Below are 59,113 nucleotides of genomic sequence, written 5' to 3'. Positions count from 1 at the left end.
AAAAAGATTCTCTCAATTTTTTTTTTTTGGTGCGGGAGTAAAAAACTATAAAAGATCATAAAGTTATGAAAATCAGAATAGAAATCTCCCTACAATAGGGATCAATTTGTTGAATTTCAATGATGGAAGCAGTGGCCTCAATAGCAGCTGGCAAACATCCTCGACTCTCCCATGCGATATCTGAAAGCAAATTAGTCTTTCATCAGCATATATCCTTCTGTATCATATTGAAAAGGCTTGCAAATAATCAGCATCAAATCTTACTCTTTTTAGAGCAAAAGCAATGGAATCTGGGGAGTCTGAGAGAAAGAGAATCTTTAACCAAAACCCATTCATCCCAGTTCAACCAAGGCACCAATTTGAGTGCATATGACGAACTTTGTTGCTCGCATATTTCGTTCAAGTCTAAAAATGACTCCATCAAAGGCTTGATCAAAAATCCTCAAGGAGCAAGCTTCAAACCACCGGGAGGAGAGTATGAATTTAAAATACCAAAATTGAAGCAGAAAACTGAATATCAGGTGCCGCGAGGGAGGGAGTGAGGTAAATGTATAACGCGAGCGCCGGTGCAAATGACCACCGTCACTGAGCGACGAGATTGAGAGGAGGTGGGAGCAGCGGCGTGAGGTTAAGCGTTGAGTGTGAGGTCGTCGACAGTGGGGCGGGCGGGGGGCGCGGGCGGCGGCGGCCGCCAGCGCGTCGTAAGTCGTAACTAGTAAGATTGTGGGTGAGCTTTATAAAAAAAAACCCAAATTAAATCATATAATATTATTATAATAATTAAACATGAGTACAAATAAAAATTATTCACTCCATTTAAAAATATAAAATATTTTTAATAAAATCTTACCTCACTATAAAATAATTATTTATTTTTAAATTAATTTTATTTTTTATATTTATCTCTATTTAATACTCTATAATAAATATAAAGTTTTTATCAGGGGCATTTAAAAAAAAATAATGATTACACCTTGAAAAATTAAAAATATTTTATATTTGTTAATAGAAGAAATCTATGATAAACTTATAACCGGAACTTGATCTATCATAAGAGTTTATCTTCTATCTTATATTAATAAATTAATAAATTATATTAAAAATATGATCACATTATCGACATATCATATATATGTATAATAAATTAAATAATCAATATATAATTATTTTGTTATTTTAAACATATAAATAAATGTCTAAATGTAGTTTTTCTTGGGCAAAATAATGTTGATCAGTTAAGTGATATTTCCTTCATTTAAAAATATAAGGTATTTTTAATCGAATTTCACCCCTTAATAAAGTAATTACCTATTTTCTAACTAACCCTATTTTTTTATATTTACCTATATGAAACATCCTACAATAAATATAAAGTCATTAATTAATAGGGACACTTTTAAAAGAAATAATGATTACACTTCAAAAGATTAAAAATAACTTATATTTTTTAATATTCAACTCCTTAAAAAATATTTTATATTTTTTAACTAGAGTACTTCCTAGTCTTATATGTAAGTTGTCTTTTAAAAAATTTTTGCAGTCCTAAATATAATTAAGCTACTTTGCATGAGTTTATATGCCATTAATTATTTTATTTTAAATATGCCTTTCATTTTAATTTTCAAATAAATAATTTTTAAAAAAATTATGGTAAAAATTTTAATAACGTAGCTATTTTTTCTTTATTTATATAAATTTGTTGTAAATAATTTATTAAAATAAATTTAATATTTTATTATTTGTTTAATAGAACATAATATATGCATGCACGCTGGTAGACCAGCCTTACAAAAATAGGTCTAGCCCATCTAAGCCGACCTTTTCAGTTTTACATGCTTGCAATAAATCGTTTGGATCAAGGCTATTTGCTATGTTCATTCAAGAAATTCCCAATTACTTCTCCACCTAAATGGTTTATCTGGATTTGCAAACTTAGAAATTGAGGACAAGCATCTGTTTCTGTTATAATGCGCGAAGAATTTCAAATCTTTCACAAAAATGAAATGGGATAAAGAATGCACTTTCAAATCCGAATCTCTTTTGGCATGCTTGTCTTCGAACTGCCTTGCATTGGATTTATCGATGTTTGGTGCCTTCCTTGCAACAACACACGAGTCTCTTTGTAGTTTTCTATCACAAGCTTCCTCTTCCCGTCCTTGCTGAAGGATGCTCTGATGAATGGACATTTTGTAGAAGACTTCCACAAGCTTCTCCTTTTCTTTTGTCCCATTTCATTCATTGTTGGGGATTGCATTGATGACTTTTTTTTCTGGGTACTTTTCCATGTGGTTCCGGGGAAAGCGGTTATTGACCGTTTTCTTTTGTTATGTTTTTTATAATGTAAATTTGTTTTTAATTAAAAGGGAGAATTACAACCAACGCTCTCTCAAGAAAATTAATTACGTACAAAAACCAGTAACATATTCCATTTGAAAAAAAATAAATTATGTTTCACATTTTAACAATAATTCATTTCGCATTGGTCTTTGTTCATGATTAATTCTCTTGGGAGGGGGCTGGTTGTAATTCTTCCTAATTAAAAAAAAAATTCCCAAATTCATTTCAAAAAATGTTATAACTTAATTATCAATGAAGTTGTCTGGTAGCAATGGTCATCATCTTTTTTGACCAACAATGGTCATCCTCTTCATTCGAGGATATTGTTTTTAGAAGTTATTACATCACATAAGTTTTTGGGACAACTCTGAGGATTAAGTGAATCATTCATTAAAAAAAAAAAACAAATGATGACATAACAGTATAAAAATTAGGAGGAAAAAACAGAACTTAGGACGGGAGAGAGAGAGAACCTAAAAGCTCAAGAGCAGTGTGAGTTTGGACTTTTTGCATGCACGTCTTATGTGGGCTATCTACGCAGAAGAATGCTAGTCATCATTTAAACACCATTTAAAATCTATTTAGCCAATTAATCACCATTAAGCAGAACAATTTCTGAACGTTGGAGCATTAATTTGTATTAAAAAAATTCTTTTGAGGCATTTAAACCTCCAACATTTCAAAACCCCTTTGGTAAGCTATTTTAAATAAATATTTTGAGCGAAAACTACCCAAGGGACAAATCATTGAATTTCAACTGAGTTGGCCAATTTTAAACTACTATTATGTGCGCAAGACCGCTCCTTTTCTCAGTCCATTTACTTTGTTCAATTTCAAAATATGTACTATGTATAATTTTAAAATATGTACTATATATAATATATGTATGTATTATTATTTTTTTTATACATGGAAAGAGTTTGAACCCTTGATCTCTCTCTACATCACCTCTTCCCCTACCCTTGCCACTTGAGATACACACAAATAATTTAGTTGATTTCCTAGTTTTGTGTATTAATTCCTTTGAGATGTAAAGATTAAAAAAAAATAGGATTTGCCTCTTTGATAAGATTTTTTTTTAATACATATAGGCAACGATCAAACCCTCTAACAATATGCTTTAAAAGATCCAGCTACTTCAAACTATACTAAATTTTGTTAGCGCGCATTTGGTTTTTCATTTATCAAAATTTCTTTTGACGCAAAAACTAGTTTAGTGTAAGTTAATTATTATAATAAAATTTATATTTAAATTCATTTTTTTTAAAAAGTCAATTTGATAATTGTTTGGATTATATATGGTTTTCTAGCTTTAATGAAACTAAGACAATTTCATCACCAAAACAATTCCATTGTATAGCATCCACATACAAATCATGGAAAGATTCACCTCTGAATGAAGCTAAAACTTTACATGGCATGTACACATGGGTCCCAAATAAGCTCAGAATCATGACACCATCATTGTTTTTTAACTCTGAATTATTGGGATTGGTTCTTAGCGTATTATCGGAGCCTAATACAGCAGAAGAACCATGATTTCTTGTTTCTCTTTTTCCCCTGCATAATCATAAAAAATTATATCAATATTATACTATGCTAAACAATGTGTATTATATTGGTTACACAAGTAGGGTTAGCAACAGGGCTAAGTTTAACCTAAAATCTATACGAAGCCCCCCCTAAAATTAAGGCCTAAGTCAACTACAATTCCAATAATATATGTATGTAAAACGTGTATATATTTATAAACAGCCTAATCACAGGCTTGAATCTATCCTATTTCTTAAATAAGTCAACCCAAACAAACATAAAACAAAATAGGCTATATAACCTTGATAGGTCACTTGACCTGTTTTGATGATTTTCTTGAACACTAATAACGATTAATTAATGCCTCTACACTTATAGAATTAGACAATTGATGGTAAAGTGAATTTGTGATATAGTTGATTGAGGGCTAAGCTAAGGATTTTGATCATTCATTAGCTTTCATGGCCTAAGAAATATCCCTAGAAATGGGTTGTAGCTTCTAATGTGACTGTGTTCGAGCTGCAAGATAGCAGTTTGTCTCTCTTATCTTAGAAGCTAATGATTTAAAAGAACAAATAAAAATTGGAAAGGCAGGATACTGCAAAACAGCCCCAAGCCCTCAGAAACTTCACTCTTTACAAATGCATGAATCCAATCTGATATGGGAAGATGTAATTGATTCAGATCTGTCAAACTCACTCTCCATCTAGTCCCTATTACTCTATAGCATTCAAAATGTTGTTGATGAATCAATCACCATTTGATGTCTCTGATGTCACTAATACCCAGCAATCTAAAATCTGTTATACACACAATATTTTACCCACACAAATCTCTAATTTTAATGATGCTATCATACTGTTTCATTCGAATTACAATATTCACCTACCAATGGTCTATGAGTTAACAAAGGGGGCATGGATCATCAAAGCAATGGTGAGCAATAACTAACTTATGAAGATCCAAATTATTTGGTATCTTCTTCAGGAATGAAGAAGGATCAAGTTTAAGTACAACGACATCTAGATATTAATTATGTGCACACTTATACACATTCTCTAAACATGCACATCAAGATGATAATAGTGATGCAATTAATGAAAACAACAACAATTAAGAAAAACCAATGAATAAAATAGAAGATAAAGAGAAATAATGGAGTCTCACCATGGGATTAGGAGTAGCAGAAGCAGAGGGCCGTTCTTCTGGTGTACCATGATGATGACGATCATGCTTGTTATGATGATGATGATGATGATTTTTGGGAATGTCGTCATGATGATGATGATGATGATCTTGAAGTTGGCTTTGACGTTTGATATCAGACAAGTCAGTCTTGTGATGTTGTCGATCAGCACGAGCCTTTGTGAACACCACTGTGTACCCTGAACTCACTTCGGCCCCACCATTCTGATCCCACCCCCCAAATTGTGGCACTGACATTCGAGGCCCTTTCCGCTGCATACATCCCCAAAAATTAATATCATATGTTTGTTATTTATCATGCGTCATTGTGTATATGGAAGATGCATGTATATCTTGAGGATAAAAATAGGAAAGAGGAATAGACGAAAACAAGAAGAAGAAAAACCTTTCCATATCCATTTTTATTCTTCACCTATTTGTATAGTTTGCGTTGCACAATATGTAGACTAATAAATATGTCAATCGAGTTGTGGTTTAGTTACATGAAAACTTTTCTATAAGCAGGAAGTTTTAGGTTCATTCTTATTTATAACATCAAGGCTTTAGTGCCTCTCACACTAAATAAACAAAAATAAGCTAACACACAAGCCAAAAGTTGCTTGGTTTGATTTTGCTTATAACTTTAGGTTGTAAATACTTGATGCTCTAGATAAAAGAAAGGTGCCACATATATGATGGGATATACCGTGTCTAAAAGACAAGGTCCACACTCCTATTTCTTATGTTAACTATCAACTATATAAGAATAGCATGTATTTGTATACTAAAAGCTTGATACTTTCATCTTGACATTGTGTATTGGTTGATGCCCCCTTTATATCAACTCTCACCAACCAATACAAAGTCAAGATTCTTAATACATTTCATTAATTTGAGAACATATATCCAATTAATTTGAAGATCCCATTTTGGGACTATTTAATTTTAATCTCAATCGTGGTCTCAATCTTCCAATTTTGTGTACCAAAGTCCAATGTAAATGGGGTCATAATGTTCTATCTGATCAATGTAGGATCATTGAATCTATAAATTGCTCACAATATTATGCCATAAGATGACAATCACATTGTGGCATAGTGTAGCAGCATGAAAAGTGGATAGATACTTGGCTTTATCAACATAATTTTTAGTTTGAAGTTGGAAAATATTGATTAATAGGAAAATTATCTTTTAGTACATGTCAATTGCCAATAAGTTATTTGTCTTATTTTTTTAGATATATGGCTATCCAATTGAGTCAGATTTGAATATTGCCATACCTAATTGTGAGTAAATCCCTCAGAGGTATTTTTTGCATTCACACAAATCGAACTTTAAGACCTCATGCTTAAGCAATCATAATTCATTCAACTAAGAAACATAATCAATAGTTACACCTAATTCTAACTAATATAAAAAAATATATGGAACATAATCAAGTTTAATAAACTAATTTTCACAAGGAATGTCCTCGTGAACAATTTAAACCATTATATTCAAATCAGATATGAACAATTTAAAAAAGATAGACATGTGGTATAAATCAAATCCAAATACAAAAGATCAATTTATTACTCTAACATCAAAAACAATCATTTAATAATTTATATCCCAGAAATGCAAGGCTACTTATTATTACCTCTGTATGTTCCATGCCAAAAAAGAGATAAAAGAGGCCAGCCGAACTAAGAGATTTTGTTCAGCTGGAACTTCTATCTCAGCAAGCATGTAAGATTGAAAGGGGTGAGAATTTGATTATCATGGTGTTATATGATCTTTAAACCCTACAAGGTACTTAATTAATTAATTTTGTGGGGGACTTCTCAACTTGTTCTTTTTCCTCATTATATGTTATCTCTCATCTTGAAGATATATTCTATTTTTAGGGTTTTAGTTATTGTTAGAACAAGAAGAACATGAGTGAAATTAGGGCACAAAATATGCTCAACCACTTATAAATACAACGATATTCTGTTAATAATCGGATTCAAACTCCCTAAAATAGGAATTTTTCAAGTCTTTTTTTAATGAATTGGTTGATTATGAATAATTGGGATTGTTATCACAGGACAAAAGATTAATAAACTTGTCTATGATATTTAAGTATCATCTTTCGAAATGAGAATTATATTATTATGACTCTTCTAATAATCAAACAAATTTTTATTTTTGAATTTTTAGAAGTATTCTTCATCAAAGTTGACACTTCTGATGGAAGGCACCATGTCCATTTCATAGGCATTTGTAAACTAAAAGTTTGATAGAGTTTCATCACAGACCTAGATCCATAGACTCCATGACCTGAAAAAAAAAGGAATATAGAAAAATAACATGAGCGTGCATTTTCAATTTTCGGGACTATTATAACATCACCCCAACTATCGTACCCCTTTTCAGCTTGGTGGAATCATCTGTCACCAAGCCTTTGTACCTCTCTTATCCAAGTGACCATTCACATGACTATTGTTAAATTCTCTCTTTAAACCTAGTGTTTGACAAAAAAAAATATTGCAAGGCGTGTCAGAGATGCAGGGTCTCAAAAGAATGGAAGAATTTGACTTCTAATCAAATGCAAGAAATCCAAGCTCTTTTACCACAATTCTTTGATGAGAGAGGACTCCTCTATTTATAGATAGTCTTGGTTTGATGTCCAAACCTTATGATCATCACTTTCCTTAAATTTAAGAAGCATTCTTTCATCATGATCACTTTTCCAAATTCCATGATTCAAGTATCATGGGTGGAGTGTGAAAATAATGGCCTAAACCCAGTGTTGACTTAATGGATAAGGCTTCATAAATATTCAATTTTAATTATTTTAAGGCTAATTAAATTGAGTTGAGTTTGAGCCTTCAAATTCACAATTGAATATAAACACATACTAAAATCTTATAGGAGGTCAAAACCTTGAATGGAGAGGCTTTTAGCAAAAATAACATGTTCATCGCTTGAAGAATACTTAACCCTCTTATATTGCCAAGAGATATGGGTTAAGCGCTCACAAGGCTTAGACTTTCTAATATCAATATTGCTAATTTTAGTTCTTTTACTTATCTTCTTGTTTAGATCAAGTGACTCAACTCTCCTTTTGCACATGGCGATATTTGGATAATTCACATGAAACCTATCACCTGTCTCCTTGTGCTGTGACTGACTTTGATACATGACAACCTTCTCTGACAAAACCTCTTCAAAATATCAAGTAGCGACTCTAATATAATCATTTATGCATAAAAGACATATCCACTAAAGGAGCTTTTATAAGTAGTACCAACTGACCAAGACCCTACAACAGAAACTAAAACTTGAGGAAGAAAGTTTGAAGTTGTTTTACATTATCTAACAATATGTCATTATATCCAATGCCCATATAAGTAGAACATATTCCTCCTATTTGTTCTAAGACTGGTGACACCCTCATAATTTTACCATCAAGTAGTTGACAACTACATTGACAGAATATAAACTAAATCCAAAGATGAGAACTTGAAAGGTGCAAACCCCAACAATTTAAATTACTTTTATCATCATACCAAATATTTATTTTTTGCAATACTCTCTCCAAAGTGTCCCCCGGTCAGCTTGGGGTAATACTCCAATGGTAAATCATAAACTTAAATCCATACAAGGAAATGTTGAACATGCAAATAAAACAAAACGGTATTTGGCTTCCATAGGGCAATAAAGAATCCATCCAACATACATCACCAATGGAAGAGCATGTAGTCAATGGCTTTACAATTTAGTGGCATGAGAACTTTTTTGTAAACGAGAGGTCGTGAGATATAAAAGCATGTAATTTAAATTATTTTTATATTAAAAAAAGAGTAAAAAAGAATTATGATGTTGTTGGACCACCGAAATCATTCCTTGCAATTTTCAGTAAATTCCAATCAAAGATTGTAATTTTGAGGCATGCAATTCACGACCATCTAATACCTTAGCAAAAACAAAGTATCTCCTGTTCAAAAATAAATCAGGGTAGTAGAACGAGACATTCACAAAACCACAAAAAAAAAAAAAATAAAGAAAAATAGTTCAAACCTTTTTTTTAAATGTAATAACGTTGGCAAGAAAAAAACCCCTTTAATTTTTTTAAAAAAATCTTCTTATGAAACAAAGCAATATCTTGTTATATTTTAATTTTTTATCATTATATCCAATATAAATTTTTTATATATTATTGTCGAATATAAAATTTGAAGCATCAAATTGAAATTAAAATAATAAATAATGATAATAATATTTTATTATTAATATAATGATAAATACACAGTTTAGAATTACTACTGACTATTTACCATTAATATCACCGACCGACATAGCATTAAGGGATATATGAATAATAATTATTAATTAGAATTAGATGCGAGTACTCTCTTCTTTATCTTCTGCTCCGCGCGAACGATCTGAAAGCAGAGCCCCAATTCTCAGCAGCACCGGTCGGCGACAAGCATGGCGACGATCAGCCTCCGCAAGGGTAACACTCGGCTGCCGCCGGAGGTGAACCGCGTTCTCTACGTTCGAAACCTACCCTTCAATATCACCAGCGAGGAGATGTACGATATCTTTGGCAAGTACGGGGCGATTCGGCAGATTCGCATCGGCACCAACAAGGACACACGTGGCACCGCCTTCGTCGTCTACGAGGACATATACGACGCCAAAACCGCCGTCGATCACCTCTCCGGCTTCAACGTCGCCAACCGTTACTTGATTGTGCTTTATTACCAGCAGGCGAAGATGGGCAAGAAGTTCGATCAGAAGAAGAAGGAGGAAGAGATTGCTAGGATGCAAGAGAAGTATGGGGTCTCCACCAAAGATAAGTAGGCTAATATAATAAATCCCATATAAGAATTTCTAGGGTTTCTTTTGTGTATCTGTAGTTTGGGGATTTGTGAATTATCAGCCGGAGGGAGTTCTAATTGTTCTATTGGAGGGTGTATTATGCGTCCTATGATATGCCCATTGCGGCGATTAATATAACTATGCTTTTACTTTTATTTTGCAGTGTTTAGATGGTATCTTTGCGCTGTGCTGTAACATTTGTACATGGTTGCATACTAAAGATGTTTTAAACTCGTAAAGGTTTAAGTAGCATGATTTTTGAAGTATTTTGAAACCTTGTAGCCAAGAACGTAAACCTAATAACAACAACATCCATGTCGTGCTTCTTGTTCTTGCTAATATCAGGGACCCTTTACTTGATGAAGTTAGATCCCCCAAGAATCTTTATTGGATGGTTTCTAAAAGTTTAATCTTTTGTTTTCCATACTTCGAGGTAGTCGCATTGCACATAGATAAATTGTTCAAACTTAGAACATGATTCCTTCATTCTAATTCAAACTTCAGTTCCTTTTTCGCTAGCTTTCCTGCTCTACTGGTTTCTCCTTTATGAGCGTGAAGATAGACACCGTTATGGTCGCCAGCTTTCGTGTTGTCAGTTGGATTGGACTGAGATAAGACTTAACAGTCTGCCCTCTAAGGGCGTAGGTTATGTGTTTTAATTTGCATGCTACTCATTTTCTTGCAATTGAAAATACAAATTCCGTACTCTGGATCAGTTGCATGATTACAACTGCATTGATACACGGGTTTTCCTAGAAATTCTTCTTATCATATTTTTCAGTATAGCTGCTAGATGCTTCTAAATGTTGGAATCATTTACCAGATGTCTACAATATCTCCAACAATAAGATGCCTTTCTTCTCATGCATGATCTGTTTAGTAGATTTTGCTGCGAAAGAATTTTTTAAGTTGTTCACTTGTTTGGAGAAGTAGTTGATTTGGTTAAGTTTGCCCCACCAAAATTGAACATGTAAATGGCCATGATTTGGTTTGTGTGTTTTCCATCACAAGGGCAGAAAGGTAGCCAGAATGAACTGAAATTTTTGTTTGTTGGAGGAAAGGATCACTTTAATAATACCCAAGAAACTAAGTAAGGGGAAATATAAAACAATAGAAGAATGGTATCCCTGTACAATGGTGCCATCCCAGTAAGATACAAAACAACAACAACAATAAGCCTTTATCCCACTAGGTGGGGTCGGCTACATGGATTGCAAGATGCCATTGTGCTCTATCATTTATTAAGCTTTTAGAAATATTATTAATTAAGAGATCACGTTCAACAACTTCCAAGAGTGTTCTCTTAGGCCTTCCTCTACCTCTCTTAATCGGACTCAAAGTTATATGTTCCACTCTTCTCACTGGTGCCTCCCTTGGTCTTCTTTGTACATGCCCAAACCATCTCAACCGATTTTCTACCATTTTTTCCTCAATAGGTGCCACCCTCACTTTTTCACGTATGTGCTCATTTCGAATTTTATCTTTACGTGTATGTCCGCACATTCATCGTTACATTCTCATCTCTGCTACTCCAACTTTATGCTCTTGCTGTCCCGTTAGAGCCCAGCATTCACTACTATATAACATTGCCGGTCTGATAGCAGTACGATAAAACTTTCCTTTAAGTTTATTAGGCACCTTACGGTCACAAATAACTCCTTTAGCTTTTCTCCAATTAAATCACCCAGCTTGAATTCTATGTGAAATATCTCCACTGATTTCGCCATCATTTTGAATAATGGCTCCCAAATATCTAAACTTTTCCACTTGAGGTATAATTTGATCTCCCAATTTCACTTCCAAATTATTTTCGAATAGTCCTTTATCAAATTTACAATATAAATATTCCGTCTTACTTCTACTCAGATGGAAACCTTTCGACTCCAATGTCCTCCTCCATAACTCAAGTTTGCAATTAATCTCTTCTCTTGTCTCTGCTATAAGAACTATATCATCCGCGAAGAGCATACATTTCGGGATTTCCTCTTGAATATGTTCCGTCAAAACATTTAAAATCAAATTGAACAAATAAGGACTCAGAGATGATCCCTGATGTAGTCCAATCTTTATAGGAAAATCCTTTGTTTGACCACTAGGCGTTCTTATACTAGTTTTTACCCCCTCATACATATCTTGTATGGCTTTAATATAAGCAATCCGTACTCTCTTTTTTTCCAACGCTTTCCAAAGCACTTCTCTTGGTATACGGTCATAAGCTTTTTCCAAATCAATAAAAACCATGTGTAGATCTTTATCTTTACAACGATACTTTTCCATTAATCCCCTTAGTAGATAAATCGCCTCTGTAGTTGATCTACCTGGCATAAAACCAAATTGATTCTCAGAAATACTTGTCTCCAATCTCAACCTGTGCTCAATTACTTTCTCCCACAATTTCATTGTGTGGCTCATGAGTTTAATCCCTCTATAGTTAGTACAATTCTGAATATCTCCTTTATTTTTATAAATAGGAATTAATGTACTTCTCCTCCACTCATCAGGCATTTTCTTGGACCGTAAAATCACATTAAAAAACTTAGTTAACCATCTCACCCCTTCTTCACCTAAACATTTCCACGCTTCGATAGATATACAATCAGGTCCGTTAGCTCTACCATTTGCCATTTTCTTAAGAGCTCCCTTTACCTCCTTATCACGTATTTTTCGATAGAATGACAAATTTTGTTCTCCTTCACCAGTTACTAAATCCTCCAAGTTACTAGATGAATCTTCTCCATCATTGAAAAGTTTAGAAAAATAAGTCTCCCATCTATTTTTAATTTCATCATCTGTAACTAAAATTCTTCCCTCTTCATCCTTAATACACCTTACCTGTTCTAGATCTCTTGATTTTCTTTCCCTACTCTTGGCAATCTTATAAATATTTTGCTCTCCTTCCTTCGTCTCAAGGTTCTTATAAAATTCTTCAAAAGCTTTAGAACGAGCTTCACCCACAGCTCTCTTAGTTTCCTTCTTAGCCATACGGTACCTCTCCCAATTTTCCTCATTGTTACACAAATGTATGGCTTTAAAACAGTTCTTCTTATACTTGATTTTGTCCTGTACACTATTATTCCACCACCAAGACTCCTTATCTCTCGGACCAGAACCTTTCGATTCTCCCAAAACTACTTTTGCAACCTCCCGTATCTTTTTAGCCATATCCTCCCATATGATGTTAGCACTTCCCTGAGAATCCCAAATTCTTTTATCCAAAAGATTTCGCTTGAAAATATCTTGCTTCTCACCTTTTAATTGCCATCCCAGTAAGATCTTGAATTGAAATTTAGGTTGAAAGGGGCTTCTAATTTCTCTCAATTTTGTTAGAAATTTTAAAAGAGGATAAGGGTGTGAATTTCTATAGGGATATTGGGATCTTCCTATTCCCTGTATGTTTACTCTGTAGATGCAGCTACCAACATAAAGACCTTTGAAACAGGAAGAGTGTATCTTAGTTTAGTCTTTCAGTTATTATTATCTTTCTTTGTAAACTGAAATGTGAATGTTGTATCATGCTTACTACCACTGTTTTTAGAGGGAAAGGGAAAAAAGCACTTGATGTCAAATTTACTGTTCAATATTTTTTATGGACTATAACTAAAATAAGTTTTTCCGCCACTAAATTTTCTAGGAGTCAGTTATTGTTGTATTCTAGTCTTGGGGTAGGAGAAGCTGCTATTGGGACTCTGTTTATTGTTTTACACATTCTCAATCTTACTTTATCTTGTGCATTTTTTTTAACAGTTGATGGTTGCATGTGCAGCTTCATAAAGTTTTTTAGCGAATCTAGTTTATATATATATATATATATATAAAATTTCTCTGAGATTAGTGTAATTCTTCTTCGGTAATGGTTATTCAACTGTGTCAGTAAATGAGGCTTTGCTCAGAGTGGTGTATGCAGGATAGAATACACAATAGGCTTTTCAGATAAATGTGTTGTTGCAAAACTGGTACTCAAATTGTCGGTAGTTGTTATAAGTACTTACTACTTAATCATGGCCCATTCCTGGTCAAATGAGAGAAGCAATGTTTATGAACATATCTTAAAGACAATGAGAAGTGTCAGTTTCACATGGAGTTTTGTGATTCTGTCATGTTTCTTGTAAAGAGGCTAATAGCTATACCCCTTCCCCTCTTTGCTCAAAAGAAAGTATTAATCTTATTTTGTGACATTCAATGTTCTTGTTTCCTGTCTCTCACCCTTCCACCCTCAAGTATTTATCTTTCTGTGATGTCCAGTGTTCTTGTTTTGGTCAGTAGACTGGTAATAGTGTCAGATGAATTTGGGGATCATGCATGTAGCGTTCATCATAGTATGCTGTGTATGAGCTTTAGAAAATTATGGCCATTGAAGATTGATGCTGACTCTACAATGCCAAAGGTTTTGAGAATGAGGGGCATGATTACAACATAAATATTTGGTGTATATTTGGGAATTATTTTGAAAGTTGATTTTGTCAAGTATTATTGGAGGTTGAGTGATAAACATGGGGAGTTTTACTTCTTATTTGTACTGTTAGCTGACTCCTGCAACCTGTTTCCTTTTGCCATATAATTGTAGAATGACTTAGACACGTGAAATAGAGAATCTTCATTCTTCATTATACTACGTGTTGTTGGTAGTGCAGTGGAGCCTAGATTCATATCAGGAGAATTATCTTGTCTCCTTTTATGGGGCAAATTGAAGTTTCAGACCCGATCATCCCAAATTTCTTGGTATTTATGTTGTGCTTCGAAAGCTCAAGATGCCGAGGTATTGACAGCAGTGCTTATATTCAGTGTGGCTATAAAAATTGTCAAGAGCAGACAAGTGTGTTTTATAGGAGGTTCCTTTGACTTTTGGATGATGTGATGTATACCATAATGTCTCCCTGAAGTGATCTCTTTGAGCGAATCTTTTGGCAACCAACCTTGCCTTGTAATTCTTAGAGAGTTCTTAAAAGACCCTTTTTAAGCATATGACTTCGGCTTCACTATGCATCTCTATAGGCTTCCGAACATTACTGTTATATCATAATTTAGAAGTTATATCATAATTTAGAATTTAAAATTCTCATTTTTCATTACCTGAGCAAATTTTAATGGGTCATCTTCGACACTTGTATCTCGGATAGGTTTTTCAAGGCACATCATGTAGTTCTATTTTAGGTAATAGTTTCTTGCTTTACTTGATCTTCCTAATTCGACACCTATCATGATTCATGGAGGTTGAGAATACTCAACAGTAGTGTCTCCTCTTACATGTTGAGGTGGTTTTTAATGTGTGACAGGTTCACTAATGTCAAGATGATGCCCAAGCGCTCCTAAAAAAGTTTTGGCGGGAGGGGGGATGGTATTCAACTCTTTTTAAAATTATAAAAATCACCTCAAAGGTAAAATATAAAATATCTATGTTCTGTTAATGGCTTTGTAGCTTAGTAGCATATAAGCTTCTTTATGAATAGAAAATTGTGGGTTTGATCTTGCTCATAATTTTAAGCCGTTAATGATTGCTTTTCTAATTTGAAAAACCAAAGGATCTATATTCTTTGCATTTGATATCTTCTACGCTGCGTTGTTTTTTAAATAGAAATGTCTTCTTTGCTACGTTTTTCTGCACGCAGGTGGTTTATTTTAAAATTATTCGCCTTTAATTGTTGTCCAAGGAAAATGGTTCCCCTCCAAAATTAATGCTTTAAATTTTAAATTTCAATGTATTCTTGATGTTGTATTTATTTAATATTTAATGTTAACTTTTGAGTTTTTCAGTAATAATATCTGTATTTTTTAGCCAAAAATATCTAATACGTTAAAACATGATTTATGTTAAGCAGGATAGTTATTTTTTTCAAAAAATTTTGTGCAGGCGGTTTGTTTTTTTTTTACCAACATATAAGCGGTGATTAAATCAATAATTTTTATTTGGAGACAATTAATCTCATTCCAATTCACCGAAAAAAGATACAACAACAACAACAACAACAAGCCTTTATCCCACTAGGTGGGGTCGGCTACATGGATTGCAAGACGCCATTGTGCTCTATCATTTATTAAGCTTTTAAAAATATTATTAATTAAGAGATCACGTTCAACAACTTCCAAGAGTGTTCTCTTAGACCTTCCTCTACCTCTCTTAATCGGACTCAAAGTTATATGTTCCACTCTTCTCACTGGTGCCTCCCTTGGTCTTCTTTGTACATGCCCAAACCATCTCAACCGATTTTCTACCATTTTTTCCTCAATAGGTGCCACCCTCACTTTTTCATGTATGTGCTCATTTCGAATTTTATCTTTACGTGTATGTCCGCACATCCATCGTAACATTCTCATCTCTGCTACTCCAACTTTATGCTCTTGCTGTCCCGTTAGAGCCCAGCATTCACTACTATATAACATTGCCGGTCTGATAGCAGTACGATAAAACTTTCCTTTAAGTTTATTAGGCACCTTACGGTCACAAATAACTCCTTTAGCTTTTCTCCAATTAAACCACCCAGCTTGAATTCTATGTGAAATATCTCCACTGATTTCGCCATCATTTTGGATAATGGCTCCCAAATATCTAAACTTTTTCACTTGAGGTATAATTTGATCTCTCAATTTCACTTCCAAATTATTTTCAAATAGTCCTTTATCAAATTTACAATATAAATATTCCGTCTTACTTCTACTCAGACGAAAACCTTTCGACTCCAATGTCCTCCTCCATAACTCAAGTTTGCAATTAACCTCTTCTCTTGTCTCTGCTATAAGAACTATATCATCCGCGAAGAGCATACATTTCGGAATTTCCTCTTGAATATGTTCCGTCAAAACATTTAAAATCAAGTTGAACAAATAAGGACTCAGAGATGATCCCTGATGTAGCCCAATCTTTATAGGAAAATCCTTTGTTTGACCACTAGGCGTTCTTATACTAGTTTTTACCCTCTCATACATATCTTGTATGGCTTTAATATAAGCAATCCGTACTCTCTTTTTTTCCAACGCTTTCCAAAGCACTTCTCTTGGTATACGGTCATAAGCTTTTTCCAAATCAATAAAAACCATGTGTAGATCTTTATCTTTACAACGATACTTTTCCATTAATCCCCTTAGTAGATAAATCGCCTCTGTAGTTGATCTACCTGGCATAAAACCAAATTGATTCTCAGAAATACTTGTCTCCAATCTCAACCTGTGCTCAATTACTTTCTCCCACAATTTCATTGTGTGGCTCATGAGTTTAATCCCTCTATAGTTAGTACAATTCTGAATATCTCCTTTATTTTTATAAATAGGAATTAATGTACTTCTCCTCCACTCATCAGGCATTTTCTTGGACCGTAAAATCACATTAAAAAACTTAGTTAACCATCTCACCCCTTTTTCACCTAAACATTTCCACGCTTCGATAGATATACAATCAGGTCCGTTAGCTCTACCATTTGCCATTTTCTTAAGAGCTTCCTTTACCTCCTTATCACGTATTTTTCGATAGAATGACAAATTTTGTTCTCCTTCACCAGTTACTAAATCCTCCAAGTTACTAGATGAATCCTCTCCATCATTGAAAAGTTTAGAAAAATAAGTCTCCCATCTATTTTTAATTTCATCATCTGTAACCAGTGTTTTTAGAACCGGACCGGACATTGAACCGGAAAAGTCAGCGGTTCACGGTTCGCATGGTTCAACCGGTTGGACCAATGGTCCAACCGGTGACGTAATAATTAAATTAAAAAAAATTATATATGTATATAATAATTTAAATATAAGAAATACATATGAAATTGCTATTTAACTTAAAAAACTTAAATATTTTAAGTTTATCACGACTTAACAAGCTATATGATACACTATAATATCAAATGATTAAAAAAATTAGTCATTTTTTTAAAAAAATTTGATAAAAAATAAAAAAAAGTTTTTTTTTTAACAGTCCGGTTTTTGAAAATCGGATCCGGTTCCCGGTCCGACAGCCGGTTCCCGGTCCGACCGCCGGTTCGAAACGGCTCAACCCGGCCCAACTCTGAAAACGATTTTTTCCTTTGAACCAGACCGGAAACCAGACCGGTCGACGGTCCGACCGGTCCGACCGGCCGGTCCGGTCCGGTTTTCAAAACAGTGTCTGTAACTAAAATTCTTCCCTCTTCATCCTTAATACACCTTACCTGTTCTAGATCTCTTGATTTTCTTTCCCTACTCTTGGCAATCTTATAAATATTTTGCTCTCCTTCCTTCGTCTCAAGGTTCTTATAAAATTCTTCAAAAGCTTTAGAACGAGCTTCACCCACAGCTCTCTTAGTTTCCTTCTTAGCCATACGGTACCTCTCCCAATTTTCCTCATTGTTACACAAATGTATGACTTTAAAACAGTTCTTCTTATACTTGATTTTGTCCTGTACACTATTATTCCACCACCAAGACTCCTTATCTCTCGGACCAGAACCTTTCGATTCTCCCAAAACTACTTTTGCAACCTCCCGTATCTTTTTAGCCATATCCTCCCATATGATGTTAGCACTTCCCTGAGAATCCCAAATTCCTTTATCCAAAAGATTTCGCTTGAAAATATCTTGCTTCTCACCTTTTAATTGCCACCACCTAATCCTTGGTGTTACTACTTGTCGACGTTTTTGGATTTTACTCATAATACACACATCAAGGACTAGGACCCTATGTTGTGTCGTTACAGCATCTCCAGGGATCACCTTACAATTTTTACAAAGTTTTCTATCAGTGTTCCTAACCAAAAGAAAATCAATCTGCGACCTTGAGGCTCCACTTTTGTAGGTGATGAGATGCTCATCTCTCCACTTTTTTTTTTTAATTCACCAAAAAAAGATAATCTTACAAAAAAAATTAATCCTAACAACAAGGTGATGTGCATTTAAGTAAAATACACAAAATGATTCTACACTTTGAAACAGTTACAAACGTAAAACCTTTTATTTTTAAAATTTTAAAATTAATTTTTCATAATTTTTTCAATTTTTTAGTTACAAACTCTCCTATAATTTACTGTTATTTATTAGTTATTTTATTAATCAAAATTGTTATGTCATGTTAAAAAAAAACTCCTAATAACTTATGTGATGCATTATGAGCTTTATAATTTTTTTAAATAAATAATAATTATGATAATTTTATTAAAAGATAATGATATTACATATTATAAAATATAGTTTTTCTTCTTCTTCTCTCTCCTTTAATTTTTAGTTAGTTTTTCAATTACACCGCGCAAAAAGCCCATACCGTCATTTGACTTATTTCAAAGCTGAACCAATATAAAATTCTTCGTTATTATAAAAATATTATTAATAATTATGCCATAAAAATAAGCACGGCGCGCGGTTGCGCCAATCTTAAGCGAAGTAGCAAACCCTGATTCAACTATCATATCATTAGTTAATATAAAAATATTTTTAATTAATTACGCTCATAAAATTGGAGCAGCTCGCGGTTGCGCCAATTTTAAGCAAAGTAGCAAACCCTAATCCAACGGTTATATCATAGCCGCCGACCTTCGCGGTGCGGTTTCTGCTGCTTCGTTGAGTGGGTTTAGTCCCGTGGTTCCATCATATCGGTCTGGTTCGCTCTACTCTGAACGTCATCTTCTTCTGCTCGGAGATGGCCAGAGAGATGCTGAAGGAGCACGGCGAGCAATTGGCCGACCGGCACAATAGCCGATCCGCGGCCAAGTTTAGCAGAGACAGCAAAGATCGGCGATTATGGGCCTCACTAGATGAAGGTGAGGAAGGTCTTCACGCTCGATCTTTTCTCTCCTAAGCGCCTTGAAGCGTTGAGACCCATTCGAGAGGACGAGATCACCGCCATGGTTGACTCCGTCTTCAAGTGAAATCGCTAGAACCGATGCATTATGATCCGCTACAAAAGTCGATCTGGTAGCTTCCTCCGGGTACTCAACAACTAGAGTAATCTCTCTTTCTCCTTTGAGCTTTATTCGGTCGAGTGGCTTATTCGAACGTTGTGAATCCTGCTGTGCTTCTAGCTTCAGTGAAAGATTCCTAGTTTCAGTGAAGCGCCGCGTACTATTGTTGAAATATAATATAGCTTTGGTAGGTTACTAACACTTCACACTGCTTGGTTGATTGATTGAATTCCAATTATGACCCTTCATCTACATTTACAATGATTCATAAATTTGTTATGGTAATGGATTTTATGGACTTTTTACTAACCAAATCACGGGCATAAAATGGACATCAGTATCAATATATATAATAGTATCTCTATTAAGTTGCTTGCAGGTTATGATTTGCAGAGTTTATCTCTTGCATCATACGCGATTCACAGAGAAAATGTCATATTTAGGGGAGAAAATGTAATATAAAATTTTTTATTTCTTAATGTTTAGATTTTACACGCACACACCATTGTTTAGAAGTACTAGTAGTAATAATAATAAGTATGGTCTGGGGACTTTCTTACAAGTTAAATACGGTTTTGGGGATGGTGACCGTAGGTACTACCTATGCCTTACCCAGAATCAGAATCTTCTGGGGGGCGGGGGTGATTTGATGGTGGCATTTACCTGAGTGTAAGTGTATAACCAAAGTCCTTAATTTTGTTGTACGATTCTGTTCTTTATTTTTATACTTGATATACATTGAATGTATTAAGATTTATGACAATTGCTTTTTCCGTGCCTGTTAATTTGTTAAAGAATTCTAAAATTCAGTTTCCTATTTATTAATTACTTTATCTAGTAATTACTATATGGAATTATAGAGGACCCATCTTTTATCAAATCTATTATACAACTGTTGATGGTTTCAAGAATTTTATACTTCCAGGTTGTAATTGGGCTGGATTTTGTTCCTTCATACGCAAAATCATCTTTATTTCAGCAACCAATTGAGGAAGATAGTGATGAGGACTGAGGAGCTGGTATATGCTGACAGTACTTGTGGTATTGTTAACGTTTCATGAAACTTCTGACTTCCCAGGGTGTTTTTTCACTTTTTTAGTTATCAATCCTTTTGTGATTGCATGAAATGAAATGTTTAATTGAGATACTTGTGTGAAATACTAATTCACTATCTCATTTTAAATAACTAGTATGTGAGGTAGTATTGGTCTATACTTATTCCTAATCAAAATGTACATTGATAATGTATAAGTGTAAAACATCTGATGTTAGGCATTCAAATTCCATGTTTAGTGGCTGTGATGAGCACTGGGTGCTCTCTGCAGAAACGATGCTGTTGTGAATTTTAGCATATGGCAGAACATTTTAAAAAATGGGAGAAGATTTGGGTTAAGTTCTGCATTGACCTCCATTATCGTTTTGTGTCTCTACATTGACTTAAAGACTCCATTATGTTCATTTTCCCTTCTTTTTATTTTAACTTTCCCCTCTTCTGATATTGCAGAGAGAAAAATAAGGGCCAGGGACCTTTTTTTCACTTCTGTTAATAAAAGGTGAAAAATATGAGTTAGCTTGTATTTACTGTAAAAGGCAAGTTTATCCATTTTCCACCTTTAAGCGTGTGGCCTAATTGACGTAGTTTCACTACTTGTGACATGGCCGATTGGTTTGAGGGGATGGTGGAAAAGAGCGAATGCATGGTTTGAGAGAAGAGGTACTGTTGTAGATTGGTGAGGTTGTTCTGTCTTGTTGGCTGTTGATGTTATGTGTTTTCCTTGTTTGACAGGGACATGACTGGGTTGAAGCTCAACAATATTGTGCCTCATTTCTCAATAAGTTGGCTATCCTTGTGGGCTGTAAAAATTTTCTTTGACTCTTACAGACAAACTGTAGACCCCCCCTCTGTTAATGTACAATTTGATTTTTCTACATTACTTCATCTGTATCTGTCGTTCTGAAAGTGGGAAGGAGTGTACACTCCAGCAAGCGAAATAGAAATGGGTAGAAAGGAAGAATGGAGGATTTGCTATTTATCTTCAACTTAAATCGATTGGTAAATAAAGTTATCCTTTCTGCCACTTTGTAGAGAATTTTCTTTTTGGTGTACCATGGTGCTTTTGCTTATTTTGATGTTGCTACAGTTGGTGTACCATGTTCCTTTGCTGAAACATCTTTCTTGACAACTTGAAAATGTATTTGGAAGATTAACTATGATGTCTACTTGTTATGGCATCAAGGCTGGTGACTTGCACGATTAGCATTAACAATTGATATCATTGGTCAGTTTTGACTTCCATTTGAATTGTTTTTAATTGTAGTTTTAAAAACTATCAAATCTAAATCATCAAATTTAATCCAATGGTTCACAATTATAGTGGTCTCCCCCCCAACTAAGTTGAGAGAAGGCACCTCCCCAGAACCACAAGTGTTCATTGGCTTTCGCTTCTCTTTTGATCTTTTGATTTTATTATATCTTGTGCTTTCATAAGGAATAGAACCATCATGAGATATTCAGAACATTTTGGTAGTCTAGAGACGGCAAAGATGGGTCCTTTTTCAAGGACTCCACAAATCCCGGTATGCTATTCATCCTCGTCACTTCTGTCAGTCTATATAATTTTGGTAGTCCAAAGATGATTTGATTGTTCCATTGCATTGTGTTTTATGTTCTCCTCTCTACGAAACAGAGGATAACCTAGGGGTAGTTTATTAATACTTCACAATGCTTGATTGATTAGATTCCATTTATGACCCTTCATGTCCTTGTGGGAAAAGTATGATTGATTAATTGTCTTGAACTTGACTTGCTGAGCTGGCTTATTTTCCTTGCATTCATGTCTTGAGATTTTTTGATCTAGCATATGTATAAGAAATGACTATTTTTTTTTAAAAACATATGTCCTTGCTATTTTATTTGAACTTGCATCTTCAATGCACTCCTATTAGGCTCACTGATGCTTGTATCATTTGATGCCTAAAGCTGAATGCATAAATATGACTATAGGGATCTACTTTTGCTCTTCAGCTTAGACTTTTGGTGTCTTTGCTGCTTGTAGCCCCTGTACAAGTATGGGATTGTTCTAATTGTTTTGGATCTTTTAACTTATATCTCAAATGTGGGAATATTTGGACTGTCTTGGATCATTTAACTTCGATTACAAATGTAGGAATATTTTGATCGTTTTGAACCCTTTATCTTGGATATGAAATGTTGTATACAAAAGTGAAAATGTTTTGACCGTTTTGAATCTATTGACTTGGATCATAAATTTGGGAATATTTGGACTGTTTTGGATCCTTTGAATTCGATTACAAATGTAAGAATGTTCTAATCGATTTGGATTTTTTAACTTAGATTTTGGTAGCTCTTATATTGGCAATGTTTTGATTGTTTTGGATCTTTTGGCTTTGGATTACAAATGCGGGAATATTTCGACCGTTTTGGATCCTTTAAATTTGATTACTAATGTGGGAATATTCTGACTTTTTGAACCCTTTATATTGAAAATAAAATGTTGTATACAAATGTGGGGATGTTTTGACTGTTTTGGATCCATTAACTTGGATCACAAATTTGGGAATGTTCAAATCGTTTCTTTAAATTTGATTACAAATGTGAGAATGTTCGAACCATTTTGGATCCTTTTAACTTCAATTTTGACAGCTCTTATATTGGGAATGTTTTGATTATTTTGGATCCTTTGGCTTGAATTACAAATGTAGGAATGTGTGACTGTTTTGGATCCCTTAACTTAGATTATAAATGCAGGAATGCTCTAACCGTTTTGATTTCTTAACTTAGATTTTGACTACTCTTGTACAAATGTGGGAATGTTCTAAATGTTTTGGATTTTCTAGTATGGATTACAAATGTGGGAATTTTTGGACCGTTTTGAATCCTTTAATTTCAATTACAAATGTGAGAATGCTCCGTCCATTTTGGATTCTTTAATGTGGATCACAAATATCTGAATTTTTAGACCCTTTTTGATTTTGTAATTTTGGTTACAAAAGTGAGAATGTTTTAATCATTTTGGATCCTTTACTTGAAATATTGTTGTTGAGAAATTGTAAGTTTGTAACTTGTACAAATGTTGGAAAATTGTAATCGTTTTGGATCCTTGAAATTGGTTTGCAAATGTTGAAAAATTTTGAGTTAATGTAGGAAAATTGATCATTTTGGATAATTTAATTTGGAACATAAATGTTGGAAAATTGTGACCTTTTTGGATTCTTATACTTGGAATAGAAAGCTTCCTTGTGATGATTTAACAATTGTATATTGGCTTTCTAAATGGCTCTTGCAATGGCCGAACTTGTTTCAAATGTCCTTGTGGAAAAAGTGAGATTGATTAATGGTCTTGAACTCGACCAGCTGAGCTGCCTTATCTTCATGTCTTGAGATTTTTTGAAGTAGCATATGTGGTGTCCCTATTTTATTTGAACTTGCATTTTCAATGCACCAGGCTCACTGATGTTCATATCATTTGATATCTAAAGTTGAATGCATAAATACAACTATAGGGGTCTACTTTTGCTCTTCAGCTTAGGCTTTTGGTGTCTTTGCTGCTGCTTGTAGCCCCTATACAAGTGTGGGAATGTTACAATTGTTTTCGATCTTTAACTTGGACCTCAAATATGAGAATATTTGGATAGTTTTGGATCCTTTAAATTTGATTACAAATGTGGGAATATTTTGACCGTTTTGGACCCTTTATCTTGGATATGAAATGTTGTATACAAATATGGGAATGTTATGGCCGTTTTGGATCCATTAACTTGGATCACAAATTTGGAAATATTAGGACCCTTTTGGACCTTTTAAATTTGGTTGCAAATGTGAGAATGTTTTGACCGTTTTGGATCCATTAGCAAAGATTTTGATGGTTCTTATATTGGGAATGTTTTGATTGTTTTGGATTCTTTGTCTTGGATTACAAGTGTGGGAATATTTGGACCGTTTTGGATCCTTTAAATTTGATTATAAATGTGGGAATATTTTGACCGTTTTGGACCCTTTATCTTGGATATGAAATGTGGTATACAATTGTGGGAATGCCCTGATTGGTTTGGATCCATTAACATGGGTCACAAAGTTGGAAATTTCTGGACCGTTTTGAATCCTTCAAATTTGATTACAAATGTGAAGAAGTACGGATCATTTTGGATCCTTTTAACTTTGATTCCGATGGCTCTTATATTGGGAATATTTTGATCGTTTTGGATCATTTGGCTTGGATTACAAATGTGGGAATATTTAGACTGTGTTGGATCCTTTAAATTCAAATACAAATGTGGGAATGTTTTGATTGTTGTGGATCCTTTAACTTGGATCACAAATTTGGGGATTTTCGGACCATTTTAAATCTTTTAAATTCAATTACAAATGTGAGGAAGTACAGATTGTTTTGGATCCTTTTAACTTCGATTTTGATGGCTCTTACATGGGGAATGTTCTTATTGTTTTACATCTTTTGGCTTGGATTACAAATGTGGGAATGTATAATTGTTTTGGATCTTTTAACTTTGATTACAAATAAGGGAAAACTCTAACCATTTTGATTCTCTGACTTAGATTTTGACGGTTCCTACACAAATGTGGGAATGCTATAATTGTTTTGGATTCTTTAGCATGGATTACAAATGTAAAAATTTTTGGACCGTTTGAAATCCTTTAATTTCAATTACAAATGTGGGAATGTTTTGATGGTTTTGGACTCTTTACTGTGGATTATTGTTTTTGATCCTCTAATTTTGATTACAAACATGAATATGTTTTGACTGTTTTGGATCATTTACTTGAAATATTAACGTTGAGAAATTGTGACATATACAAGTGTTGGAAAATTGTAATTATTTTGGATCCTTGAAATTGGTTTGCAAATGTTGAAAAATTTAAGTTATACAAATGTGGAAAATTGACCATTTTGGGTAATTTAGTTTAGAATTTAAATGTGGATCATTTACTGCTTATAGCCCAGGTATGAGTGAGAATGTTTTAGATCCCTTAACTTGGACCTCCAATGTGGGAATATTTGGACCTTTTTGGATCCTTTAAATTCAATTACCAAAGTGAGAATATACTGACCGTTTTAGACCCTTTGTCTGGAATATGAAATGTTGTATACAAATATGGGAATGTTTTGACCGTTTTGGATCCATTGACTTGGATCACAAATTTGGAAATATTCGAACTTTTTTGGATTCTTTAAATTTGATTACAACTGTGAGAATGTACTGACCGTTTTGGATCCATTAATAAAGATTTTGACAGCTCTTATATTAGGAATGTTCTGATTGTTTTGGATCCTTTGGCTTGGATTATAGATGTGGGAATATTTGGATTGTTTTGGATCCTTTAAATTTGATTATAAATGTGGGAATATTCTAATCGTTTTGGACCCTTTATCTTAGATATGGAATGTTGCATACAAATTTGGGAATGCATTGATTGGTTCGGATCCATTAACATGGGTCATAAATTTGGAAATTTTCAGACCATTTTGAATCCTTTAAATTTGATTATAAATGTGAGAATGTTTTGACCGCTTTGGATCCATTAACAAAGATTTTGACGGTTCTTATATTGGGAATGTTTTGATTGTTTTGGATCTTTTAGCTTGGATTACAAGTGTGGGAATATTTAGAACGTTTGGATCCTTTAAATTCGATTATAAATGTGAGAATAGTTAGACCATTTTGGACTCTTCATCTTGGATATGAAATGCTGTATACAAATGTGGAAATGCTTTGATTGTTTTAGATCTTGGTTCACAAGTATGAGATTTTTTGGATTGTTTTGAATCTTTTAAATTCGATTACAAATGTGAGAAAGTATGGATCATTTTGGATCCTTTTTAACTTCAATTTTGATGGCTCTTATATTGGGAATGTTTTGATCATTTTGAATCCTTTAGCTTGGATTACAAATGTGGGAATGTATAATTGTTTTGGATCCTTTAACTTTGATGACAAATGAGGGAAACCTCTGACTTTTGATTTTTTAACTTAGATTTTGACGACTCCTAGACTAATGTGAGAATGTTCTAACTGTTTTGGATTTTTTAGCATAGATTACAAATGTGAGAATTTTTAGATCGTTTTGAATCTTTTAATTTCGATTACAAATGTGGGAATGTTCTAATCGTTTTGGACTCTTTAGTGTGGATTATTGTTTTTGATAATTTAATTTCAATTACAAATATGAAAATGTTTTGACTATTTTGGATCCTTTACTTGAAATATCGGCATTGAGAAATTGTGACATATACAAGTGTTGGAAAATTGTAATTGTTTTGGATCCTTAAAATTAGTTTGTAAATGTTGAAAAGTTGAGTTATGCAAATGTAGGAAAATTGACCATTTTGGATAATTTAATTTGGAATGTAAATGTGGATCGTTTATTGCTTGTAGTCCTAGTACAAATGTGAGAATGTTTTGATCGTTTTGGATCCATCAACTAAGATTTTGACTACTCTTATATTGGGAATGTTCTGATTGTTTTGAATCCTTTAGCTTGGATTACAAATGTGGAAATATTTGGACCGTTTTAAATCCCTTAAATTCAATTACAAATGTGGGAATATTTTGATCGTTTTGGACCCTTTATCTTAGATATGAAATGTTGTATGCAAATGTGGCAATGCTCTAATTGCTTTAGATCTATTAACATGGATAACAAATTTGAGAATTTTTAGATTGCTTTGAATCCTTTAAATTGGATTACAAATGTGAGGAAATAAGGACTGTTTTGGATCATTTTAACTTCAATTTTGACGTTTCTTATATTGGAAATGTTTTGATCGTTTTGAATTCTTTAGCTTGGATTATGAATGTGGGAATATTTAAACCGTGTTGGATCTTTTAAATTTGATTATAAATGTGAGAATAGTTTAACTATTTTCGACCCTTTATCTTGGATATGAAATGTTGTATACAAATGTGGGAATGCTTTGATTGTTTTTAATCCATTAACTTGGATAATAAATTTAAGAATTTCTAGACCGTTTTGAATCTTTTAATTTTGAATACAAAAGTGAGGAAGTATGGACCATTTTGGATCCTTTTAACTTCAATTTTGACAACTCTCATATGGGGAAAGTTCTTATCATTTTGGATCCTTTGGTTTGAATTACAAATGTGGGAATGTGTAACTGTTTTGGATCCTTTAACTTCAATTACAAATGAGGGAAAACTCTAACTGTATTGATTCTTTAACTTAGATTTTAAAGACTCTTATACAAATGTGAGAATGTTCTAATTGTTTTGGATTCTTTAACATAGATTACAAATATGAGAATTTTTGGATCGTTTTGAATCCTTTAATTTCGATTGCAAATGTGAGAATATTCTGACTGTTTTAGACTCTTTAATGTGGATTACCATTTTTGATCCTTCAATTTCGATTACAAATGTGAGAATGTTTTGGCCATTTTAGATCCTTTACTTGAAATATCATCGTTGAGAAATTGTGATATATACAAGTGGGCACCAATGTTGTCTACTTTTTTGTTTTGTAGGAGAGGTTGTGGGATTGAACCTCAAGGGTGCACGTTCTATCAAATCCTTGGGAATTTGATCATTATGAAGGCTTTAGGATGGTTGTGCTATTAGCGTACCCTATCCTGAGTAAATTGGGCTCAAGAGGGTTTCACTCTCCTCCCAACTAGGAAAACTTATGGGGTGAACTTTGAGAAAAGGGAGGGCGAGCACAAGTGTTGGAAAATTGTAACTGTTTTGGATCCTTGAAATTGGTTTTAAAATGTTGAAAATTTTTAAATTTTGCAAATATGGGAAAATTGACCATTTTGGACAATTTAATTTGAAATGTTAATGTGGATCTTTTGCTGCTTGTAGCCCCTATAGGCTCATATAAAATTGGCAGTAGATTAATTACGCTATTAGCTCACAAGTCACAAGTGTCCTCTAGCAAGACATTATAACTATTCAATTCACATGGAAATCGATGATCCAATGTAACCTATCATGCAACCGTATCACATCCCTTTTGTCACGCGATATTTCGGTCAAGTATGAGACATGAAATTGTCATTCTCTTTTACCTGACTGTTACTTTCTCGATCTTTGAGTGGATTAATAGTAGCAATGGAAAAAATTCTTTCCATTATAGTATTGCCATACATTTTCTTAGTCTTACTCATCGAGGGGCCTAGTAATATCTCTCACTTAATGTGAGGGACAAATTATATCTTGATCACTCATATTTTTCTGCATGAATATCACTAAACTCAATCATAGCCTCTATGATCACCCGATCAAAGGTGACTTTTGACTAAATCAAAGTTCAGTGGTCATCATGTAGGAATCCATAATGATCTCAGGTCAAAGGGCTTAGTGATATAGTTACATATGAGATAAACTTATGACTTGTACCATGTAGCTTTCTCATAGCGGATCAGTCCAGTACCTTGTACTCTTTCAAGTACCTATGACTTTGATTTATATCTCTATAATTAATCAAAGTCATATTAGTCTTGTTTCATCTATGATCCCTCATAGATGATCGATCAGGGATATTTAGGACAATCATTATAGTTTGTCCAAGAATACAATTATCATATTGAATATGCAATTGTTATGATAATAAAAGAAAAATTCATTAAATAACAATGTGCATAGTACAATGATTGGCCCTAGGGCACAATTTTTAACATTAACCCAACCTAAACCGCACTCAATAGACCATTTAGGATTTGTGCAACACACCACAACCCAAACAACAAGCATATATCATAAATTCAACACACCACAACCTAAACAACATGCATATATTATACTTTAGGTAGTTATTTGTTAATTGATTGTTTATTGTACATTGTGAACATTACATGCATGAATTGATTTTTCATGTAAAAGCATGGTATGAGTTTTGATAAATATTTGAAAGTATGATTATATATAATGTCATATTTGGCTTCAAATACAAAATGTGAAATCAAGATAATTTTCGAACTATGAACATGTATATGTCTTTAGAAAGATGAATGTGATATTGTGTTGAGGCAAATGTGTGTTAATGAAAAAATAGATTGTTGTGATAAGTGAGAATAGTGTTGTGAAATTGTAATGGATGCTCACTTGGGTAGTACATAGTCATGAGCCCAACGTGTTGATTGTGATAATCAATAAATAAGAATGTGAAAATGAGTGAGCATCGTACATGGCATGATCAGTGGGCAGGAGTTCTCTTAGAGATTAGGAGTAGAGAAAATCCATATATTATTTCGGTTGTCCTCCTGTACACGAGTATAGTCTTGTCTCATAATTTATTGAAGGACTAGAACCTAGCTATCTCTATTAGTTTATCGAGAAGAATTAACTTAAGGTATACGACACCCTAGAGATTTGAGAGTGGGGAAAGCCGTGGATCGAGAGTAAGTATTATGATTTTTGGCCGGGTCACACCTCATGATTGGTGAGCTTGAGTAGTCCAGTCACACGGATGGAGTCTTATTCAGTGTTATAGCCCACAGTTTCAGTCGGAGGAAATAAGGAGGGTATAAGGTTAGTTGATCATTGCCTATAAAAATTTATGATGTGTCACATGATTGTGATGTGGCAAGTCGCGTGGATATTGGATTATGGTCACATGTCTGAGTGTCTTGTGATAATGTACTTAGTGTTTGTGAGATGAAAATGAGCTAAATAAGTAATGATAAGTTATGATATGTGTGCAAGCATGTTTTAAAAACTTAGTTTCACATGCATGTGTTTAATTACAATTAATATATAGGTTTTACCTTAGTTATTAAGTGGCTAGACTCACCATTTTCATTTGATATTTTACAAGCTCTAGCTCTGGTGTTGAAAGAGACAAAGCTCTTAAGGCTTAGGAATATGTACATTCCTATTATATGCCTCTAATTTATGTTTATTTTGTATAATAGAATATTATTGTCAATTCTAGAGTGCATTTTGTTCACACTTGCACTATAAGTTGTTTAAAATGTCTGAATTGTATTTTGGTCCTTGAGTAGTTGTATATGATGAGTTATATGTGTTGATAGGACTAAAATACTAGTGCAAATATAAAAATGTTGTTTTAAAGATGATATGATTAATTTTTGATACAATGCAATTGAAATTAGCACCCGTCTGTTTTCGGTATAAAAGGAATTGAGAAGTGATTTTGTGTTAAGTGGATATTTGGGTGCATGTGGTGTGTTGTATTAGTAGTCCTAGGTCTATAAAATATGGTCTAGGTATTAGAAAGGGCTTTTGGCACTTATTCTGGGTTTTACACACCCAATTGTATGTGAAAGTTGTAAAAAGTGATTAAAATGAGTTTGGGCGTCCAACTTTCTGGTGTAACATGTTTTGAAAGTGAAACCCGTGCCATTAGCTAATTTATAAAAGAAAAAGTTTTTTGTAAACACCTAAATCATATTATTTGAATGTTGGATGGAGATTTGATGCTTGAGCCATGGCACATGGCACATAGAGCAACACATTGCAGTGCGCTGTGCCTAAGTCATGGCACATTATCCTATTTTATAGTAAACAAGTTATTTTTCAACTATTTTCATTCTTTTTCACTCCTTTAAAATATCACATGTTTTCATAACTTATTTTTATTCTGATATACGAGTTTATAAATGGTTTAAAGTCATTTTGATTATAAAAACTTAGGATCCCTTAATTTTAAAAAATTTAAAACTTGGTAATCTATTTTGATATATACTCTTGATTACCATGGATTTGAACTTGTTAATGGTAATTTGTAGTGAAGGATGTTTTAAGCGAAGTAGCTGTGGCATTTAGGGGAGGCATTGCTACTGAGTTAAACTTGAGGAATTAAAAGTTTCATTAATTAATAGGTCAAAATTTGATTTAAAGCCAAATAAATCTTTAGAGAATGGATCAAATTAAATTAATAAAAATTATATTAATTTAAGGGCTAATTTGTTCTCATTTAATTACATATACATGTCAAGTCATCAAAATACTTTATACATTAGGTTAATTTAAAAGTAAATTTATTTTTTTAAAGCTTAAAAGACTAACATGATAATATAAGAAAACATAAGGGTCAAATTGATAAAAATTAAACTTAAATGACTAAATCGATAACTAAATTAAACTTGAGGAACTAAAAGTTTTATTAATTAATAAGCCAAATAAAACATTTAGAGAATAGATCAACTCGGTGCAATTTATTTCTTATAGACAATAAGACACAATTGAACTTGAAACATCTGCAATATATAATGAGATTCATGAATTAATTTAAGAAAAAATTATGTATAGGTCTCATGAAGTAGATTTATTTTTCTTGCAAAATTCAAAAACTACAGCCAGATCCCTTGGAACTTGATTATAATTTAAAATTGGGATGCATAAACAATAATGACCCTATTAAAAATACATTACATCAATCAAATAATTCACAACTATTTCATCAATAATTTACAACTATTATTTCAATTTTTATAACCATAATTTCACATATTTAATAATTAAATTAATCATATATTACAAGTTTGATGGTAATTGCATACAACTACCTCATAAGTAATTTACAATTATCATTTCAACATTTTACAACAATAACTTTACATATTTAATAGTTAAATCGATCATGTGTTGCCAACAAAATTCATCACTAATTGTTTACAACTGTTACATTAGTAATTTATAACTCACACTTTGATATTTTACAATTGTAAATTCAATATTTTTAACAAGGACAATATTGTCTTTGTAGCTTAAATTCAAATCACACTTAGATTTTAAAAGACTTGGTTATAGTTTTTAAATTTTGTGAAATTATTTATGAATAAGTATTCTGCATGACACCTATACGTAATTTTTTCATAATTAATAGCATTGGCATACATCACCTGCGTTTGTCAAAAGATTGAAGGCCGTCCTTGTCCACATCAATTTATATTTACCGTGTTGCCAGCAAATTTGGAAAAAGAAAGAAAGAAAGTAAGAGAAACCAGTTGTCTGGCTGGTCTAATCCATTGTATCTGAAATAATATTCCACTTTTTCCAATAAAAAATGTTTAATGTTAACAGATGATAAAATAATGTTTGAGTGACAAATTAAAATGCATTGAGTCAATAATATAATTTTGAATTATTTCTTAACTAAAAAGTTTTTGAAATCAAAATTATTAGAGTTAGACTAGATCGGTCCATCCAACCGGTTAGATTGGAACCGGTCTCCTATCCACAAATGTATATTTTATTATTTTTGTAAGTGACACTTGAGATTTGACAATCTTGTGAGCATGCTAATATAGACACGCCTTAGTATTAAAAAAAAAAATAGTTCAAATACAATTAAATAAAAAAATGAAAATGAAAAGAAATGCAGAAAACTAGAAAAAGAAGTAAAAAGATAGAAGATTTGCATCTGCTTTTATAGGGATTTATTTTAAATTTTCTACATAAACCACATTGAAATTGGCGATGAGTAGAGAGTGGATGTCTCTTACTATTATCGAGTTTAAGCTTCCAGCTGAGAGATCATTCAAGAAACAATTTGGCCAACATATATTAATATAAGATCTCACGAACAAAGTTCCCTAGGATCAAAAGTGAGTGACAGATATAACCCAGAACAGAGTAGATCGAAGATAAAGAATGTCAAAGTTGCTATTTTGGTATTACATTATTATTTTATAAATGATAAAAAGAAAAATGATAATAAAATCTCTTTAAATTATGTAAATGACAATTTAATCTCTCAAAATGTCATAATATCAATAAAGTCTCTAAGAATTTTTTTGTTATAAAGGAATTAATGTAAGTGATCAAATTGCCCTTAGTTTAGAATTTCAAATGCGAACTTAAATTTTGTTGCATTCTTATAATTTTAAGAAGAAAAGTTATGAATCTTAAAACAAAATTTATACATGATAATTAATATTTGAAACACTTGAAAAATATCAGGATTTCAAATACAAACTTATAAATTGCTGTTGAATTCTTATGGTTTTAAGAAGAAAAGTAGTAAATATCTAAACAAAACTTGTGAATGACAATTAATATTTGAATTAAAGGTAATTTGATCATTTATATTAATTCCTTAAAAACAGAAAAGTCCCTATGACTTTATTGATATTATGATATTTTAAAAAATTAAATTATTATTTATATAATTCAAAAGGATTTTGTTACCTTTTTTTCATGATAAAGCTTATATTTATTATTTTTATTTTAAAATATTTTTTTAATCTCGGAAAAAAGGTACTCCCTCTTGGGAACTAGAGTTTCGTTGGAGCTCGGAAGTATGGGCAATTCCTTCGTTCTTCTTTACTATATTTTTCATTATTATTAAATTATACTCCTTTCATTAAAAAATATAAAGCATTTTTAACTGAATCTCATCCCCAATAAAGTAGTTAATTATTTTAAATTAACCCTATCTTTTCATATTTACTTTTATTAAACACCTTATAATAAATATAAAGTCAATATCAATAGGGGCACTTTTGAAAAAAAGGCAATGATTACACTTCAAAAGACTAAAAATGCCTTACATTTTTAAACATCTAACTTCTCAAAAAATGTCTTATATTTTTTAACGGAAGGAGTATAATTTAGTCTTTTCTTCAAATATGAAAATTTTAATTCACGTTATTTTCTTTTCTTCAATAAAAAGTTTCTTATTTTTTTAAAAAATTATTCTTTATATTTTACTTTGTTTACTTAATTTCATAAAAAAATTTAATATATTATTAAAATTTTATTATTTAATTAGGACTAATCTATGTTTAACTGTGCTCAAAGAATTGAATCATGAACCAGTGTTTTGACTGGTTTTAATGTACAATTTATGAAAACATTGATTGAAATTTGAGAATTATTTTCTGTTTGTAAAGTTCTGTTTTTTGGCCGATTATAGCTGCAAAGTTCAACCAAATTGTTTAAAAGAAAAAAGATAGAAAAATCAGCCGCTCACAAAAGACAAAAAAAAAAAACTTTAATTAACCGGCCAAAATTTGATTCAAAGTCAACGAAATTCTTAACAGATCAATGGATCAAATTAGTTTTATTTATTTCTCATCTTATTTACAATAAGACCAAATTGAACTAATTGTAAGCATCTGCAATATAATGAGATTCATTAATTAATTTAATACATTGATATACATCACCAGCTTTTGTCAAAAGATTGAATGTAGTCCTTGTCCTCATCAATTTTTATTTACCATGTTGGCAGCAAGTTTGGCCAAAAAAGAAGAAAAAGAAGAAATTAAGAAAGATGGAAACCAGTACGTTATCTTGTCTGGCTCTGGTTTAATCCATTGTGTCTAAAACAATATTACATTTTTCCAACAAAAAATGTTTATTCTTTCAAATTCTATCTCGCTTCAATCAATTCAATGTATCTTATCTCCTTCAACGTGGGACTTGGTCATGAATTTTCATTTGTTCTCATTTAAAAAGGAAAATGTGTTCATTGTCTTCTTTAGATCATCCAATAGAATCCAATATCATCATTTTGTTTTAAATTAGTGGAAGTTATATGCTGCTTTGATATTAAATTATAAAATATTTTTAAATAAAATTATACATGTCAATAAAACTCATTAAATATACTTTAAAATTTTATTTTTTAAAATAAAAATATAAATTTTTAAAAATACCTTTCATTTAATATTTAATTTATAAAAATATTAAAAAAATAGAATATACATATATATATATATAGAAAATGTAATATTCCAAAAACATTAATAACAAAATATTATTTTTATTAAAATATTTTATATTTTAGAACATTGAATCTCTTTCAAAAAGTATCTAACAATTTGAGGCAAAGGTAATACTTAGCATAATTTTTTTATAAATAAAATAAATTAATTGCAATTGAATAAGCTAATTGCAAGTCAAATCCTCTGAGATTATGTAAATTTCATAAAATTTGTATTCTAAAAAATAAAAATATTTATATTTTATAAGAAATAATAATATGAGAAAAATATTTTTTAAATTTTTTACAAAAATTCATGAAACTGAACTTTAGAGTATTTAAATTCATTTTATTGCATGCATGTTACTTTCTTGGAGTTGACTTCTCTCCCTTGAGAGAAACCTCCTCTGCCTCTCCATTGAGGTAGAGGCTTAACTAGTACTATGAATGGTATAAATTTAATATTTTTATTTTTTATTTTTAATTTATATTTTTAAAATAAAACACATAAAAATTATAAAAAAATTTAATAAATATACTTATCAATTTACAGTCCAAATTTAATATATAGATAAATTAAATTTAATATTAAAATTGTTTAATAAATTTATTACTTTGTTCAAAATATATTTGCACTGTCCAAAACATATCTAAAAAGTTAATTTAAATTTTTATATTAAATTTAAAATATTCATATTAAATCTAGATTGTCAAATTGATAAGTATATTTATTATATTTTTATATATTTTTTATTCTAAAAATATAAATTTAAAATTTAAAAATTAAAGTCGGACGGTCCGGATTTATCAGAGGAGGCGGAAGAAGCTGACTCCTACTTTCTTATGTGAGTTAACCTTTTAAAAAAAAAAAAAAAACACGAGCGCGCGCGCGCGCGCAGAGAATAAACGCCGCCACATGTCACGCATTGTTGATTCTACACACTCTGATAATTATTTGATTAATTTGATAGTGGGTACTATTAACTTTAATATAATTTGATTTCCCTCTCTGACCAAGCATTTGTCTTCGGCCATATATTTTGTCACTCAATGATAAACTGTTAAAACATTTGCTAACAATTCTAACAACGTTATATGCCTGCTCATTCACCAAAATATTATGTAGATATTTCTTTAATTTATTGAAATTAAATGATATTACATATATTCCCTCCATTAAAATATATAAGGTATTTTTTGAAGGATTGGATGTTAAAAAATATAAAACATTTTTAGCCCTATTGAATAATTTACTTTATATTTATTTTATAGTGTTTATAGGGGTAAATATGAAAAGATAAGATTAGTTTAAAAATAAGTAACCACTTTATCGGAGTGAGATTTGGTTAAAAATACCTTATATTTTTAAACAAAAAAAATACATATATAACTTTTCTAAGAAACTCTATATACTATATATTTTATTTTAATTTTAAATATTTTCATTGACTTGAATTAAAAATTTTAAGATAAAAACTAATCATTGAATTGAGGAAGTTTAACATATTTTTCATTTAATTGAGGATTTAAAAGGATTATAGTGTAATTTTATTCATGAATACAATAACTATTTATATACTTAAATATTTTAAACCTTTTTTCACATATTTTAGTAAGAATTAAATGTTAGAAAAAAATGAATAAACTATTAAAATTTTAAATTATTATCCATTCTAAGCATCATTTAGGAGAAGATATCCAGTTCAATTATATCTCAATGGATATGTTTTACCGATTCTTTACTAATCAATTTGAAGAATAAACTAAACCGGCCGGATTGAAGACCGAGTTAACAACATATATATACTTTTACCCAAGAAATAATCATTCATTTCGTGAATTAAAAGGAAATGGTCTGTCAACAAATATTAATGCAATTAATAAGAATTTAATTTATAATTTATAAAATCATGAGTTTAGATATTGTTGTTGATGTGAAGATCTTATTAATGGGCGATCTGTAAATATCTCTATAAATATTCTTCGAGCTCAAAGCCATGCGCAGATACTGGTGAGCTCTCAAAACTCAACTCACCTATACTTTTTACTTTTCCCTTAATTAATTCTCATTATTTTCTTAAAAAATATTAATTACTAGTATAAATGGTCTTATTTATAGCAACATTGCACCTCCAAATTTTTGCACGTCACGTAATTAAAAACGAAGGAAGAGCATATAAGAAGTAAAGTAATATTGAATATTTCAAAAAGTATCAGAAATTAAATTATAATTCTTGGTTCGCACCTAACAGTACATCACGTAAAAAATAATTTATTATTGTATGTGTTATGGGATATATATATATATATATATACAAGACCCATCCCTTCTCTTATTATTGCTTCAATAATTATTAATGGCTTTCCAAGAGCTGTTCCTCCTACTTCATGAACACATTATTATTATTTCTTCTTCTGTTATGATCTTCTTCTTCTTCTTCGTCTTCAACATTTCATCGCTCAGAAATCTTCAGTTTCAGAGAAAACTGCCGCCAGGGCCAAGAGGATGGCCTCTTGTGGGTTGACTTCCATTAATGGGGGATATGCCTCATGTTACCCTCACAAAAATGGCTAACAAATATGGACCCATCATGTACCTTAAGATGGGAACTAGAAAAATGGTCGTGGCTTCAAATCCCGCTGCGGCGCGAGCCTTTCTCAAAGATGCCGGCCATAACTTTGCGAACCGGCCGTCCAACGCCGGCGCCACCCATGTGGCTTATAATTCTCAGGATGTGGTATTTGCTAAGTATGGACCTAAGTGGAGGCTCATGAGAAAGCTCTGTAATCTTCACTTGCTTGGTGGAAAGGCTATTGAGAACTGGGCACAGGTTGTTATTATTATTATTATTATTATTATTTTAGCCTTGTTCGGATGTATATTTTTTATATGGCATGATTTTTAGAATCTAATAACATGTTTAATTAATTTTTTTAAAAAAAGTTTAGATAAGTGTTTTTGATTTTATAAATAAGTTTCACTATTTTTTTTATTTTTTATTTTTTATTTTTCAAAAAATTAAAGAAAATGAAAATATCATGAAATTATTATTTTTATTTTTAAAACACATTACATTTAGTTATTGAAAAATTATTGTCGCAAAAAATCCCATTGATTGTCTTCACCATGCATGGGTTATCATCGGACAACTTGGCTAGCAACAATGCCAACCGTATGCCCAACAATTACTATACATAGACCACTATCATCCAAAGTAATATAATTAAATAGATTATTTGTTTTCTTTTGAAAATTAATTTTTAAAAGATAAAAATAGAAACGAAATCAAATAACTTTTAAAATTTCTCGTTGAAATAAAAAAAATCAGTACAGAAATGAGAAAGATACGAAAAGAGAAAATTTAATCAGATCCATTCATGTGAGTCATCCATTCATCTTCCATATATCATGAAAGAATGAAAATTTAATACGAGAAACTTCAAAGCCAAAAATGAGTTGGCGTTATTGTGTGTGCGCGGGCGCCATTTAACAGGTGCGAGCCGAAGAACTGGACCAAACGGTTCAGGCAATGCACCGGTCGAGTCTTGTGGGGGAACCGGTGGTGGTGCCGGAGATGCTAACATACGCCATAGGGAACATGTTAGGGCAAGTGATCCTGAGCCGTCGCCTGTTCGATACGAAGGGGAGGGAATCCAACGAATTCAAGGACATGGTGGTGGAGCTGATGACCACCGGCGGCTATTTTAACGTCGGCGACTTCATCCCCTTTCTGGGCTGGCTCGACCTTCAGGGCATTGAGCGAGGCATGAAACGCCTGCACAAGAGGTTCGACGCCTTGCTGACAAGGATGATCAATGAACACGTGGCGTCCAATGATAGGCGCAAGAGTAAACCTGATTTCTTAGACGCTATCATGGCTTATCTTGGAGGCGATCACTCTGATGCAGACCATAACTTTACACTCACCAACATTAAGGCTCTTCTTCTGGTACGTCTCGTTAACTCTATTTGTCTTTCTCTGCATGTGCATGGTGGGTAAGGATTTTTTTTTTTTTTTTGTGCATGCCCTATACAGTCTTTGAGTAGGTAAGTTTTAATGTTTTACTGCTTTAGCGGACAGGATCACTTGGAATCTTTAGATTAAAAATATCATGGAAAAATATAATAACCAGTAGGTCCCTATGCTTTGATTTCGTAATGTTTTGGTTATTGATTTAATCTTTCAACTTTAACTCAATATAACTTAATTCTTCATAGTTTATCAAGGTATAAAATTGTAGGAACTAATTAAATTGTACCAAGTAAAAAAAAATAAGAGCTTAGTTGTTTTGAATTAAGAAATTATAAGGAATGTAATAATATTTCAAGTCAAAAATTTAAGAATTGAAAGTTTTCTCTCCATATCAATAAAAGGCATAACTGAATAACACAATGTCCTAACAACTAATATAATGGGAGAAAGTTATATATTTGACCTACATACTTAAAATATTTATTTTTAATTAAATAAAGACATGTGTATGTTATTTATTCTATAATAAATTATTGTTACAAATATTATTAATACATTAATTAAAACCTATTTTTTTTATTTGATTGAATAAAAATACATTAAGTATATAAGATTAAGTACCTAAGTCTTGCTCTTATACACTAATGCACCAAGGCAAAAGCTCTGTTTTTTCCTTATAATTTGGATTAAAACAAATTGTTCAAAGTTCTCTTATATTCAAGTGTATTAGTTGTTTAAAAAAAATAAGACGAAGTTAATTAGTACAAAACTACAAAGAAATAACATTGAAGGATCACAAAATTATATGCATTCAAATTTCTCATACTTTCATGTTATTGCAGAACCTATTCGCAGCAGGCACAGACACATCCTCAAGCGTCATAGAATGGGCACTTGCAGAGATGCTAAAAAACCCTAGTATCATGAACAAAGCACAACAAGAAATGGACCAAATCATCGGCCATGAACGTCGTCTCCAAGAATCTGACGTCTCAAACCTCCCTTACCTCCGAGCAATCTGCAACGAGACCTTCCGGCTACATCCTTCCACCCCTCTCAACCTCCCCAGGGTGGCGGCCGAGCCGTGTGAAATCGCCGGCTACTTCATCCCGAAGGACACGAGGCTGAGTGTCAACATATGGGCCATAGGACGAGATCCTGACGTGTGGGAGAAGCCATTGGAGTTCAAGCCAGAGAGATTTGTGAGTGATGAGAAGAACAAGAAAATGGATCCTAGTGGGAATGACTTTGAGTTGATTCCTTTTGGAGCTGGAAGGAGGATATGTGCAGGGACGAGATTAGGGATTTTGATGGTTCAATTCATATTGGGGACTTTGGTGCATTCGTTTGATTGGAAGCTTCCAGAAGGAGTTTCGGAGCTGAATATGGAAGAGACCTTTGGACTTGCCTTGCAGAAGAAAGTTCCTCTCACAGCTATGGTTAGCCCTAGGTTGTCCCCTAGGGTTTATACTTTATAGCATTGCCTCAAGTTAGACGCTGACATGGAGTTCTGGATGGATTCAAGGTGTCTGCTGTCTTCTCTTCGGCCTTTATAATGCCCAAAATCTCATCCGATGTCTTCATCATTTGAAGGAATTAGATGAAATTTCTTTCATCATTGGCCCTAATGAACGGCTAAGATTTTAGATATTAGAGAGGGCATTAGACTTCTCAAATCCATTCAAGACAGCGTCTTTAGAAGAAAGCAGTGGAGAAGTAGTATTAAGCATACACATATAAATTATTGTAGAATTATAATAAAGGATATTATTTTATGCTGCGTCTAGAGGTGGGATCAAATCCACCATTAGACATTAGCCCAGAGTTCTGGATGGATTTGGAATGTTAGTTGTCCTCTTCCCTGTCTCCTTTAATGTCCAAAATCTCAGTCCTTCATTTAAAGAAATTAGAAGAAATTTCTTTGACCATTGAAATGAACGGCTGAGATTTTGGATATTAAGGAGGACATTAGACACCCCAAATCCACTTTATGACAGGAAGAAATAAATGGAAATAAATAAATTAATTTAGAATTATAGTAAAGGATATTATTTTAATTAGTTTAATTTGTAATGTGTAGCATTTCTTTCTTGTCATTCTCAGAGACAAAAGCAAAGACTTAACACCATGCTTGCTCTGCTCTTCGAGCTAAGACTCATTCAGTAAGTGAGCTAAGAATGAGTTTCGAGTGAAGTTGCTACAGGAAGAGAAAAATCTCAGATAACTGTAGTAGCACTACACAACAATTAAAGTGGCGTTCTCCCTTAATTAAAACTTCTCATCTACTTTCAGGAAATGTTCCGAACAGAGAACTTACAAAAAAACAATGCCGCATTCTCCGAAGATTGAGGAACAAGAAGAGATCTATTAAGAGAAAGATTTGTCCAAGAGAAAATCTTAACAGTTACATGCAATCACAAACTACACGAAAGTTGCCCCTTTTTCTTTTGGATTGTCTCAGTGAAGCCATCCCTTTTCTCATCTCTTTGGGGTTTCTCTACTGTGGGATCCCTGTGATAATTTTTTCCTACATTCACGGGGATGAGGAAAGCAGTTCCGAGGAGGAACCCGAAGCTGTTGGCGCATCCAGTGGACCTTCTTCTTAGTCTTCAGCTCTCACTAGACTCACTACTCTAAGTGAAGGAATCTGAGAGGAAGGGAATTGGAATTTCTAGGAGGAAACCTCTATGATGTGGTATAAGATGGCCAATTGCATTAAAAGATTGGCTAAAGAAGTTTTTGGAGGGTCAAAATCACTCACATAAAGAAAGTTGGTGGTGAAACCAACCACTAGAGATTGGACATATATATAATCTTTATTCTAAATAATAAAAAGATATTCTAAGTTAAATTTGATAAATAATCAGTTCGTAGTAAGTCCTGCAGATGACCGGAGGTGAAAAGACAAAATGGAGAGACGGATCGATACGCCTAAGCCGAATAGAGGGATATGGTGTTTACCTAAATAGAGTGGAACGGCAACGCAAGCTCACTCTTGAAGAGACTTACATACTACTAGTCGTTTTTGTTTGTGTATTGAACTTTGTTGATGCTCTCTTCTGTGGAAAGTAATGAAAATGCTTTGGTGGTCAGGCTCTTAATGTTTATTGTATTTTTTATGATCCTTCCATTAACTACTCCTTTCTCCCTTAGAATATCACAATACATTATCCTTATATATATATATATATATATATATATATCCTGGGATTTAGTTCAAGGAGTCGTCAGATCGATGAGTCACTTATTTTTATTCTTAAGCCAATCCTCAAGGTAATAAGCAGTGCAATGCATGAGGTAAAAGCTAGTTATATAAAATCTAAAATCAATCTTCTATTGCTATTCAATTCCTATTAATTAGCAATGACATTTTTAAAATAGCTATACACACACACACATAATCTAAAAGCAAAGTTCTTCTTGCTATCGTATTACCACAGTTTAATTATTATTCATTGAAGTGATATTTTCAAGTTTAAAGAGTTCAGCACTCTCCCAAACCACATATTTTATTTTTAAAAATGAAAATTGAATATTCCTAATACAATGCACATGAAATTTTATAGTCTAGTGGTACTACTAGGTTTATAAAATAAGTTATTGTATACTTGTCTTGGCGCTGCATATTTGACAGTAAATAAACGAAGTAATATTTTTAATCAAATTGTTAAATATGTCCTCTTTGGTTAAATTTAATTAAAACTAAAATTGAATTGAATTGAATCAGTCGATTTAAAAAGTAAATAAATCTTGTTAATTATGTTTTACATTCCAATAGGTTTGATTTCATCTGGATAGATCCAGTTTATGTTCATCAATTATATTTATTTGAATATTTCTCAAATGTTACATGGTCAACAAATGAAAAGGGCCGGGAATTTAAATTATATATAAACAAACGAAAATTTTTGTTATGTTCAACTCATTCATACTAGAGATAAATAATTAAATTAAAACCAATAATAATATATAGTATAAGTACATGTTTCTTATACTTTTTTTTTGGGGAATTTGACTCATTTTTCTGACATTTTTAATACTCATTTACAACAATGGAATTGATTTACCTTATTTCAACTATAGATCGGATTTGCTCAAGAATTTCGCTAACACTTTCATTCCTATGGGAGAAACAACAAATAACAACATGGGACTTGTTACAATAATTCACAGAAAAGAAAAATGCAAACAAACAAACAAACATCAATGTAGAAAAATTTCTCAATCCTTCGAGCCATGCATGTAGAAAGAGATACTTGCTTTTTCTTCTCATCATCTTCACAAGCTCCTTCCCACATCTCTCTTACTCTAAACACCAAGAGAGATACATAATATATGAATGATTATCAAAGATCCTTCTTTCACGAGTGCCAGTTTCAATCAGAATCCCTAATTAAAGCAAGAAATATATAAGTAAAGTTATAATTAAAGTATTAATATTTGACTGTTGGATTGCTTAGACGATACTGATCGTGCCACGTGATTGACCAATCAAATTTGGATCCCCTAAAGTATTTCATGGGATGAAGTAGAGAGAGATAATTCTGTGAGTTATTATATCTCTCTCAATCATAATAGTAAGAACCAAGTCAACTTGGCTACTAGCTGAACTGATAATCGATTAAACAACTGTCTTGAGTCTTGACTAGTCCAATAAAATGATTTATTCTTGATTTGTTTGATTATATGATTCAACTACGGTTTTGACCATTAACCCTTGAATCGGTATCTGGTCTAGTTTTCATGCTTTCTTGGAGGATCCAAATTTTGCAGTTATCTTTTGTCTCAATCACGTGATCAGACCGTATGTCCTCTGCAAGTCCAACGTATGTAACAGTGGAAAATAATAACAATGTTAAGAAACTGCACAAAATTCTCACTTTAAGAGAATTGTTTCGATGATGAAACACTTGCCAGATGATGGTGGTGAATTGAAGATTACCCTTTCTTGCCATTTATATTGCTTTCCCTCAACAATGGAAGTCTCTCCCCAACTAAAACCTTATATATAAGAAAAGTATATGTAGTGATGATGATAGAGATCAAACATATGAATCACGCCTTTTCTTGGTTATGGCTTCTGGGTTTCCTTTTCTCATCATTGCTACAAACTCTTCATAGTTTATCCTTCCGTCCTGTGCACACGTACAGTAAATTCATTTATAAACTTGTAATCCTTAAACTTTATCTCAATTGTCAATTTATTTCTTGAATTTTAACTTGATACTGTTTAGTCCTTATAGTTTATACAAGTTCAAAAATTATAGGAATTGGGTTGTACAAAGTTAAAAATTTATAAGAACTGGGTTGTTTCGAATCAAGAATATATAAAGAATGAAATGATAATTAAAAACAAGTTCATGGATTAAAAATTATGTCTTTCCTTCGTAAAATTTATAAGCCACAGAGTAATTTTCACAATCTTACAGGTATATGTCAAAAGATTTCAGATAACATCTACATATAATATTGAATTGACTTGTTTAATATTTTTTTTTTTTTTACAGAATCATTCAAGTTATAACTAAAGTTAAAGAGGATTGAAAGATTAACATCAGTACTACAAAATACTAAAATGCAAGTTATAGCTTTGGATCAAAAATAACAGTCAAGCTGCAAAATTTTGTGTGTCACTGTGTGATTAATTGAGTGATTATTAATTAAATGAAGGACGACTTACATGATCTGAGTCAATTTCTGAGATGATTTCTTTGATATCCCTGCCGTCATGCATGTTAAATTCCTTGAGAGCTTGTTCTAATTCTTCAATGGTAATGTACCTGATTTTGTACACCAATAAGTAGAGTTTGTAATACAACCTATATATCTATCTATATATATATATATAACGAAATTATTGTTCACAAGTTATGAATAGTGTGATTTATTATTGGACTCTATGGCATTGGGAATTTTACCCGCTGTTATCTTTATCAAAGTATTGGAAGGCAGTGTAGAGATGTTCTTCTTTGTTCATTCGGTTCATCTGCATTGTTGCTGTGATGAACTCGTCATAATCTATGGTTCCATTGCCATCTGCATCAGCCTGCAATTGTATATATTTTGTAAATCAAAAGGATATTATTCAATATAAAAAAGAGAGAGAGAAAAGAAGCTGCATTTTCTTAAAATTAATACATATATTAGCTATATTTTTCTAAAATTACACATACATCTTTTATTTTTAAAGTATGCACAAAGCTCTTTTAAAAAAAAAGAATGACATTAAAACACTAAAAGATTTTCTATCTCAAAACAAAAATTTGCAAATGAGGTTGGCTAGTTTATAATGAAAAATTAAACTTGTTAAACACACACACACATCATTACTTAGAAATCATTTTCTTTTACAAACTAACAAATCTTTTTTCCAAATTCATGTTTTAAGATTGTAAATAAGGATATGAAAGTAACAAATCAATGAAAATGGTGATAAATTTGACAAATTTTCATTTACCTCAAAAAATTTAGGAGGCTAGCTAGGGTTAAAATTTAAAAGAGAATTCATTTTGCTTTAAACAAAAAAGAAATTGTGAAGAAAATATAAGAAGAAAAAAGAGTTAACTTACAGCTTCCATCAGTTGTTTAACTTCTTGTTCAGAGAGCTTGGTTCCTTGTTTAGCAAGGCCTTGCTTGAGCTCTTCTACTGTAATGGTTCCACTTCCATCTGTGTCCATGTTCTTGAACATTTCCTTCAATCCCATTATTTCTTCCTCTGATAGGCACCCAGCAATCACCTGCTCAGATTATTTAATTAATTCATTAGGGAAAACAAGAGAACTTAAGAATAGTAATATAAATATATATATATATATATATATAATATATGTATACCCTCAAAGCAGCTTTTTTGAATTGGTTCATTGCTCTGAACTGTTTGAGTCTGTTGAGCACAGCATTGTCAAGAGGAGTATCAGGTGCTTCTCCATCCTCCTTAATCCATGGATGATCTGTTCAAATTAAAACCAGTTCAATCAAACCCTAATTGAAAGCTAATCATATATATATATATATATATTATATTTAAACTCACTTAGAACTTGGTAGGCTGTGAGCCTGGCCTTGGGATCAGAATTCAACATTTTCTTGACAAGATCTTTTGCTGATGGTGAGATGGACGGCCATGGATCGGCTGAGAAATCTACATGTCCTCTTAAGATTGCATTGAAGATGCCATGCTCAGATTCTGTCATATATAACACATCCCGTTTTTTTTTTTTTGGGGGGGGGGAATTAATGTTATCGATTGACATAAAATATAAAATCTTTTTGTTAATTAAGTTTTAAAGTAATTAAGAGCATATATATAGTTAAGAACTAATTAAGAAAGAATAATCAAGAGTATAAACCTGCCCAAAATGGAGGAACACCACAAAGAAGAATGTAGAGCATGACACCAATACTCCATATATCAACTTCTGGCCCATATTTCCTCTTCAATACTTCAGGAGCTATATAATATGCACTCCCAACAATATCTTTAAATGTCTCCCCTGTATAATCAATTTAAAAGAATGTTATTCAATAGTTCTTCTTGCTCTTGTAAATTTAAATAATTAAAATTTGCAAGAATAAAGTTTTCATAAACTAAAGTTAAGGTAAAAGTCAATTATTGTATTAAAAAGTAAGTTTAACAAAATAAAACTTGTTTGATTAATATAATTAAGAAGCATTATTTATTTGTAAATTCTAAAAAAATTAAAATAAATCGATAAATAATCACAAAAATTCAAAAGCCCAAAAAAAATCAGCTTCCACTCTAACCTTAAGTTTGAGCCCATAGTTAGTTTTGAACAATTTTGAATAATGAAGCTGTATTAAACCTAGCTATCCAGAAAATTTAGGTCACTCTTTTCCATCGTAGAAACAATCGTTACGTATTCCTTGCATTATTTTTCTTTCATGCATGAATCAAGATTAGTTTTCTCCCACTTTTCTTGTAATTAAAACCTAAAAACAAAATATCTCATGATCATGAAACTAGAAAAAAGAACACAGACGATACAAAAGCCCAGAGAGAGAGACCTTCTTTGAAGAAAACGGATAAACCGAAATCGGTGGCCTTGAGAGGGGAATCTTCGTTCTTGTTCAAGAGCAAGAAATTCTCGGGCTTCAGATCTCTATGAATCACTCCCATAGAATGACAAGTATGAACGATCTGCACTATCGTCCTCATCAACGACGCTGCCGCTCGCTCCGTATAATGACCTTTCTCGATTATCCGATCGAACAGTTCACCGCCGGCGCACAACTCCATCACCAGATGCACCGAATGCTTATCCTCAAACGCTCCTTTAAGCTCCACCACGTTCGGCTGTCCCGCCAAATGATGCATTATCTGAACCTCCCTCCTCACGTCCTCGATATCTTCTTTGTTCGCGAGCTTCCTCTTCGCGATCGTCTTGCACGCGTACTGTTGTCCGGTGGCCTTGTGCGTGCAAAGATGCGTCACTCCGAATTGTCCTCTTCCTAGCTCTTTTCCGATCGTGTACGTGGCCTTCACGTCCTCCATCGGACGCTGGAGGACTGGTCCCATCGGCCCAGGCTTACCGGCCTTGGACGGAGGAGGATTCGGTGCCGGGGATGATTTCACCGAGTTACTGCCACCACCTCCTCCTCCTTCTCCTCCCCCGCTGTTGTTATTGTTGCTGCCTCCTTGGGAATTGTTCAAGGATCCTCCCTTGGCAACATCGGCCGCTGAGCCGGTGGCTTCGGCCGGGGCATCGGTGTCGTTGCTCTGAGAGCAACAGTTGCCCATGGTGGGGGGAGGGAGAGATGAGAGAGAGGCAGGATGACGAGAGAGAGGAAGAGAAGTAATATAGGGTGGAAAAAGAAATGGTCATAAGGTTTGGCAAATATTATTGAGGCTACAAGGGGTTGGTGAAGACAGTGTATGTGTGTGATTGGACAATTGTACAAACAAACAAACAAAACCAAACCCCAAAAAAAAAAAGGTCAGGAAAATAAAATAATTTTTATATATAATAAATTAAAATTGGATTAAAAAAAACAGTTTTAGTCCAAGTGTGTGAAAAATGAGTGTGTGCATCTTGGGGTGTTTGTGGAATTAGGAAAGACAATGGGCTAATAATAGTGAGGTGAGATTTTAGGAGGCTTATATTAGAGGATGGTCATTGAAAGAGTCTTTGTCGTGTCTTTTAGGGCTTTATTCAGACAAAGGTGAAGAGGATTTTTCGGATAAGAGAAAATGATTAAGTAAAACACGGTTTGATATCACAAGGTTATCTATCATCCGTGAAAATAACAACAGATTATTCAAGTCCATACTTGTAACACAAGTATTGATTTTCTTCTAGTAAGAATAAAGAGATTCTTACTCAACCAACTAGGGGTGGGTCATAAGTCTAATAATAATAATAAAAAAACTAATTTTTTATAATATAATAAATCAAAATTTAAATCCTTATTAAAAGAGATATTCATGTTTAATTATGCTTCAAATAAGATTGCGTGCAATCTTACTCTGCAAGCTTGTGTTGTTGCATGCACTTATTCGGGCACAAAAATTGATCTCTTGCACAAATATTTTTTTCTTAACAGAAGATGGTTGAGTGATAAGAAACTCTCAAACATCCTTTAAATAAAATCTCTAGTTGAATTCTTGTAAATAAGAAAATGGGGTAATACAACTTTCAGTCATTTACATTTGTATGAGTTATCAATTTGGTATCTCAAGTTTAATTTTTATTGTTTCAGTCCTTAATGTTTACATCAATCTTCAAGTTAGTTCTCAAAATTTTATAGAACAAATTAGCCGTCACAATAAGCTGATATGTAAATCAAGTCGTTGATATGGAATATACACGTGGATCAATTAATACATATAAGATAAATTTTCAATTACTGATTATTGCTAATGTGTATTGATTTTTTATTTCCTATTTTCCAAATTGTAAGTTATACGTTATTTGGGATTAACAATAGCAGCAAATTAAGGTGTGCAATGGTGAACACTAAATTGTCAAAGTGAGATGACGATGAGATATTTGTGCGCAAATGCTCTTCTTCCTTCTTTTTCTTCGTGCCCCAGTAGACCTTGATGGAGATAGGTGATGCAGTGTTTGGTTTTGTAATTTTTGAAAGGCTGAATATGTTGCTTTTCTTATTGTTTTATCCACATCAGCATTCCTATTTCTTACAATATTAATCTATATAGCTGTCACATCATCATATCGTTAGCCATGTCAGAAAAATTTAACCGTGTTAATTTCTCACATAACATTAAGGACTTTTTAAATAAATATATAAAACGTTAAGAATTAAAATGATAAAAATTAAATTTAAAGGATCACATTAATAATTCATGCAAATGTAAAGGATTAAAAATTACATTTTTATAAGAAAATTTATGTTGAGAATTTCCTATTGCTATAGACCCTACCTTAAATCTCTTTGTTACCAAAAATAGAATAATCTTTTAGCGTCACAGGACTTTTCCTTTTCAAATAACCATGTTGAAAATAATTATAGAAAGAGTTGGTAGAAAATTTTTCTCAACAAGATCGCACACTCAGTAATGTTGTTAATCCGATTTGATTTATTACTTCTTATGAAGCCATAAAATCAGAGTAGTAGTCTAACACATTAAAAAATGAACAGAATCAATTTTCTTGAGTGAATTGTGGACGAAATTAGAGTTGAGAGGAAGTTAAGCCTCCATCAACCAGGTCACGTCTAAAACTTGTTTATAAACACTTAAACAAGCCAGACTTGAATTTTTAAAACCTAGCCTAGCCTGTTTAGGTATATTTATACATTTTAATACTTAAATTATATTTTATTTTATATATTTAAATTTTATCCTGTAATTAATTTTTTATCCAAGAATAATTAATTTCATTTTCTTCCACCCTAAATTTTAATTTTTGTAATTTTGCAACATGTAACTCTTTAAAATATATTTTATTCAGATTTATTATAAGTTTTATTCATTTTGATTATATATAGGCTTTAAATAGGCTTTAAGCCTTTAAGCCTATTCAAAATCCGAAACATGTAGACTTTGAAGCTTACATAAAAATACAAGTTTTGGTAGGTTTGAGGTTTACTTAAAGACTTTGAGACTTAAATTTAAAAATCTTTTTAAATGCCTACATATAAAGTAGGCCTTCCCAAGCCTACTACGAACTCAAGGTTACGTCTATGAAAAAGCATGCATACAGCCTTAAGCTTGGGTAAAACTTGAGGCTTGTATTACAGGCTCAAGCTTGTTTGATGAAAGCCTAACTTGTCCTATTCCCACTCCTACCATAATTAGCCACATCTACGTGAGGCTGTTTGATTAATAGAAAGGATGAGAATTGACTGAATTAAATTAAATAGCAAAACAAAAATAAAGTACAAAAATGGATTTCGCGTTATATGTACTATAAAATGTCTGGACTTGAAATGCATCAGAACTCAGCATGGCCAGTAAATGAGAATAAACAATGTAGAATATATGAAAATTACAGCCTCATATTCCAAAGTTTCACTACTTGCCTCAAATTATTGTTTGAAATCCCAAAAATAATCTACACTAATGACCTTTTCTCCCAACAAAATCTTGCCATCAAGTATACAAACATGGAATATCATGCAGGCAGTAATCTATTGTATGAAAATATTCTGGGAAGGGGACCAAAAAAATAAATTAGTAAGTAGGGACTGATGGATCAACCTTCACAGCATATGCATGGATTCCCCCGGATATATTGTATACTCTTCTAAATCCCTAAAACACAAACATCAAAACAGTCAGAAAGAGAAGCGGAGTCTCAGTCCAGTAGTGCCTTTCAAAGATTGGAGAAATTCTTGCAAAGACTAGGTGTACAACGTCATCCATACCCTATCCAATAAAAATATATCATGTCATATGGCTGCAAATATGAATTGATTCTGCCATTAATGATAATAGCCATCATTGGCAAAATCAATTTATATTTACAACCATCTCACATGACATATTTTTATTGGATAAAGCATGAATGATGTGGTGCACCTAGTCCGTGCAAGAATCTCTCAAAGATTGATGCATTAAAAGTTCACATTACCAACAGTAATAATGAAAAGTAAAAGAAAATTGATAATTCACAGAAAACACTGTAGCCTTGTTTGGTAAGGAAAGGACGTGTAGAAGTAATTTTTTTTTTTAAATATTTCTCATATCCTCGTTATTATTATTCAAGATTGTTTATGTTGTTCATTACATTTGAAAATAACGTCGTCATAATAATTTTCTAAACAAAAAAAAAATGTTTTTCCCTTTCATTTCTTTTTCATTGTGTGCCAAATGAGCTCTATATGATAGGAAGTTTGATTAGGAGATTTTTGGTGTATCTCCATTGAATAGTAGATATTGAAAATCATTCAGGGACTTCCTTTCATCAAGCAAGAACCATTTTTTTTTTTTAAATATTTGTAGATCACATTCTCTGCCTTGAGAACAGAAGAATTTTTCCTGCACTAAATCATAGAAGAAAATCAACAATTATACGAGTGACTCAGGACTCTGTAGTTAGATCCTGATGTAAATGAACGACCTTGAAAGAAATTAAGAAACCAAAACATAAGGGAGAAACTGTTTAAAGCTGGGCTACAAGAGAAGCCATTGTAAATTGTAATTTGTACCTGTGACTGCAGCCACTTGGCAACTTGCAAGGACCGCATGCCATGATGACACTGCATTTCCAAAGTTTAGTTACTGAATACTTTGACAAATAGAATTGCACAACGAAACACAGACTTGTTAGAAACTGCCAAAACATTGGATTGCAGGATGCTATTGCTAAGCATTCCTTTTAGTCAAAATATCAAAGCATTCAACAAAAGTCTATAAATTCAGTTTGAAGCCAATCGAACACGATATAAATGAATATACACAGTAATAAGATGAGGAATCATCAACTGGCAGTCGACATGGAAAATGGTCAACCTGGGCTTGCGATAAATAAGTGGAGAAAAACCTGTAGAAATTCATATTCTAACCAATACTTTAGACAACACGTAAAAGACAATTCAGTGCCCAAGTAACATAGGCACAAGCATTAGTACAGGTGCAGGTAAACAGGCATGGGTTACATTAATATTTCCAGAATATAGGGTAAAGGTACTAAATAAATAATGAAACCTAAAGTTCAGGTAACTCAAAGTCAACTCAATATTGTTTCCTCAAAACTTTTAGGATAATTTTTTTTTTTTTTTGGTTTACCTTTTTGGATACAAGAAACCTCTACCCATACCCCACCCCAACTTTACCACCTGAGCTAGTCTCAGGTGGCTATTAGGATAATAATATTTAATTTAAAGAACACAACAATATTAATTCAAATTCAAATTGGAAATTCAATTTAAAGAACAAGAAAAAGTACTGCAAGGCTGGTTTTCCAGCTACCTCTTGGGAAAAACATCATGTTAAGATAGATAAGTTGTACTCACCAAAACATATGTATCCTTGTTAGGATCAAATGTGGTAGTGATATCAGGTCCCCAATTTCCAAATTGTCGGAGGGGAAGAACCTTAAAACCTGGCAGAGATGCTTTCTCCCTGTATAAAAGGAATGTATCAAGAAGTGGTAGAAAAGCAGACATAAGCTATTAATGTAAATGGAACAGCCTGACAGGAGGACATCGAGAAAACTAAAGAAGGAGAAAAATAGACAGAACACAGTGGAAGAGCCTCTACATGAATATCACACAGACCTACCACCCCGTTTTCCACAGTATGCTTAAATAATAGTGTTAATGCTGAAATGCTCTCAATACTTTCACTTAAAGAGCACATCAACTTCTCAGTTTCTTTATTCAAGCAAGTTACTGCCTCCATCTTATCACTTTAGTATGACCATTCGCCACTCATTCACTCAACTTAATTGTTTACAAATATTAAATAAATGAAATCATCAAGCATATATTTTAATGATTCCCAACACCAGTTAGAGTTGAATGAGAGCATACACTTCCTCTGGCTCTCGAACATCAATCAACTGTGCCTCCTCCATGAAGTTGGGATCCTGAATTTTTGCATGAAGCTCATTAGGTTGAATGTCTTGAAGAATGGTTTCTTCCCTACAGGACAATTAGCGAATATTCAAGGCATAAATATATGACATTTACTGAGACAACATCTTGAACTTATTCACCAGTTGTATATCCAATATAGAAATTTAGGCTTCATGTTGAATATACCTTTCGGACAAAACTTGAAGAAGGTGCCATCCAAATTTTGTTTTGCACCTTACAACTTTGTTTAAAGGTGCCTTAAATGCAGCTTCCTCAAATTCAGGAACCTATCACAATATCACCATCAGATGTATGCTCAATCTCAATGATAAAAGAGATAGTTGACTTCTATGATGAAGGAGAATTTTCAGTTTTTTATTTCAGTACAGGATGAACAATGCAGTTTCTTTTAATTTGTACATACTTAGTTCTAGTAAAATGAGCTAAGTAGCAAACATTTCAGACCATATAACTCCAAGTTTGATGAACTTTTATAGCCAGAAGCCAAATAAGAACATTCACAAAAGGGTGTAATTACCATCCCGTAGCCCCACACAAAGTAGCACCAACATAATAAATAGTTATGCAAAGACATTGCATTTAAACTTCCAAAAACTAAATACATAAAATAAATTGCTATTGGTTTAATTTACCATTTCCCCCTTTCTCACCCACCCAAGCATTCCTCCTTCTTCTTTGGATGGGCAAATTGAGTGTTCCACGGCAAGATCACTCAAGTCTTCACCTGAAGATGTATGGATATAGAAGCAAAAATTAGAAAGTTAAACAGCAGAAAACTATCTTCCAAACGATAACTGCTAAATTTATAATCTATAAAGTGCATAGATTGACCAAAAAGTTCACAATTTTGTTTCTTATAAACAACCATGTGTCAACTTTTCACGTGCTCCTTCTGAAAAATCCAAAGATTTAGCTGTTCTAACCTGATGAGATTCTCTGCTGAAGATCCAATAGTAGCTTCTGGTCATCTTCTTTAACTAGCAAATGTTGCACCAGAATCTCCCTAGAACCTTCAGCACTACGGCTACTGCTGCTACACAAGGCTGACAGAGAGTAGATTTGGAAATTCATCATTAGAAAGTATGAATATCATGTCAATGTTATCCCAACATCAATCCCAAATAGTTTTGAACATATGACTATAGAATACAATTTTACTGGCAGCCAATTACAATATTACAACTGCCGCCAACGGCCAACATAGTCTACACCACTCCATGAAAATATCAAAGAGAAACCTTAAGCACTTCACAGTCACGCTCAGTTTACCCTCCCGCAGCATATGATTCCCAACTACCAGTTAAAAAATTGTATCACCGTAATGACTATAAAAACTTCGCAGAAGACAAACAGCTTCAATTTTCACGTTACTCAGCGAAATCTAACATGACCTCCAAAATCATACGCTCAGAGTCAAATTGGAAAGTTCCGACAAGCAGGACATGGAGGGGGGAAATAACAAAAACAAGAAGATACCAAGGTGCAAAATCTACCACTAGTAGGAAACGAAATCATGAAGTAGTTAGATAGTTTTTGGAAGGATTAATACCTCTGACTTGGCGGCGCGACAACCCCATTGTAGGAAGTAGTTGCTTGAAATTGAAGGAAGCAAGAGGATGCGAAGAAGTCAGAAATCCGTGGGAGAAAACCCTGCGAGATGTGGAGCAAGTGAAGAAGGCGCGAAGATTGGAAGGAGAAGAGAGGGAGAGATTGGGGATGAGAGATAGCCTCAGGGCACTGAGAGCTGGAGACGCTATCATTGGAAAATGCGAAGCTCTAACTCTAAGCATGGCTTCACTGAATTGAATCAAAGCGGCGAATGGGGGCACCACACAAAAGGTCGTTTGATTGAATTTCGCGGATCTTAACACAAATTAAGTCAGATAATCAAACAATTAAATTCAGTGTCAATATAAATATAAGCATGCCCCCCTAACCTTGGCAAAATTAGGAAGCGTTAATATCTAGGCAAAGGTCCCAAGGTTTTAATTAAATCTTATAAGAAACCATGATTTTAAAAAAAAAATGAAAAAATGACAATAAATATCTTTAAATTATCTAAATGTATATTAATCTTATGAAATGGTATAATTCTCTTACAGTCCCAATAGATGTTTCTATCATTAGAAAATTATAGAAAACGACACTTTGCCTTTTATTCAAATTAAAAAAATTTATAATTTTTCATTTACAACTTTTATTCATATATTAATAATTTTTATTTTTAAATTCACAATAATTTAATAATTGTTCATAAGTCTTAATCTATAGGTCCTAACATGCATCAGTGTTGAAAATTTATAATTTTCTATTCATAACTTTTGTTTATATATTAACAATTTTTATTTTTAAATTCGCAACAACTCAATAGTATTTGAAACTCCGCATCTGCAAGTTCTAATATACATCAGGCGTCAAAAATTTATAACTTTCTATCCACAACTTTTATTCGTATATTAACAATTTTTGTTTTTAAATTCATAACAATTCAATAGTTATTTGCAACTTCACATATGCAAATTCTAATATGCATCAAGTGTTTAAAATTCTCATGTTTTCATTCACAACTTTTTCCCTTGATTCACAATAATGCAACAAGGAATTGTAATTTATTAGCACCCTTTGTAAATTGACTAAATCGGTAAAAATGAATTATCACTCTAATCTAATAAATAACAACTTTTATTAATTTAAATGATAAGAAAACCTTAAAAAGTAACAACTATTTAAGGTTTTGTTATCAATTACATAATCTATAACTTACATTAAAATATTCTACAATCCTTTTGACAAAAATATATGAAGGATTGAATCTTCTAGTGTCATCCTAACATGTCAATCATCTCTCATGCCAACCTGAAATAATAAAATAGTCATTCATCAACATATCTATTTTTAAATATCATAATTATATATATGTTATGTTTTATCCAATAACAACTATTCTTCTTATATATTCACAACTCTGTATTGATCATTTACAAGTTTAGTTTATGCATTTACAACACAACTGAAAATAATATATCATTTCATTTATTCATGAGTAAACAGCCATACCCACATATAACAAAGAAAATGAAGATATCAATCATAAAGAGAAAATGAAGATATCAATCATTTATGCACATTAACACATATCAACTTCAACTATCACATATGAGAGGAAATTTTCAAGAAGAAGAAACTTACCCATAGACAAAGCACAGTAGTAGAGAAAAGAACCCATATACAGAAACTCAAAAAGAAATAAAACAAACAAGAAGGAGGAAAGGAGAATGAGAAGGAGAAGGAGGAGATGGAGAAGGAGAAAGAGACGAATCAAAAGAAGGGCACAAAGAAGAGAAGGGCAAAAGAACAAGAAGACGAAGCAGAGGTAAGAACGCACAAGAATGACTGTACATTAAGCCATGAGATTTTTATTTTATTTGAGAGCAATTTGGTCATTTCCTTTAATTCTCTGATAGAAAAATCTCATGATACCCAAGAAAATTATGCTATTTCATTCGATCAATCTATCATTTACATAATTTAAATGAATTTTTCTATCATTTTTTCCAAAAAATAATCCATCTCATGTTTAATAAAGGATACATGGGATCATTTATTGTCATTTTTTAATTTTATCATTGTTGTAAATTTAATTTTATGACTCACCCTATATTGTTTATCTTTGTCTTCTTATTTTTAATAAAGATAAAGTTAAAAAAATTCATTTTAAAACATATTTAATGACTTAATTATCATTACTTGGTTCAAGTAAATTAGTTAAAAGCACCCCATATTAATGATGCGAGGGAGTATGCATTTAAACAAAGAGACTAAATTGTCCTTCAGGATAGGAGGTTGAGGTTAGGATTTGAAGGTCGCTTAGATTTTTCAGGAAAAATTTAATATTTTATCATAAAATTTTACATGCTTAGTTAATTTTCATAATAAGATAACAAGTGGAAAAAAGTAATTAACCCGAGAATTTGATACACTTGACTTTGGTTTTTCAAAAAGAATATACCATTTTGTTTCGAAAAAATTTACATAAATGGTTAATTTTTAAAATAGGATAAGAAGGTTTTAGGGGGGGGGGAATTAACTCGAGAGCTTGGTGCACCTAATTTTGATTTTTCAGGAAAAATATACTATTTTATTTTTTTTAAAAATGACATGATTGGTTAATTTTCATTATAGGATAACAGATTTTCAAGAAAATTAACCCGAGTCCATCTCAATGTGAGGCCATAATCTCAATTAAGGGCTCATTTAAATATCAGTTGAGTATAATTGATTATAAAAAAATTAATTAATATGATTAATTTTGATTATAATTGATTATATTATAACGTGATCGTATTTGAATTTTTTTAAAAAATTGATTTTGACATAGCTGAATATGTTTGAAAGATTTAATTAGAATCTATTTTAAATGTACAAATTACTACAAAGGACATTACTTTTGAAAATGAAGATGTTAATAAAGTTGTATAATTGTAATGTATGAAAAAAATAAATTAATATATGCAAATTCAAATAAATTTAATAAAAGAGAAAGATATAATTCTTAAATTTATGATGCTTAATTTATGGAAAATGTTATGGGAGTTAATTAACAAACGTGTCATTCTAATTTATTTTAATTGCAATGTCATGGGAGTTTTTTTTTTTCTAAGTAATAATTTAACAGTAGAAAAATAAAAGCGACTCAAAAGTTTAATTCATAGACTAAAAAGGTTCAAAGATTAACTGTTAACAAATGAGCTAGAGAAGAGTATAAAATTGAAGAATATAAACAACAAAGCGAGACGCTGGTACATGCAAGGGCAGGCCGCAGGGGTATCTTTGGACAGCTCATATTTCTGACAAATAATAAATCAAAGTAATAGTATAATCGAAATTGATAAGCTGCAGATTAAAAGAAAACAAAGTTTGGCTTCTAATAATCGATTATCAGGAAATGAAGGTGTTTTGATTTTTTTTTAAGCAAAATCATGGTTTTGTTCATATAATTGATTCTAACTCAGTACCCAAACAGGCACTAAGCCTTATTGTACAAGTTAAAATAACAATAAATATATTTATATAAAATAGAGAAGGTCCTTAAATATCATGTTCTCTAAAAATAAACCTTTCCACTTGACTGTGAGGACCGAGACTTATTGAACTCAGTTAACACTCAAGCTTTCTTCCAAAGGTTAAAGGCAAAACATGGCATTCAAACTCGAGAAATTGGCCAATGTGCTTGTCATAGTAAAGACAGTTATAAAGCTGCTTTCTTTGCAGCAAATTTTATGTGAAATTAGGAAAAAAATTAATTTTGTCTAAAAACTAATTCTATATAATCTGCTTTATTTTAGTGCGTTTAATTATCAGTGATTCAACTATGATGAAATAATTATTGCTGTAAACTACATAGTAATAATAATAATAATAATAATAATAATAATAATAATTGTGTTGATGCTGAACGCAAGAAATAGGCGATAACTACCCCAATTTCCTTATCTTCTTTTGGATCAAGACGATAGATCATCATATAAAGAGAAACCAATAGGGGATAAGTACATATAAAAGTATGAAAGCCATTGAAATAGATCTCACCCAACTCTTTTTTTATCGTATATTAACTCTATCAATTTACTTAGGCAAATTAAGAGAATCCTAATGGCCTTTTGCGATTTACACAAAATTGAGGTAGGACTTTCT

The 59,113-nt window shown here is 32.3% G+C and overlaps 5 protein-coding genes and 1 long non-coding RNA gene across 9 annotated transcripts; 3 read left to right on the top strand and 3 right to left on the bottom strand.

Moving 5' to 3' along the window:
• Window positions 1-3,667: 3,667 nt before the first annotated feature.
• LOC129296068 (uncharacterized) lies at window positions 3,668-6,859 on the bottom strand. Its single transcript, XM_054934667.1, has 3 exons — window positions 6,695-6,859; window positions 5,038-5,328; window positions 3,668-3,897 (listed from the first exon to the last, which is right to left on the bottom strand). Exons 1-3 carry the CDS (start codon window positions 6,707-6,709, stop codon window positions 3,844-3,846), a joined length of 360 nt encoding a protein of 119 aa, XP_054790642.1. The 5' UTR covers window positions 6,710-6,859; the 3' UTR covers window positions 3,668-3,843.
• A 2,557-nt stretch (window positions 6,860-9,416) lies between these two features.
• LOC129296071 (splicing factor 3B subunit 6-like protein) lies at window positions 9,417-10,058 on the top strand. Its single transcript, XM_054934669.1, has one exon. It carries the CDS (start codon window positions 9,511-9,513, stop codon window positions 9,883-9,885), a length of 375 nt encoding a protein of 124 aa, XP_054790644.1. The 5' UTR covers window positions 9,417-9,510; the 3' UTR covers window positions 9,886-10,058.
• A 9,241-nt stretch (window positions 10,059-19,299) lies between these two features.
• On the top strand, window positions 19,300-28,611 carry LOC129296069 (uncharacterized). Of its 3 annotated transcripts, none has more exons than XR_008589688.1 (4): window positions 19,300-19,783; window positions 20,682-20,797; window positions 21,261-22,333; window positions 28,276-28,611. It is a non-coding gene; the product is annotated as an uncharacterized LOC129296069 (long non-coding RNA). The 3 variants fall into 3 exon arrangements; XR_008589686.1 differs by having other exon boundaries at window positions 19,301-19,799; XR_008589687.1 differs by having other exon boundaries at window positions 19,309-19,799; window positions 21,261-21,809.
• A 9,187-nt stretch (window positions 28,612-37,798) lies between these two features.
• LOC129296073 (flavonoid 3',5'-hydroxylase 2-like) lies at window positions 37,799-41,646 on the top strand. Its single transcript, XM_054934673.1, has 3 exons — window positions 37,799-38,254; window positions 38,918-39,373; window positions 40,240-41,646. The coding sequence occupies exons 1-3, from the start codon at window positions 37,958-37,960 to the stop codon at window positions 40,873-40,875; spliced, it is 1,389 nt and encodes a 462-aa protein (XP_054790648.1). The 5' UTR covers window positions 37,799-37,957; the 3' UTR covers window positions 40,876-41,646.
• Window positions 41,647-43,408: 1,762 nt separating this feature from the next.
• On the bottom strand, window positions 43,409-48,205 carry LOC129296072 (calcium-dependent protein kinase 2-like). Of its 2 annotated transcripts, none has more exons than XM_054934671.1 (9): window positions 47,423-48,205; window positions 46,747-46,890; window positions 46,431-46,583; window positions 46,232-46,347; window positions 45,967-46,134; window positions 45,316-45,443; window positions 45,078-45,177; window positions 44,278-44,532; window positions 43,409-43,786 (listed from the first exon to the last, which is right to left on the bottom strand). In XM_054934671.1, the coding sequence occupies exons 1-8, from the start codon at window positions 48,153-48,155 to the stop codon at window positions 44,440-44,442; spliced, it is 1,635 nt and encodes a 544-aa protein (XP_054790646.1). In that variant the 5' UTR covers window positions 48,156-48,205; the 3' UTR covers window positions 43,409-43,786; window positions 44,278-44,439. The 2 variants fall into 2 exon arrangements, with proteins under 2 accessions (XP_054790646.1, XP_054790647.1); XM_054934672.1 differs by having other exon boundaries at window positions 44,340-44,532.
• Window positions 48,206-50,835: 2,630 nt separating this feature from the next.
• LOC129296070 (rhodanese-like/PpiC domain-containing protein 12, chloroplastic) lies at window positions 50,836-55,287 on the bottom strand. Its single transcript, XM_054934668.1, has 8 exons — window positions 54,969-55,287; window positions 54,343-54,462; window positions 54,052-54,143; window positions 53,585-53,685; window positions 53,354-53,464; window positions 52,835-52,943; window positions 52,028-52,078; window positions 50,836-51,131 (listed from the first exon to the last, which is right to left on the bottom strand). The coding sequence occupies exons 1-8, from the start codon at window positions 55,207-55,209 to the stop codon at window positions 51,051-51,053; spliced, it is 906 nt and encodes a 301-aa protein (XP_054790643.1). The 5' UTR covers window positions 55,210-55,287; the 3' UTR covers window positions 50,836-51,050.
• Window positions 55,288-59,113: the final 3,826 nt, after the last annotated feature.

Source organism: Prosopis cineraria, unplaced genomic scaffold (genome assembly GCF_029017545.1).
Source record: "Prosopis cineraria cultivar Desert tree isolate PC_DT_omini unplaced genomic scaffold, ASM2901754v1 PC250, whole genome shotgun sequence".
Lineage (NCBI taxonomy): Eukaryota > Viridiplantae > Streptophyta > Magnoliopsida > Fabales > Fabaceae > Prosopis > Prosopis cineraria.
This window is presented reverse-complemented; position numbering and strand designations above follow the sequence as displayed.

Bases quoted from the DNA above. Each gene is read 5' to 3' on its own strand.
- LOC129296073 (XM_054934673.1), top strand. From the start codon at position 37,958: ATGGGGGATATGCCTCATGTTACCCTCACAAAAATGGCTAACAAATAT. The intron at 38,255-38,917 runs GTTGTTATTATT...GCCATTTAACAG, and splicing joins CTATTGAGAACTGGGCACAG to GTGCGAGCCGAAGAACTGGA. The intron at 39,374-40,239 runs GTACGTCTCGTT...ATGTTATTGCAG, and splicing joins ACATTAAGGCTCTTCTTCTG to AACCTATTCGCAGCAGGCAC.
- LOC129296068 (XM_054934667.1), bottom strand. The intron at 3,898-5,037 runs GTGAGACTCCAT...ATGATTATGCAG, and splicing joins CTGCTACTCCTAATCCCATG to GGGAAAAAGAGAAACAAGAA.
- LOC129296071 (XM_054934669.1), top strand. From the start codon at position 9,511: ATGGCGACGATCAGCCTCCGCAAGGGTAACACTCGGCTGCCGCCGGAG.
- LOC129296070 (XM_054934668.1), bottom strand. From the start codon at position 55,209: ATGCTTAGAGTTAGAGCTTCGCATTTTCCAATGATAGCGTCTCCAGCT. The intron at 53,686-54,051 runs GTAAATTAAACC...ATATTGTGATAG, and splicing joins GGGTGAGAAAGGGGGAAATG to GTTCCTGAATTTGAGGAAGC. The intron at 53,465-53,584 runs GTATATTCAACA...ATTGTCCTGTAG, and splicing joins CTTCAAGTTTTGTCCGAAAG to GGAAGAAACCATTCTTCAAG.
- LOC129296072 (XM_054934671.1), bottom strand. From the start codon at position 48,155: ATGGGCAACTGTTGCTCTCAGAGCAACGACACCGATGCCCCGGCCGAA. The intron at 46,891-47,422 runs GTCTCTCTCTCT...TTGATTATACAG, and splicing joins ATCCGTTTTCTTCAAAGAAG to GGGAGACATTTAAAGATATT. The intron at 45,178-45,315 runs GTAAAATTCCCA...GTACAAAATCAG, and splicing joins TTTGATAAAGATAACAGCGG to GTACATTACCATTGAAGAAT.